Source organism: Schistocerca gregaria, chromosome 6 (genome assembly GCF_023897955.1).
Source record: "Schistocerca gregaria isolate iqSchGreg1 chromosome 6, iqSchGreg1.2, whole genome shotgun sequence".
Lineage (NCBI taxonomy): Eukaryota > Metazoa > Arthropoda > Insecta > Orthoptera > Acrididae > Schistocerca > Schistocerca gregaria.
This window is the reverse complement of record NC_064925.1, coordinates 18,355,006-18,427,094: the sequence shown is the minus strand read 5'-3', so window position 1 is coordinate 18,427,094 and position 72,089 is coordinate 18,355,006. Positions and strand designations below refer to the sequence as shown.

The following is a 72,089-nucleotide window of genomic DNA, read 5'->3' as shown; positions in this document are numbered from 1 at the left end:
TGCAGGATTTAATATTGAGTATGGTGCGGGTGGTTTTACTTTAATTTTTTTAGCTGAATATACTAGAATTGTCTTCATAAGAATGTTATTGGCTTTAAGTTTTTTTGGGCGGTGATTTTTATTCTTTTATATTTTTTATTAGCTTGCTATTATATCTTTTGGTTATATTTGGGTTCGTGGAACATTACCACAGTTCCGTTATGATAAATTAATGTACTTAGCTTGAAAAAGTTTTTTACCTTTATCTTTGAATTTTTTAATTTTCTTTGTTGGTTTAAAGATTTTATTTATCTCATTTGTTTAGTGAAATTTTTTGAGAAAAGTTAATAGAAGAGTTAAACTTCTAATTTTATGTTTTCAAAACATATGCTTTTCCTAAGCTAATTAACTTTATTCCTTAATTAATTTATCTCATGCGTTTGCGACATGGACATTAATTAAGAAATATGTGAAGTAAATAATTGTTAAGATTTGACCTGTTATAATATAAGGTTCTTCAACAGGTCGTTTACCAATTCACGTTAGTAAGCATACAACAACTACTATAATTCAGAATAAAATTTGATTAATAGGGTAAAATTGAATGCCTCGGAATGGTGTTTTATTATAAAATGGTAAAATTATTAAGATTCTAATTGATAAAAATAATGCAATAACACCTCCTAACTTATTAGGGATAGATCGTAGAATTGCATATGCAAATAGGAAATATCATTCTGGTTGAATGTGAACTGGTGTTACTAATGGGTTGGCAGGTACAAAGTTATCTGGATCTCCTAATAGGTAAGGATTAATTAAACATAGTATAATTAATAATGATGTTATTATTACAAATGTAATAGAATCCTTAAAGGTAAAGTATGGATGGAATGGAATTTTTTCAATATCTCCATTTAGTCCAAGAGGATTATTAGATCCTGTTTGGTGAAGAAAAAATAAATGAATTGCTGCTATAGCAGCAATAATAAATGGTAATACAAAATTGAATGTGAAGAATCGATTTAATGTTGCATTATCAACAGCGAATCCTCCTCATACTCATTGGACTAAATCTGTTCCTAAGTATGGGATTGCTGATAATAAATTAGTAATTACTGTTGCACCTCAAAAAGATATTTGGCCTCAGGGTAAGACATATCCTATAAATGCAGTTGCTATAACTAAAAATAAAATCACTGTACCAATTATTCAGGTATGTATATATATATAAGATCCATAGTAAATTCCCCGTCCTACATGTAAGTAAATACAAATAAAAAATATAGATGCTCCACTTGCGTGTAAGGTTCGGATAATTCAACCATTATTTACGTCTCGGCAGATGTGTACTACACTACTGAATGCTATTTCAATATTTGATGTATAATGTATAGCTAAAAATAGTCCAGTTACAATTTGAATTACCAAACATAACCCTAATAGGGATCCAAAATTTCATCAAAATGAAATATTTGTTGGGGCAGATAAGTCAATTAAAGAGTTATTAAAAATTTTAATTAAAGGATGTCTTAATCGTAAGGGTTTATTCATTAGTAATTATCTTATTTTACGAATAGGTCCCTGATTAATATTGGTGATTTTAACAACTGCTAGTAGTGCTAAAAATAAATAAATTATTATTATTATTGTAATAATGAATGTTGGTCTATTATATAATTTTTCTAAAGATATTGTTATTTCTTGATAATTGATTGAATTATCAATATTTATAGTTTCGGTGTTTTTGAAAAAGTCTATAAATATAGATATATCTAGAATAATTAATATTAATATGATAAATACTCACATTATTAATGTAATAATTATAGTGATTTATTTAGGCTGAAATATTTCATTTGATGCAATTCTTGTAATGTAAATAAATAATACTAGTATACCACCAAGAAATGTTAAAAATAAAATATATGATAATCAATATCTTTCTATTATTGTTCCTGTTATTAATCCAACTAGGAAGGTTTGAAGGATAATAAAAAGCATTATTGATATTGGGTGTCTTAATTAAATAAAATTAATATTTATTACATTTGATAATGATATAATTATTATTTTGATCATTTCAGGGGTTAGTTTATTTAAAATACCGGTTTTGGGGACCGATGATGTAAGCTTTTCCACCTCTGAAGTTTCAAAAGTGGGGGCTGGACTTATTTCCGGTTTACAAGACCGGCGTTTTTTTTAAACTATTAAAACTAATGTTTATATTCTCTATTTTTACTTCTTTATTGATTTATTTTGCTGCTGTTTATGTTTTTTCTTCTAAACGTAAACATTTATTAATGGTTCTTTTGAGAAAAGAATATATTGTTCTTTCTTTATTTATGTTAGTTATTGTTTTTCATATTGAGTTTGATTATGATTATTTTTTTCCTGTTATTTTTTTAGTTTTTTCTGTTTGTGAGGGTGCTTTAGGTCTTTCTATTTTAGTTTCAATAATTCGTTCTCATGGTAATGATTTTTTTAATTCTTTTGGTTTATCTTTATGTTAAAGTATTTATTTATAACTATTTTTTGATCCCTCTTTGTTTATTAAATAATTGTTGATGGTTGGTTCATTCTTTAATGTTTCTGTCGGGTTTTGTTTTTATAATTTGTGTTTATTCATATGCTGATTTGAATATAATTAGATATTATTTTGGTATTGATTATTTTTCTTTTAGTTTAATTTTACTTAGTTTTTGGATTTGTTCTTTAATAATCACTGCTAGAGGTTCAATTTATTTAAGTTCATATCATTCTAATTTTTTTGTTTTTATGGTTTTGATTTTAATAATTATGCTTTATTGTTCATTTGCTAGATTAAGTCTTCTTTCTTTTTATATTTTTTTTGAGGCTAGATTAGTTCCTACTTTACTTTTAATTTTGGGTTGGGGTTATCAACCTGAGCGTTTGCAGGCTGGTGTTTATTTAATTTTTTATACTTTGGTTGCTAGATTACCTTTATTATTAGTTTTATTTAAGGTTTATGATTTTTCTAATACTTTATATTTTCCTTTATTGGTTGATTTTGGTTCTTATTATTTTATGTTTTATGTATTTATAATTTTGGCTTTTTTAGTTAAGATACCTATGTTTTTGGTTCATTTATGACCTCCTAAGGCTCATGTAGAGGCCCCTATTTCAGGTAGAATAATTCTTGCTGGTGTTTTATTAAAGTTAGGTGGTTATGGTATTTTTCGTGTTATAAAGGTTATTTCTTATTTGGGTTTAAAGTTTAATTATTTTTGATTGTCTTTAGGTTTATCTGGGGGTGTTATTGTAAGATTTATTTGTTTTCGTCAGGTTGATTTAAAGTCTTTAATTGCATATTCTTCTGTTGCTCATATAAGAATGGTTATTGGTGGATTGATGACTATGAATTGATGAGGTTGTGTAGGTTCTCTTTCTCTAATGGTTGGTCATGGTTTATGTTCTTCTGGTTTATTTTGTTTATCTAATATTATTTATGAACGTTTAGGTAGACGAAGATTATTAATTAACAAGGGTATAATTTATTTGATGCTAAGAATGGCTTTATGATGATTTCTTTTAAGATCATCAAATATGGCTGCTCCTCCTTCTTTAAATTTGGTAGGTGAAATTAGATTATTAAATAGAATTATATCTTGATCTTCTTTTAGATTCTTTGCTTTGATTTTTTTATCTTTTTTTAGAGCTGTTTATACTTTGTATATATATTCTTATTCTCAGCATGGGAATTATTATTCTGGTGTTTATACTTGTTCTCTTGGTTATTTTCGTGAATATCATCTTTTACTTTTACATTGATTGCCTTTAAATATTCTCTGTTTAAAGGGTGAATATTTCTTTGTTTAGTTTGCTTAAGTATTTTAATTAAAAATATTGTTTTGTGGAATCAATGATATGAAGTTTTTCATCTTAGGCCGTGAATTTATTTTCTATTTGTTCTTTGAGTTTTTTTTCTTTGTTTATTTCGAGAACTATAATTTTTATGTTAGGTATTTATTATTTAATAATTGATTATAGAGTTTTTGTTGAGTGAGAGCTTTTCAATTTAAATGGTTCTATAGTTGTTACAACTTTAATTTTGGATTGAATATCTCTTATTTTTATATCTTTTGTTATATATATTTCTTCTTTGGTTATTTATTATAGAGAGGATTATATATCTGGTGAAAAGAATATAAATCGTTTTATTATTATTGTTTTAATATTTATTCTTTCTATAGGTTTTTTAATTATTAGTCCTAATTTAATTAGAATTTTATTAGGTTGAGATGGTTTAGGTTTAGTTTCTTATTGTTTAGTTATTTATTATCAAAATGTAAAATCTTATAGTGCTGGTATATTAACTGCACTTTCTAATCGTATTGGTGATGTTGCTATTTTAATTTCTATTGCATGAATGTTAAATTTTGGTGGTTGAAATTATATTTATTATTATGATTTTATTTCTAATTATTTTGAAATAAAGCTCATTACTATATTAATTGTTTTAGCAGCTATAACTAAGAGAGCTCAGATTCCTTTCTCTTCATGACTTCCTGCTGCTATAGCAGCTCCTACTCCTGTTTCTGCTTTAGTTCATTCTTCTACTTTTGTTACTGCTGGTGTTTATTTATTAATTCGTTTTAGACCAATATTGGATACCTATAATTGTGGTTGATTTTTACTTTTAATTGGTTGTATAACTATATTTATGGCTGGATTGGGCGCTAATTTTCAGTTTGATTTAAAGAGGATTATTGCTCTTTCTACTTTAAGACAACTTGGTTTAATAATAAGAATTTTGGCTATAGGTTATCCAAAGCTTGCATTTTTTCATTTATTGGCTCATGCTTTATTTAAGGCATTATTATTTATATGTGCAGGTTCAATAATTCATAATTTGAAGGATTCTCAGGATATTCGTTTTATAGGATCAATTGTTAATTTCATACCTTTAACTTCAGTTTGTTTTAATGTTTCTAGTTTATCTTTGTGTGGAATACCTTTTTTAGCGGGATTTTATTCAAAGGATTTAATTCTTGAGATGGTTTGTTTAAGATGAATTAATTGTTTAATTTTTTTTCTTTATTTTTTTTCTACTGGTTTAACTGCTTCTTATTCTTTTCGTTTGTTTTATTATTCAATATCTGGTGATAATAATTTTTATTCTAGATTTTCTTTTGATGATAAGGGTTATTATATTTCATTTGGAATAATTGGTCTATTGTTTGTTGCTGTTTTTGGTGGTAGTCTTTTATCTTGATTAATTTTTCCTATTCCTCATGTGATTGCTTTACCTTATTATTTAAAGTTTTTAACTATTACAGTTGTTATTTTAGGTGCTTATTTAGGTTATCTTATTTCTAATTTTGATTTTTCTCATAATTTATTTTCTTTAAGTATACTTTCTTTTGTTAGATTTGCTGGTTCTATATGATTTATACCTTTTCTTTCAACTAAGTTTATTAGATATATTCCTTTAAAAATAGGTTATTATTCATCTAAGTCATTTGATTATGGTTGAGGTGAATTACTCGGTGGTCAAGGTTTATATAGATTATTTATTTATTTAATTGCTTATATTCAAGGTTGATATGATTCTAATTTCAAGATTTATCTTTTAACTTTTATTTTTTGAATATTTATTTTGGTAATATTGTTTTTCGTTTACTTAAATAGCTTATAATTAGAGCGTGACACTGAAGATGTTAAGGAAGTATTTTTACTTTTAAGTATTTATAAATATAGATATATTATTTTTACAGTGAAAATGTAATGTTTTATTTAAACTATATAAATTTTAGAAATGTTAACGGAGTTTAACCGCTAATATAAAAAGTTAGCAGCTTTCATATTGGCTTTACATTTCCTTAATTGGAACTATTATAGTTCAATTATATTATTAACAGTAATACGCCTCTTTTTGGCTTCAATTAATAAGAATAAGGGTAGTACATACCAATCTTCCAGGTCGAAACTGACTGCAATATTTCGCTTCTTATTCTATTTAAGGTTGATTGATAATATCAATACTTTTTGAATGCAACCCAAATGTTATATTTAACTACAACCCTTTATTCTGCTCATTGTAATGCTCCTTGGTTTCATTCATGGTATAGTCCTCCTAATAGAACTAGAATAAAAAATATTGTTGATACTGTTCAGATTATAATGTCTGAAGTTTTAAAAATAATTACAATTGGTAGAATTAGTGCAATTTCTACATCAAAAATTAAAAAGATTACTGCGATTAGGAAGAATCGTATTGAGAATGGTATTCGTGCTGATCTTTTTGGATCAAACCCACATTCAAATGGTGATCTTTTTTCTCGATCATTAATTAATTTTTTTGATAGTGTTGTTGCCAGGATTATAACAATTATTGGAATAATAAATCTAATGAAAACTCTTGTTGATAGAATTAGAATTGTTTTTCTTGATTTATATCAAGCTTTCTGATTGGAAGTCAAATGTACTATTTATACTAGAAAAACAATTATCTACCTCATCAATAAATAGAGATATATAAGAATAATCATACTACGTCTACGAAGTGTCAGTATCATGCTGCTGCTTCAAATCCAAAGTGATGTCTTGGTGCAAATTGATTTATTGAGTGTCGAAGTAGACATGTTGATAAAAAGATTGTTCCAATAATTACGTGTAAACCATGGAATCCTGTTGCAACAAAGAATGTTGATCCATAAACTGCATCTGCAATGGTAAAAGGTGCTTCTCAATATTCATATGCTTGAAGTATTGTAAAGTATAGTCCTAATAACACTGTGAAGAATAATCCTTGTAGTGCTTGAGTATGAATAGATTCCATTAAACTATGATGTGCTCATGTTACTGTTACTCCTGATGCTAAAAGAATAGCTGTATTAAGTAATGGAATTTGTCTAGGGTTAAAGGGTTGAATTCCTATTGGAGGTCATAGTATTCCTAGTTCAATTCTTGGTGCTAATCTTCTTCTAAAGAATGCTCAAAAAAAAGAAACGAAAAATAATACCTCTGATGCAATAAATAAAATTATTCCTCATCGTAATCCAATTGATACAAATCCTGTATGTAATCCTTGATATGTTCCTTCTCGTACTACATCTCGTCATCATTGAATTATAGTTAGTAGGGTAATTCCAAATCCAATTATGAATAAGTTAATATTAAATAGGTGGAATCATTTTGCTAGTCCTGATACTAGGACTATTGCTCCAATTGCTCCTGTTAATGGTCAAGGTCTATAGTCTACTAAGTGGAATGGGTGGTTTGAGTGAGTTGTTAACATAGGTTTCATATACTTCTCTAGAATATAGAGTTCTTAGAATTGAGAAAACATAGGCTTGAATTATTGCTACTGCTGATTCTAGAATTAATAGAAGTATTTGTCCAATAATTAGTAATGAGATTAAGTTTATTGCTATAGATGGTCCTGTGTTTCCTAATAAGGTTAATAATAAGTGTCCTGCAATTATATTTGCTGCCAACCGTACTGCTAATGTACCTGGTCGAATAACATTACTAATTGTTTCAATTAGTACTATAAATGATATTAATGCAGGCGGTGTACCTTGTGGTACAAGGTGTGTAAATATATGATTAGTATGGTTAATTCATCCAAATAATATAAATCTTAGCCATATAGGTAGGGCAATTGCAAATGTTAATGCTAAATGTCTTGTTCTAGTAAAAATATAAGGGAATAATCCTATGAAATTGTTAAATAATATTATAATAAAAATTGAGATGAAAATGAATGTTGTTCCATTAAATGATTTTGGTCCAAGAAGTGTTTCAAATTCATTATGTAAGGTTAAATTTAGTTTATTTCAGATAATGTTAATTCGTGATGGTGTAAGTCAAAATAGTGATGGGATTAATAATAGTCCTAGAAATGTTCTAGTTCAATTTAATGATAAATTAAAGATGTTAGTTGATGGGTCAAATGTTGAGAATAGATTTGTTATCATTTTCAATTTAAGTTTTTTATTTCAATTGTTCCTTTTTCTGCTCTTTTAATAAGGTTAGGTTTAAATGAGAAGAAGTTTATTTGATTAAACAAGATTAATGTAGCTGAAAATATAATGAATAGTGAGAATCATATAAGAGGGGATATTTGAGGGATTTGGATATAATTTCCCCATCAGAAGTAGTCGTTAATTTACTATTATTTGGTTTAAGAGACCATTACTTACTTTCAGTCATCTGATGAATTTCAAGGTGTACTAATTTTTTTAGTTACTTTAGATTGACACTCTAATGTTATTTATTTTAACTAACTCCTTAAATTATCTTAGATAATCACTTAATAAATAAATTTACTGAAGTTCTTTCAATTACAATTGGTATAAATCTGTGGTTTGCTCCACAGATTTCTGAGCATTGTCCAAAGAATAATCCAGGTCGATTTATTGTGAATGTTCCTTGATTTAACCGACCTGACGTTGCATCAATTTTAACCCCTAATGCAGGAACTGCTCATGAGTGTAGAACATCTGATGCTCTTGTTAATACTCGTACTTCTGTATTTATTGGTAGGATTGTTCGGTTATCTACATCTAGTAGTCGGAATCCATCATTTTCTAGGTCTTGTTCTGGTGTTATATAAGTGTCAAATTCTACGTCTATGAAGTCTGAATATTCATATCTTCAATATCATTGTCGTCCAATGGTTTTAATTGTAATTATTGCATCTACTGAATCATCAAGTAAATATAATAGTCGTAATGATGGAAGGGCAATAAAAGTTAATGTAATTGCTGGTAAAGCTGTTCAGATTGTTTCAATTAAATGTCCATGAAGTATATTACGGTTAGTATAGGCAATAAATAATATATAACTTAGGGCATAACCTACAATTACTGTAATTAATAATAATACGACCATAGTATGATCATGAAAGAATGATAATTGCTCCATTAATGGTGAAGCTCCATCTTGAAGAGATAAATTTGATCATGTTGCCATTAATAAATATTTTCTAATAAAAGGTCAAACCTTTATTTGTAGAGCTTAAATCTACTGCACTAATCTGCCATATTAGAATCTAGAGATTAATGGTAATTCTGAGTAACTATGTTCTGCAGGAGGGTTATTTTGTAGTCATTCTGTTGATCTTCTTATGTTAGTTCTAAATATAATTGCTCGGTTTGTAATCATTCTTTCTCATATAATTACAATGAATATAATGATTCCTACAATAGAAATTGTAGACCCAATTCTTGATACTACGTTTCATGATGTATATGCGTCTGGGTAGTCAGAGTATCGTCGAGGTATTCCTGCTAATCCTAGGAAGTGTTGAGGAAAGAATGTTAAATTTACTCCAATGAATATAATTGTAAATTGGATTTTTAATCATGTATTATTTATAGTTAATCCTGTAAATAGTGGATATCATTGAATGACACCTCCTATAATTGCAAATACTGCTCCTATAGATAATACATAATGAAAGTGGGCTACTACATAATATGTATCATGTAACACAATATCAAGTGATGAATTTGCTAATACTAATCCTGTTAATCCACCAATTGTAAATAGGAAAATAAATCCTAGAGCTCATAATAATGGTGGATTGAACTTGAATTTAGTTCCATATAATGTAGCTAATCATCTAAATACCTTAATTCCTGTAGGTACAGCAATAATTATTGTTGCTGATGTAAAATATGCTCGTGTGTCAACATCCAATCCTACTGTAAATATATGATGCGCTCATACAATAAATCCTATTAGTCCAATTGATAGTATAGCATAAATTATACCTAATGTTCCAAATGATTCAATTTTTCCTCTTTCTTGACATACAATATGTGAAATAATTCCGAACCCCGGTAGAATTAAAATATAAACTTCTGGGTGTCTAAAGAATCAAAATAGATGTTGATATAGAATTGGGTCACCCCCTCCTGCAGGGTCAAAGAATGATGTATTTAAATTTCGATCTGTTAATAATATAGTAATAGCTCCTGCTAAAACTGGAAGTGAAAGAAGGAGAAGTAATGCTGTAATAGCTACAGATCATACAAATAAAGGTGTTTGATCTAAAGTTATACTTTCTGATCGTATATTAATTGCTGTTGTAATGAAATTCACTGCACCAAGAATAGATGATACACCTAGTAAGTGCAGTGAAAAAATAGCTAGATCTACAGATGCACCCCCGTGTGCAATAGCTCCTGCTAGAGGAGGGTAAACTGTTCATCCTGTACCAGCACCATTATCTACTATAGAAGATGTAAGAAGAAGGGTTAGTGAAGGTGGTAGTAATCAAAAACTTATATTATTTATTCGTGGAAATGCTATATCTGGTGCACCAATTATTAGTGGAACAAGTCAATTACCAAATCCACCAATTATAATAGGTATTACTATAAAGAAAATTATTACGAATGCGTGAGCTGTAATAATAACATTATAAATCTGGTCATCCCCAATTAGAGATCCGGGTTGGCCAAGTTCAGCACGAATAAGTATTCTTATTGATGTTCCTACTATTCCTGCTCATGCTCCAAATATGAAGTATAAAGTACCAATGTCCTTATGGTTTGTTGAGAATAATCATTTTTGCGGTAAGATGGCTGAATTTTAGGTGGTAGACTGTAAATCTACTTATGAGATGTTTTCTCTCTTATCATATTTAGGTCTTATATTCAATTATGATTCTAGACTGCAATTCTAGAGGTGTAAAATTTTACTAAGGCCTAAAAGATTATTCTTTTAATTATAACTTTGAAGGTTATTAGTTTGATTAACTTAAGTCCTTAGTATAATGAAATTAAGGTTGATGTTGAAATCAATCCTATTGTTGAAATTATTACTGTTATAGGAAGAATGATTCTTGATTTTTGGGACTTTATCTTTATAGATCACGAATTTTCTGTGTATGATATAATTAGAGCTGAGAATCTAATACGTATATAGTAGTAGAGTGTAATTGTAGTTAATACAACTATAATAGTTATAATAGTTGTTATATTGTTTTCTATTAATGATTGTATTACAATTCATTTTGGTAAGAATCCAAGGAATGGTGGTAGTCCACCTAAAGATAATAAAGATAAGAATATTATGAATTTAATTTCGGTTTTTATATTTCTGGCTGAATAAATTTGATTTATGAAAAATAAATTTATTTGCTTAAATAATAAAACTATAATTAATCTTAATAGTGAGTAAATAATGAAGTATAGTTCTCAGATGTTTTCTCTGACTGTTAATGATCTAATTATTCAACCTAGATGTCTGATTGATGAATATGCTAAAAGTTGTCGTAAGGATGTTTGATTTAAACCTCCTATTGCCCCAATAATAATTCTTAAGATAATAATTGTTCAAATAAAAGTTCTTAATTGAATACAATAAGATAAGACCATTATTGGGGCGATTTTTTGTCATGTTATTAATGTTAAACAATTATTTCATATTGATGCTCCTATAACTTCTGGAAATCAGAAATGGAAAGGTGCAGCTCCAATCTTTAATAATAGTCTAGATCTAATTATTATTGATGGGATAAATTCTGTTTCCCATCCCATGGGATATTTTATTTGAATCAGCAAAATTGAAAATAATAATATTGTCGATGCTATTGCTTGGACAATAAAATATTTAATTGATGATTCATTTATTATTATATTTTTATTTCTTGTTAGGAGCAGAATAAATGAAAGTAAGTTGATCTCAAGTCCTATTCAAACCCCAAATCAGGAATTTGATGAAATGGACAGGATCGTTCCTATCATTAATTTTGATAGGAAGAGAAGTTTTGTAGAGTTGTTGGTCATTAAAAAGGAGAGGATAGATACCTCTATAAATGGGGTATGATCCCATTAGCTTGTTTAGCTTACCTTTTTACATTAAGGTGTATGATGCACGTTAGTTTTTGATACTAAAGGAGGTAGTTTAATTCTATCTTATGTAATTTTAATGAAGGTAATTTTATTTACTTTATTTACCCTATCAAGGTAACCCTTTAATCAGGCACTTCATTTATTTTATATATAAATCGATAGTTTTTTTTTAAATTCTTTTATGTATTATTTTGTATAATTAGGATTAATTTACCCTGCTCATTTTATTTTTTTATATATATATATATATATATATAATAAATAATTTATATTAATATATTACATTTAATTGAAATTAAAGTATTATAAGTTCATCTTACCATTATCAATTGATTATTTTAATGCAATTATTTACCTAGGATTATAGCTACTTATGTTTTTAGCTTAAAATAAGTTATTATAATATAATACATATAATAATATGTAATTTGATATTTAATATTATTATAATTGGATATAATAAATAAAATTATTAATTTAAATATAAAATATTATAATTAATATAATTATTTATATCCAATGGGAATTCAACCCTTTAACCCTATACAAATTCCATTACTTAATACAGCTATTCTTTTAGCATCAGGAGTAACAGTAACATGAGCACATCATAGTTTAATGGAATCTAATCATACTCAAGCACTACAAGGATTATTCTTCACAGTGTTATTAGGACTATACTTTACAATTCTTCAAGCATATGAATATTGAGAAGCACCTTTTACCATTGCAGATGCAGTTTATGGATCAACATTCTTTGTGGCAACAGGATTCCATGGTTTACACGTAATTATTGGAACAATCTTTTTATCAACATGTCTACTTCGACACTCAATAAATCAATTTTCACCAAGACATCACTTTGGATTTGAAGCAGCAGCATGATACTGACACTTCGTAGATGTAGTATGATTATTCTTATATATCTCTATTTATTGATGAGGTAGATAATTGTTTTTCTAGTATAAATAGTACATTTGACTTCCAATCAGAAAGCTTGATATAAATCAAGAAAAACAATTCTAATTCTATCAACAAGAGTTTTCATTAGATTTATTATTCCAATAATTGTTATAATCCTGGCAACAACACTATCAAAAAAATTAATTAATGATCGAGAAAAAAGATCACCATTTGAATGTGGGTTTGATCCAAAAAGATCAGCACGAATACCATTCTCAATACGATTCTTCCTAATCGCAGTAATCTTTTTAATTTTTGATGTAGAAATTGCACTAATTCTACCAATTGTAATTATTTTTAAAACTTCAGACATTATAATCTGAACAGTATCAACAATATTTTTTATTCTAGTTCTATTAGGAGGACTATACCATGAATGAAACCAAGGAGCATTACAATGAGCAGAATAAAGGGTTGTAGTTAAATATAACATTTGGGTTGCATTCAAAAAGTATTGATATTATCAATCAACCTTAAATAGAATAAGAAGCGAAATATTGCAGTCAGTTTCGACCTGGAAGATTGGTATGTACTACCCTTATTCTTATTAATTGATTCAAAAAGAGGCATATTACTGTTAATAATATAATTTAACTATAATAGTTCCAATTAAGGAAATGTAAAGCCAATATGAAAGCTGCTAACTTTTTATATTAGCGGTTAAACTCCGTTAACATTTCTAAAATTTATATAGTTTAAATAAAACATTACATTTTCACTGTAAAAATAATATATCTATATTTATAAATACTTAAAAGTAAAAATACTTCCTTAACATCTTCAGTGTCACGCTCTAATTATAAGCTATTTAAGTAAACGAAAAACAATATTACCAAAATAAATATTCAAAAAATAAAAGTTAAAAGATAAATCTTGAAATTAGAATCATATCAACCTTGAATATAAGCAATTAAATAAATAAATAATCTATATAAACCTTGACCACCAAGTAATTCACCTCAACCATAATCAAATGACTTAGATGAATAATAACCTATTTTTAAAGGAATATATCTAATAAACTTAGTTGAAAGAAAAGGTATAAATCATATAGAACCAGCAAATCTAACAAAAGAAAGTATACTTAAAGAAAATAAATTATGAGAAAAATCAAAATTAGAAATAAGATAACCTAAATAAGCACCTAAAATAACAACTGTAATAGTTAAAAACTTTAAATAATAAGGTAAAGCAATCACATGAGGAATAGGATTCCAAATGAAATATAATAACCCTTATCATCAAAAGAAAATCTTGAATAAAAATTATTATCACCAGATATTGAATAATAAAACAAACGAAAAGAATAAGAAGCAGTTAAACCAGTAGAAAAAAAATAAAGAAAAAAAATTAAACAATTAATTCATCTTAAACAAACCATCTCAAGAATTAAATCCTTTGAATAAAATCCCGCTAAAAAAGGTATTCCACACAAAGATAAACTAGAAACATTAAAACAAACTGAAGTTAAAGGTATGAAATTAACAATTGATCCTATAAAACGAATATCCTGAGAATCCTTCAAATTATGAATTATTGAACCTGCACATATAAATAATAATGCCTTAAATAAAGCATGAGCCAATAAATGAAAAAATGCAAGCTTTGGATAACCTATAGCCAAAATTCTTATTATTAAACCAAGTTGTCTCTAAGTAGAAAGAGCAATAATCTTCTTTAAATCAAACTCAAAATTAGCGCCCAATCCAGCCATAAATATAGTTATACAACCAATTAAAAGTAAAAATCAACCACAATTATAAGTATCCAATATTGGTCTAAAACGAATTAATAAATAAACACCAGCAGTAACAAGAGTAGAAGAATGAACTAAAGCAGAAACAGGAGTAGGAGCTGCTATAGCAGCAGGAAGTCATGAAGAGAAAGGAATCTGAGCTCTCTTAGTTATAGCTGCTAAAACAATTAATATAGTAATGAGCTTTATTTCAAAAGAATTAGAAATAAAATCATAATAATAAATATAATTTCAACCACCAAAATTTAACATTCATGCAATAGAAATTAAAATAGCAACATCACCAATACGATTAGAAAGTGCAGTTAATATACCAGCACTATAAGATTTTACATTTTGATAATAAATAACTAAACAATAAGAAACTAAACCTAAACCATCTCAACCTAATAAAATTCTAATTAAATTAGGACTAATAATTAAAAAACCTATAGAAAGAATAAATATTAAAACAATAATAATAAAACGATTTATATTCTTTTCACCAGATATATAATCCTCTCTATAATAAATAACCAAAGAAGAAATATATATAACAAAAGATATAAAAATAAGAGATATTCAATCCAAAATTAAAGTTATAACAACTATAGAACCATTTAAATTGAAAAGCTCTCACTCAACAAAAACTCTATAATCAATTATTAAATAATAAATACCTAACATAAAAATTATAGTTCTCGAAATAAACAAAGAAAAAAAACTCAAAGAACAAATAGAAAATAAATTCACGGCCTAAGATGAAAAACTTCATATCATTGATTCCACAAAACAATATTTTTAATTAAAATACTTAAGCAAACTAAACAAAGAAATATTCACCCTTTAAACAGAGAATATTTAAAGGCAATCAATGTAAAAGTAAAAGATGATATTCACGAAAATAACCAAGAGAACAAGTATAAACACCAGAATAATAATTCCCATGCTGAGAATAAGAATATATATACAAAGTATAAACAGCTCTAAAAAAAGATAAAAAAATCAAAGCAAAGAATCTAAAAGAAGATCAAGATATAATTCTATTTAATAATCTAATTTCACCTACCAAATTTAAAGAAGGAGGAGCAGCTATATTTGATGATCTTAAAAGAAATCATCATAAAGCCATTCTTGGCATCAAATTAATTATACCCTTGTTAATTAATAATCTTCGTCTACCTAAACGTTCATAAATAATATTAGATAAACAAAATAAACCAGAAGAACATAAACCATGACCAACCATTAGAGAAAGAGAACCTACACAACCTCATCAATTCATAGTCATCAATCCACCAATAACCATTCTTTTATGAGCAACAGAATAATATGCAATTAAAGACTTTAAATCAACCTGACGAAAACAAATAAATCTTACAATAACACCCCCAGATAAACCTAAAGACAATCAAAAATATTAAACTTTAAACCCAAATAAGAAATAACCTTTATAACACGAAAAATACCATAACCACCTAACTTTAATAAAACACCAGCAAGAATTATTCTACCTGAAATAGGGGCCTCTACATGAGCCTTAGGAAGTCATAAATGAACCAAAAACATAGGTATCTCAACTAAAAAAGCCAAAATTATAAATACATAAAACATAAAATAATAAGAACCAAAATCAACCAATAAAGGAAAATATAAAGTATTAGAAAAATCATAAACCTTAAATAAAACTAATAATAAAGGTAATCTAGCAACCAAAGTATAAAACGCTCAGGTTGATAACCCCAACCCAAAATTAAAAGTAAAGTAGGAACTAATCTAGCCTCAAAAAAAATATAAAAAGAAAGAAGACTTAATCTAGCAAATGAACAATAAAGCATAATTATTAAAATCAAAACCATAAAAACAAAAAAATTAGAATGATATGAACTTAAATAAACTGAACCTCTAGCAGTGATTATTAAAGAACAAATCCAAAAACTAAGTAAAATTAAACTAAAAGAAAAATAATCAATACCAAAATAATATCTAATTATATTCAAATCAGCATATGAATAAACACAAATTATAAAAACAAAACCCGACAGAAACATTAAAGAATGAACCAACCATCAACAATTATTTAATAAACAAAGAGGGATCAAAAAAATAGTTATAAATAAATACTTTAACATAAAGATAAACCAAAAGAATTAAAAAAATCATTACCATGAGAACGAATTATTGAAACTAAAATAGAAAGACCTAAAGCACCCTCACAAACAGAAAAAACTAAAAAAATAACAGGAAAAAAATAATCATAATCAAACTCAATAAGAAAAACAATAACTAACATAAATAAAGAAAGAACAATATATTCTAATCTCAAAAGAACCATTAATAAATGTTTACGTTTAGAAGAAAAAACATAAACACCAGCAAAATAAATCAATAAAGAAGTAAAAATAGAGAATATAATCATTAGTTTTAATAGTTTAAAAAAAACGCCGGTCTTGTAAACCGGAAATAAGTCCAGCCCCCACTTTTAAAACTTCAGAGGTGGAAAAGCTTCCATCATCGGTCCCCAAAACCGGTATTTTAAATAAACTAACCCCTGAAATGATCAAAATAATAATTATATCATTATCAAATGTAATAAATATTAATTTTATTAAATTAAGACACCCAATATCAATAATGCTTTTTATTATCCTTCAAACCTTCCTAGTTGGATTAATAACAGGAACAATAATAGAAAGATATTGATTATCATATATTTTATTTTTAACATTTCTTGGTGGTATACTAGTATTATTTATTTACATTACAAGAATTGCATCAAACGAAATATTTCAGCCTAAATCAATCACTATAATTATTACATTAATAATGTGAGTATTTATCATATTAATATTAATTATTCTAGATATATCTATATTTATAGACTTTTTCAAAAACACCGAAACTATAAATATTGATAATTCAATCAATTATCAAGAAATAACAATATCTTTAGAAAAATTATATAATAGACCAACATTCATTATTACAATAATAATAATAATTCATTTATTTTTAGCACTACTAGCAGTTGTTAAAATCACCAATATTAATCAGGGACCTATTCGTAAAATAAGATAATTACTAATGAATAAACCCTTACGATTAAGACATCCTTTAATTAAAATTATGAATAACTCTTTAATTGACTTACCTGCCCCAACAAATATTTCATTTTGATGAAATTTTGGATCCCTATTAGGGTTATGTTTGGTAATTCAAATCGTAACTGGACTATTTTTAGCTATACATTATACATCAAATATTGAAATAGCATTCAGTAGTGTAGTACACATCTGCCGAGACGTAAATAATGGTTGAATTATCCGAACCTTACACGCAAATGGAGCATCTATATTTTTTATTTGTATTTACTTACATGTAGGACGGGGAATTTACTATGGATCTTATATATATATATATACATACCTGAATAATTGGTACAGTGATTTTATTTTTAGTTATAGCAACTGCTTTTATAGGATATGTCTTACCCTGAGGCCAAATATCTTTTTGAGGTGCAACAGTAATTACTAATTTATTATCAGCAATCCCATACTTAGGAACAGATTTAGTCCAATGAGTATGAGGAGGATTCGCTGTTGATAATGCAACATTAAATCGATTCTTCACATTCCATTTTGTATTACCATTTATTATTGCTGCTATAGCAGCAATTCATTTATTTTTTCTTCACCAAACAGGATCTAATAATCCTCTTGGACTAAATGGAGATATTGAAAAAATTCCATTCCATCCATACTTTACCTTTAAGGATTCTATTACATTTGTAATAATAACATCATTATTAATTATACTATGTTTAATTAATCCTTACCTATTAGGAGATCCAGATAACTTTGTACCTGCCAACCCATTAGTAACACCAGTTCACATTCAACCAGAATGATATTTCCTATTTGCATATGCAATTCTACGATCTATCCCTAATAAGTTAGGAGGTGTTATTGCATTATTTTTATCAATTAGAATCTTAATAATTTTACCATTTTATAATAAAACACCATTCCGAGGCATTCAATTTTACCCTATTAATCAAATTTTATTCTGAATTATAGTAGTTGTTGTATGCTTACTAACGTGAATTGGTAAACGACCTGTTGAAGAACCTTATATTATAACAGGTCAAATCTTAACAATTATTTACTTCACATATTTCTTAATTAATGTCCATGTCGCAAACGCATGAGATAAATTAATTAAGGAATAAAGTTAATTAGCTTAGGAAAAGCATATGTTTTGAAAACATAAAATTAGAAGTTTAACTCTTCTATTAACTTTTCTCAAAAAATTTCACTAAACAAATGAGATAAATAAAATCTTTAAACCAACAAAGAAAATAAAAAAATTCAAAGATAAAGGTAAAAACTTTTTCAAGCTAAGTACATTAATTTATCATAACGGAACCGTGGTAATGTGCCACGAACCCAAATAAAACCAAAAGATTTAATAGCAAGCTTAATAAAAAATATAAAAGAATAAAAATCACCACCCAAAAAAATTAAAGCCAATAACATTCTTATGAAGACAATTCTAGTATATTCAGCTAAAAAAATTAAAGTAAAACCACCCGCACCATACTCAATATTAAATCCTGAAACTAACTCAGATTCCCCTTCAGCAAAATCAAAAGGAGTACGGTTAGTTTCAGCTAAGCAAGAAGCAAAACAAGCTAAAGCTAAAGGAAAAGAAATAATAATAAATCAACAATAAAGCTGATAGTTTATAAAATCAAACATATTAAAACTACCAATTAAAATAATTAAAGACAATAAAATTAAAGCTAAACTAACTTCATAAGAAATTGTTTGAGCAACAGAACGAAGAGAACCTAATAATGAATAATTTGAATTAGAAGATCAACCAGCAATTATAACAGTATAAACACCTAATCTAGTACAACATAAAAAAAATAAAAATCCATAAGAAAAAGAACACATATAAGTTAAATAAGGAAAAATTACTCAAACGGCTAAAGAAATCATTAAATTAAAAACAGGGGAAAAATAATAAAGTAGGTAATTAGATATAATAGGAATTGGCTGCTCCTTACAAATTAACTTAATAGCATCTCTAAATGGCTGAGGAATTCCAACAAAACCTACCTTATTTGGACCCTTTCGAATCTGAATATAACCTAAAACCTTACGCTCTAATAAAGTTAAAAAGGCAACACTAATTAAAACACAAATAACCAATAAAAGAAAATTCAAAATAAATATAAATAAATCATAAAGTATCAATACTATTTGTAGAAAAAATCTACATAAATGAATTCTAAATTCAACACATTAATCTGTCAAAATAGTAAATAAATTAATATTAATCAATATAACAAAAAATATTTTAACCATATGGTCCTTTCGTACTAATATGGATTAACAATCTTAGGATAGAAACCGACCTGGCTCACGCTGGTCTGAACTCAGATCATGTAAGAATTTAAAGGTCGAACAGACCTAATCATTGGGCTCCTGCACCCAAAATTTTTCTTAATCCAACATCGAGGTCGCAATCTGCTTTGTCGATATGAGCTCTCAAAAACAATTACGCTGTTATCCCTAAGGTAACTTAGTCTTATGATCATAAATTATGGATCAAAATAACAAACATAAATAAATGATATAATAATGAAGAGTTTATCTATTCTTCATGTCACCCCAACAAAACATCATCATTAAATATAGAAAGACAAACAAAAAACTATATAAAAGTAAAATGTCAAGCTCTATAGGGTCTTCTCGTCCTAAAGAAGAATTTAAGCCTTTTGACTCAAAAGTTAAATTCAAAAATTTATTAAGAGACAGTTGATTTCTCGTCAAGCCATTCATTCCAGCCACTAATTAAGAGACTAATGATTATGCTACCTTTGCACGGTCAAAATACCGCGGCTCTTTAAAAATACGCTCAGTGAGCAGGCCAGACCTCAAAATATAAACAAGAGGACATGTTTTTGATAAACAGGCGGAAATCAATTTTGCCTAGTTCCTTATAATAAGTTCACAAGGTAAAAATTTCATACAAATAAATATACTAATTCTATCATTATTACAAAAATTTTAAAATTAAATTAATAATCTTAATAAAAAACCTAAAATATTTATAAAATCAAAATAAAAAATAATGAACTAAAACGTAATCTTAAAGATAGCTGGTTTAAAGCTTACTATTATATTTCTATAAAATAAATTATAGGTTATTAACTTCAAAGCTTATCCCTTAAAGAATAAATAAGTTAATATTTTTACTTAAAAAATTAAATAAAAACAAATAACTTTAAAAAATTAAATTTTTTCTTAAGAAACTAGATATCTTGGGAAACGATTAACATCTCATTTCTATAAATAATTTAATAATAATTATGATACATTAACTATAAATTATTTATAAATCAACCCAAATCGAGACAAGTAAAATAAATACTAAAATTTTGATAAACCCTGATACAAAAGGTACAATAAATAAAATCTACTTAAAAAAATTTAAAATAGTATTTCATAAAACACTCACATTACCAATAAACTATAATTTAAAAAATCAATTCTATAAAATATACTAAGACAAAAATATAATAAAATTATTTATATTAAATAATTAAATAAACAAAAAATAAATATAATAAAATAAATAATCAAGATATCCTGATTTGCACAGAAAAATTTTCAGTGTAAATGAAACACTTTACCAATAAGTTATATCTTGAAACTCTTCCTAGATACACTTTCCAGTACATCTACTATGTTACGACTTATCTCATCTAAATTGAAGCTACTTTAAAATAAAATAGAATAATCAATAATGAGAGTGACGGGCGATGTGTACACATCTCAGAGCCAATATCAGTTAAATTAAATAAATTAAATTACTATCAAATCCACCTTCATTAACAGTATTTCACTATCCTCTTAACTATAAGCTGCACCTTGACCTGAAATATTTTATAATTATAAATCTTGAGAATTATAACTCTAAAAAGATTCTCTGATAACGGAGATATACAAACAAATAAATTAAGTAGAGTAAATCGTGTATTATCAATCATGGGGTAGGTTCCTCTGAATGGAATGAGATACCGCCAAATTCTTTGGGTTTAAAGACCTTAACTAATAGTACCCTGGTAAATATAATTAACATTTAAAATAATAGGGTATCTAATCCTAGTTTATTATTTAAATTTCACAGATTCATAAAAAGGGCCACAAATAAATTTTAACATTTCACCTTACAAATTTATATTTCAACCCTAATAATATAAACAACTGTTTTAACCAATAATATTCACTTGTATCAGTCGTATAACCGCGGCTGCTGGCACGAATTATGCCGATACTAAATCAATTGCTAAATCCAAAATCACTTGATAATTAAATCAAATTACTGCAAAAAGAACATTTAGTCTAACAAAACTTACATATTATACAAAGAAAGAGTGAATAAACAAGAAAGAATAAAACTTTTAAAAATAAAAAATAAGAAAATTTTAAATCTATTAATTCAGGAAAAAATAAAAGATTCAAATATTTAAAGAAAAAAAAAGAAAAAAAACACAAACATTAACAAAAAAAAAAAGAAACGCCCCTATGTATGACCACAACAACTTCTCTATTATATATAATTAAAGATTAATATGGAACATGTATAGCAATAAATGTATTATATTCTTTCTTATTTAATCTTTCTTTTCACTAATAAATAAATAAAGATTAAATAATATAATAAATATATTTTATACAATTATGTAATTTAATATAATATGTTATTAATATGAATTCTTTTTTTATATAAAGTTAACTTTCATATATATTAGTTAAATAATCTAATTATAAATAATTTACATAATTATATTATTATAATTAATATAATTATATATATTAATTATAATATTTTATATTTAAATTAATAATTTTATTTATTATATCCAATTATAATAATATTAAATATTAAATTACATATTATTATATATATTATTTTATAATAACCTATTTTAAGCTAAAAACATAAGTAGCTATAATCCTAGGTAAATAATTGCATTAAAATAATCAATTGATAATGGTAAGATGAACTTATAATACTTTAATTTCAATTAAATGTAATATATTAATATAAATTATTTATTATATATATATATATAAAAAAATAAAATGAGCAGGATAAATTAATCCTAATTAAACAAAATAATACATAAAAGAATTTCAAAAAAAAACTTTCGATTTATATATTAAATAAATGAAGTGCCTGATTAAAGGGTTACCTTGATAGGGTAAATAAAGTAAATAAAATTACCTTCATTAAAATTACATAAGATAGAATTAAACTACCTCCTTTAGTATCAAAAACTAACGTGCATCATACACCTTAATGTAAAAAGGTAAGCTAAACAAGCTAATGGGTTCATACCCCATTTATAGAGGTATCAATCCTCTCCTTTTTAATGACCAACAACTCTACAAAACTTCTCTTCCTATCAACATTAATGATAGGAACGATCCTGTCCATTTCATCAAATTCCTGATTTGGGGTTTGAATAGGACTTGAGATCAACTTACTTTCATTTATTCCGCTCCTAACAAGAAATAAAAATATAATAATAAATGAATCATCAATTAAATATTTTATAGTCCAAGCAATAGCAGCGACAATATTATTACTTTCAATTTTGCTGATTCAAATAAAATATCCCATGGGATGGGAAACAGAATTTATCCCATCAATATTAATTAGATCTAGACTATTATTAAAGATTGGAGCTGCACCTTTCCATTTCTGATTTCCAGAAGTTATAGGAGCATCAAGATGAAATAATTGTTTAACATTAATAACATGACAAAAAATCGCCCCAATAATGGTCTTATCTTATTGTATTCAATTAAGAACATTTATTTTAACAATTATTATCTTAAGAATTATTATTGGGGCAATAGGAGGTTTAAATCAAACATCCTTACGACAACTTTTAGCATATTCATCAATCAGACATCTAGGTTGAATAATTAGATCATTAACAGTCAGAGAAAACATCTGAGAACTATACTTCATTATTTACTCACTATTAAGATTAATTATAGTTTTATTATTTAAGCAAATAAATTTATTTTTCATAAATCAAATTTGTTCAGCCAGAAATATAAAAACCGAAATTAAATTCATAATATTCTTATCTTTATTATCTTTAGGTGGACTACCACCATTCCTTGGATTCTTACCAAAATGAATTGTAATACAATCATTAATAGAAAACAATATAACAACTATTATAACTATTATAGTTGTATTAACTACAATTACACTCTACTACTATATACATATTAGATTCTCAGCTCTAATTATATCATACACAGAAAATTCGTGATCTATAAAGATAAAGTCCCAAAAATCAAGAATCATTCTTCCTATAACAGTAATAATTTCAACAATAGGATTGATTTCAACATCAACCTTAATTTCATTATACTAAGGACTTAAGTTAATCAAACTAATAACCTTCAAAGTTATAATTAAAAGAATAATCTTTTAGGCCTTAGTAAAATTTTACACCTCTAGAATTGCAGTCTAGAATCATAATTGAATATAAGACCTAAATATGATAAGAGAGAAAACATCTCATAAGTAGATTTACAGTCTACCACCTAAAATTCAGCCATCTTACCGCAAAAATGATTATTCTCAACAAACCATAAGGACATTGGTACTTTTTACTTCATATTTGGAGCATGAGCAGGAATAGTAGGAACATCAATAAGAATACTTATTCGTGCTGAACTTGGCCAACGCGGATCTCTAATTGGGGATGACCAGATTTATAATGTTATTATTACAGCTCACGCATTCGTAATAATTTTCTTTATAGTAATACCTATTAAAATTGGTGGATTTGGTAATTGACTTGTTCCACTAATAATTGGTGCACCAGATATAGCATTTCCACGAATAAATAATATAAGTTTTTGATTACTACCACCTTCACTAACCCTTCTTCTTACATCTTCTATAGTAGATAATGGTGCTGGTACAGGATGAACAGTTTACCCTCCTCTAGCAGGAGCTATTGCACACGGGGGTGCATCTGTAGATCTAGCTATTTTTTCACTGCACTTAGCAGGTGTATCATCTATTCTTGGTGCAGTGAATTTCATTACAACAGCAATTAATATACGATCAGAAAGTATAACTTTAGATCAAACACCTTTATTTGTATGATCTGTAGCTATTACAGCATTACTTCTCCTTCTTTCACTTCCAGTTTTAGCAGGAGCTATTACTATATTATTAACAGATCGAAATTTAAATACATCATTCTTTGACCTCGACGATACTCTGACTACCCAGACGCATATACATCATGAAACGTAGTGTGAAGAATTGGGTCTACAATTTCTATTGTAGGAATCATTATATTCATTGTAATTATATGAGAAAGAATGATTACAAACCGAGCAATTATATTTAGAGCTAACATAAGAAGATCAACAGAATGTTTGATTTTATAAACTATCAGCTTTATTGTTGATTTATTATTATTTCTTTTCCTTTAGCTTTAGCTTGTTTTGCTTCTTGCTTAGCTGAAACTAATCGTACTCCTTTTGATTTTGCTGAAGGGGAATCTGAGTTAGTTTCAGGATTTAATATTGAGTATGGTGCGGGTGGTTTTACTTTAATTTTTTTAGCTGAATATACTAGAATTGTCTTCATAAGAATGTTATTGGCTTTAATTTTTTTGGGCGGTGATTTTTATTCTTTTATATTTTTTATTAAGCTTGCTATTATATCTTTTGGTTTTATTTGGGTTCGTGGAACATTACCATGGTTCCGTTATGATAAATTAATGTACTTACCTTGAAAAAGTTTTTTACCTTTATCTTTGAATTTTTTATTTTCTTTGTTGGTTTAAAGATTTTATTTATCTCATTTGTTTAGTGAAATTTTTTGAGAAAAGTTAATAGAAGAGTTAAACTTCTAATTTTATGTTTTCAAAACATATGCTTTTCCTAAGCTAATTAACTTTATTCCTTAATTAATTTATCTCATGCGTTTGCGACATGGACATTAATTAAGAAATATGTGAAGTAAATAATTGTTAAGATTTGACCTGTTATAATATAAGGTTCTTCAACAGGTCGTTTACCAATTCACGTTAGTAAGCATACAACAACTACTATAATTCAGAATAAAATTTGATTAATAGGGTAAAATTGAATGCCTCGGAATGGTGTTTTATTATAAAATGGTAAAATTATTAAGATTCTAATTGATAAAAATAATGCAATAACACCTCCTAACTTATTAGGGATAGATCGTAGAATTGCATATGCAAATAGGAAATATCATTCTGGTTGAATGTGAACTGGTGTTACTAATGGGTTGGCAGGTACAAAGTTATCTGGATCTCCTAATAGGTAAGGATTAATTAAACATAGTATAATTAATAATGATGTTATTATTACAAATGTAATAGAATCCTTAAAGGTAAAGTATGGATGGAATGGAATTTTTTCAATATCTCCATTTAGTCCAAGAGGATTATTAGATCCTGTTTGGTGAAGAAAAAATAAATGAATTGCTGCTATAGCAGCAATAATAAATGGTAATACAAAATGGAATGTGAAGAATCGATTTAATGTTGCATTATCAACAGCGAATCCTCCTCATACTCATTGGACTAAATCTGTTCCTAAGTATGGGATTGCTGATAATAAATTAGTAATTACTGTTGCACCTCAAAAAGATATTTGGCCTCAGGGTAAGACATATCCTATAAATGCAGTTGCTATAACTAAAAATAAAATCACTGTACCAATTATTCAGGTATGTATATATATATAAGATCCATAGTAAATTCCCCGTCCTACATGTAAGTAAATACAAATAAAAAATATAGATGCTCCATTTGCGTGTAAGGTTCGGATAATTCAACCATTATTTACGTCTCGGCAGATGTGTACTACACTACTGAATGCTATTTCAATATTTGATGTATAATGTATAGCTAAAAATAGTCCAGTTACGATTTGAATTACCAAACATAACCCTAATAGGGATCCAAAATTTCATCAAAATGAAATATTTGTTGGGGCAGGTAAGTCAATTAAAGAGTTATTAATAATTTTAATTAAAGGATGTCTTAATCGTAAGGCTTTATTCATTAGTAATTATCTTATTTTACGAATAGGTCCCTGATTAATATTGGTGATTTTAACAACTGCTAGTAGTGCTAAAAATAAATGAATTATTATTATTATTGTAATAATGAATGTTGGTCTATTATATAATTTTTCTAAAGATATTGTTATTTTTTGATAATTGATTGAATTATCAATATTTATAGTTTCGGTGTTTTTTAAAAAGTCTATAAATATAGATATATCTAGAATAATTAATATTAATATGATAAATACTCACATTATTAATGTAATAATTATAGTGATTGATTTAGGCTGAAATATTTCGTTTGATGCAATTCTTGTAATGTAAATAAATAATACTAGTATACCACCAAGAAATGTTAAAAATAAAATATATGATAATCAATATCTTTCTATTATTGTTCCTGTTATTAATCCAACTAGGAAGGTTTGAAGGATAATAAAAAGCATTATTGATATTGGGTGTCTTAATTTAATAAAATTAATATTTATTACATTTGATAATGATATAATTATTATTTTGATCATTTCAGGGGTTAGTTTATTTAAAATACCGGTTTTGGGGACCGATGATGGAAGCTTTTCCACCTCTGAAGTTTTAAAAGTGGGGGCTGGACTTATTTCCGGTTTACAAGACCGGCGTTTTTTTTAAACTATTAAAACTAATGTTTATATTCTCTATTTTTACTTCTTTATTGATTTATTTTGCTGGTGTTTATGTTTTTTCTTCTAAACGTAAACATTTATTAATGGTTCTTTTGAGATTAGAATATATTGTTCTTTCTTTATTTATGTTAGTTATTGTTTTTCTTATTGAGTTTGATTATGATTATTTTTTTCCTGTTATTTTTTTAGTTTTTTCTGTTTGTGAGGGTGCTTTAGGTCTTTCTATTTTAGTTTCAATAATTCGTTCTCATGGTAATGATTTTTTTAATTCTTTTGGTTTATCTTTATGTTAAAGTATTTATTTATAACTATTTTTTTGATCCCTCTTTGTTTATTAAATAATTGTTGATGGTTGGTTCATTCTTTAATGTTTCTGTCGGGTTTTGTTTTTATAATTTGTGTTTATTCATATGCTGATTTGAATATAATTAGATATTATTTTGGTATTGATTATTTTTCTTTTAGTTTAATTTCACTTAGTTTTTGGATTTGTTCTTTAATAATCACTGCTAGAGGTTCAGTTTATTTAAGTTCATATCATTCTAATTTTTTTGTTTTTATGGTTTTGATTTTAATAATTATGCTTTATTGTTCATTTGCTAGATGAAGTCTTCTTTCTTTTTATATTTTTTTTGAGGCTAGATTAGTTCCTACTTTACTTTTAATTTTGGGTTGGGGTTATCAACCTGAGCGTTTGCAGGCTGGTGTTTATTTAATTTTTTATACTTTGGTTGCTAGATTACCTTTATTATTAGTTTTATTTAAGGTTTATGATTTTTGTAATACTTTATATTTTCCTTTATTGGTTGATTTTGGTTCTTATTATTTTATGTTTTATGTATTTATAATTTTGGCTTTTTTAGTTAAGATACCTATGTTTTTGGTTCATTTATGACTTCCTAAGGCTCATGTAGAGGCCCCTATTTCAGGTAGAATAATTCTTGCTGGTGTTTTATTAAAGTTAGGTGGTTATGGTATTTTTCGTGTTATAAAGGTTATTTCTTATTTGGGTTTAAAGTTTAATTATTTTTGATTGTCTTTAGGTTTATCTGGGGGTGTTATTGTAAGATTTATTTGTTTTCGTCAGGTTGATTTAAAGTCTTTAATTGCATATTCTTCTGTTGCTCATATAAGAATGGTTATTGGTGGATTGATGACTATGAATTGATGAGGTTGTGTAGGTTCTCTTTCTCTAATGGTTGGTCATGGTTTATGTTCTTCTGGTTTATTTTGTTTATCTAATATTATTTATGAACGTTTAGGTAGACGAAGATTATTAATTAACAAGGGTATAATTAATTTGATGCCAAGAATGGCTTTATGATGATTTCTTTTAAGATCATCAAATATGGCTGCTCCTCCTTCTTTAAATTTGGTAGGTGAAATTAGATTATTAAATAGAATTATATCTTGATCTTCTTTTAGATTCTTTGCTTTGATTTTTTTATCTTTTTTTAGAGCTGTTTATACTTTGTATATATATTCTTATTCTCAGCATGGGAATTATTATTCTGGTGTTTATACTTGTTCTCTTGGTTATTTTCGTGAATATCATCTTTTACTCTTACATTGATTGCCTTTAAATATTCTCTGTTTAAAGGGTGAATATTTCTTTGTTTAGTTTGCTTAAGTATTTTAATTAAAAATATTGTTTTGTGGAATCAATGATATGAAGTTTTTCATCTTAGGCCGTGAATTTATTTTCTATTTGTTCTTTGAGTTTTTTTTCTTTGTTTATTTCGAGAACTATAATTTTTATTTTAGGTATTTATTATTTAATAATTGATTATAGAGTTTTTGTTGAGTGAGAGCTTTTCAATTTAAATGGTTCTATAGTTGTTATAACTTTAATTTTGGATTGAATATCTCTTATTTTTATATCTTTTGTTATATATATTTCTTCTTTGGTTATTTATTATAGAGAGGATTATATATCTGGTGAAAAGAATATAAATCGTTTTATTATTATTGTTTTAATATTTATTCTTTCTATAGGTTTTTTAATTATTAGTCCTAATTTAGTTAGAATTTTATTAGGTTGAGATGGTTTAGGTTTAGTTTCTTATTGTTTAGTTATTTATTATCAAAATGTAAAATCTTATAGTGCTGGTATATTAACTGCACTTTCTAATCGTATTGGTGATGTTGCTATTTCAATTTCTATTGCATGAATGTTAAATTTTGGTGGTTGAAATTATATTTATTATTATGATTTTATTTCTAATTCTTTTGAAATAAAGCTCATTACTACATTAATTGTTTTAGCAGCTATAACTAAGAGAGCTCAGATTCCTTTCTCTTCATGACTTCCTGCTGCTATAGCAGCTCCTACTCCTGTTTCTGCTTTAGTTCATTCTTCTACTCTTGTTACTGCTGGTGTTTATTTATTAATTCGTTTTAGACCAATATTGGATACTTATAATTGTGGTTGATTTTTACTTTTAATTGGTTGTATAACTATATTTATGGCTGGATTGGGCGCTAATTTTGAGTTTGATTTAAAGAAGATTATTGCTCTTTCTACTTTAAGACAACTTGGTTTAATCATAAGAATTTTGGCTATAGGTTATCCAAAGCTTGCATTTTTTCATTTATTGGCTCATGCTTTATTTAAGGCATTATTATTTATATGTGCAGGTTCAATAATTCATAATTTGAAGGATTCTCAGGATATTCGTTTTATAGGATCAATTGTTAATTTCATACCTTTAACTTCAGTTTGTTTTAATGTTTCTAGTTTATCTTTGTGTGGAATACCTTTTTTAGCGGGATTTTATTCAAAGGATTTAATTCTTGAGATGGTTTGTTTAAGATGAATTAATTGTTTAATTTTTTTTCTTTATTTTTTTTCTACTGGTTTAACTGCTTCTTATTCTTTTCGTTTGTTTTATTATTCAATATCTGGTGATAATAATTTTTATTCTAGATTTTCTTTTGATGATAAGGGTTATTATATTTCATTTGGAATAATTGGTCTATTGTTTGTTGCTGTTTTTGGTGGTAGTCTTTTATCTTGATTAATTTTTCCTATTCCTCATGTGATTGCTTTACCTTATTATTTAAAGTTTTTAACTATTACAGTTGTTATTTTAGGTGCTTATTTAGGTTATCTTATTTCTAATTTTGATTTTTCTCATAATTTATTTTCTTTAAGTATACTTTCTTTTGTTAGATTTGCTGGTTCTATATGATTTATACCTTTTCTTTCAACTAAGTTTATTAGATATATTCCTTTAAAAATAGGTTATTATTCATCTAAGTCATTTGATTATGGTTGAGGTGAATTACTTGGTGGTCAAGGTTTATATAGATTATTTATTTATTTAATTGGTTATATTCAAGGTTGATATGATTCTAATTTCAAGATTTATCTTTTAACTTTTATTTTTTGAATATTTATTTTGGTAATATTGTTTTTCGTTTACTTAAATAGCTTATAATTAGAGCGTGACACTGAAGATGTTAAGGAAGTATTTTTACTTTTAAGTATTTATAAATATAGATATATTATTTTTACAGTGAAAATGTAATGTTTTATTTAAACTATATAAATTCTAGAAATGTTAACGGAGTTTAACCGCTAATATAAAAAGTTAGCAGCTTTCATATTGGCTTTACATTTCCTTAATTGGAACTATTATAGTTCAATTATATTATTAACAGTAATACGCCTCTTTTTGGCTTCAATTAATAAGAATAAGGGTAGTACATACCAATCTTCCAGGTCGAAACTGACTGCAATATTTCGCTTCTTATTCTATTTAAGGTTGATTGATAATATCAATACTTTTTGAATGCAACCCAAATGTTATATTTAACTACAACCCTTTATTCTGCTCATTGTAATGCTCCTTGGTTTCATTCATGGTATAGTCCTCCTAATAGAACTAGAATAAAAAATATTGTTGATACTGTTCAGATTATATTGTCTGAAGTTTTAAAAATAATTACAATTGGTAGAATTAGTGCAATTTCTACATCAAAAATTAAAAAGATTACTGTGATTAGGAAGAATCGTATTGAGAATGGTATTCGTGCTGATCTTTTTGGATCAAACCCACATTCAACTGGTGATCTTTTTTCTCGATCATTAATTAATTTTTTTGATAGTGTTGTTGCCAGGATTATAACAATTATTGGAATAATAAATCTAATGAAAACTCTTGTTGATAGAATTAGAATTGTTTTTCTTGATTTATATCAAGTTTTCTGATTGGAAGTCAAATGTACTATTTATACTAGAAAAACAATTATCTACCTCATCAATAAATAGAGATATATAAGAATAATCATACTACGTCTACGAAGTGTCAGTATCATGCTGCTGCTTCAAATCCAAAGTGATGTCTTGGTGAAAATTGATTTATTGAGTGTCGAAGTAGACATGTTGATAAAAAGATTGTTCCAATAATTACGTGTAAACCATGGAATCCTGTTGCAACAAAGAATGTTGATCCATAAACTGCATCTGCAATGGTAAAAGGTGCTTCTCAATATTCATATGCTTGAAGTATTGTAAAGTATAGTCCTAATAACACTGTGAAGAATAATCCTTGTAGTGCTTGAGTATGATTAGATTCCATTAAACTATGATGTGCTCATGTTACTGTTACTCCTGATGCTAAAAGAATAGCTGTATTAAGTAATGGAATTTGTATAGGGTTAAAGGGTTGAATTCCTATTGGAGGTCATAGTATTCCTAGTTCAATTGTTGGTGCTAATCTTCTTCTAAAGAATGCTCAAAAAAAAGAAACGAAAAATAATACCTCTGATGCAATAAATAAAATTATTCCTCATCGTAATCCAATTGATACAAATCCTGTATGTAATCCTTGATATGTTCCTTCTCGTACTACATCTCGTCATCATTGAATTATAGTTAGTAGGGTAATTCCAAATCCAATTATGAATAAGTTAATATTAAATAGGTGGAATCATTTTGCTAGTCCTGATACTAGGACTATTGCTCCAATTGCTCCTGTTAATGGTCAAGGTCTATAGTCTACTAAGTGGAATGGGTGGTTTGAGTGAGTTGTTAACATAGGTTTAATTTACTTCTCTAGAATATAGAGTTCTTAGAATTGAGAAAACATAGGCTTGAATTATTGCTACTGCTGATTCTAGAATTAATAGAAGTATTTGTCCAATAATTAGTAATGAGATTCAGTTTATTGCTATAGATGGTCCTGTGTTTCCTAATAAGGTTAATAATAAGTGTCCTGCAATTATATTTGCTGCCAACCGTACTGCTAATGTACCTGGTCGAATAACATTACTAATTGTTTCAATTAGTACTATAAATGATATTAATGCAGGCGGTGTACCTTGTGGTACAAGGTGTGTAAATATATGATTAGTATGGTTAATTCATCCAAATAATATAAATCTTAGCCATATAGGTAGGGCAATTGCAAATGTTAATGCTAAATGTCTTGTTCTAGTAAAAATATAAGGGAATAATCCTATGAAATTGTTAAATAATATTATAATAAAAATTGAGATGAAAATGAATGTTGTTCCATTAAATGATTTTGGTCCAAGAAGTGTTTTAAATTCATTATGTAAGGTTAAATTTAGTTTATTTCAGATAATGTTAATTCGTGATGGTGTAAGTCAAAATAGTGATGGGATTAATAATAGTCCTAGAAATGTTCTAGTTCAATTTAATGATAAATTAAAGATGTTAGTTGATGGGTCAAATGTTGAGAATAGATTTGTTATCATTTTCAATTTAAGTTTTTTATTTCAATTGTTCCTTTTTCTGCTCTTTTAATAAGGTTAGGTTTAAATGAGAAGAAGTTTATTTGATTAAACAAGATTAATGTAGCTGAAAATATAATGAATAGTGAGAATCATATAAGAGGGGATATTTGAGGGATTTGGATATAATTTCCCCATCAGAAGTAGTCGTTAATTTACTATTATTTGGTTTAAGAGACCATTACTTACTTTCAGTCATCTGATGAATTTCAAGGTGTACTAATTTTTTTTTAGTTACTTTAGATTGACACTACCAATTAAAATAATTAAAGACAATAAAATTAAAGCTAAACTAACTTCATAAGAAATTGTTTGAGCAACAGAACGAAGAGAACCTAATAATGAATAATTTGAATTAGAAGATCAACCAGCAATTATAACAGTATAAACACCTAATCTAGTACAACATAAAAAAAATAAAAATCCATAAGAAAAAGAACACATATAAGTTAAATAAGGAAAAATTACTCAAACGGCTAAAGAAATCATTAAATTAAAAACAGGGGAAAAATAATAAAGTAGGTAATTAGATATAATAGGAATTGGCTGCTCCTTACAAATTAACTTAATAACATCTCTAAATGGCTGAGGAATTCCAACAAAACCTACCTTATCTGGACCCTTTCGAATCTGAATATAACCTAAAACCTTACGCTCTAATAAAGTTAAAAAGGCAACACTAATTAAAACACAAATAACCAATAAAAGAAAATTCAAAATAAATATAAATAAATCATAAAGTATCAATACTATTTGTAGAAAAAATCTACATAAATGAATTCTAAATTCAACACATTAATCTGTCAAAATAGTAAATAAATTAATATTAATCAATATAACAAAAAATATTTTAACCATATGGTCCTTTCGTACTAATATGGATTAACAATCTTAGGATAGAAACCGACCTGGCTCACGCCGGTCTGAACTCAGATCATGTAAGAATTTAAAGGTCGAACAGACCTAATCATTGGGCTCCTGCACCCAAAATTTTTCCAACATCGAGGTCGCAATCTGCTTTGTCGATATGAGCTCTCAAAAACAATTACGCTGTTATCCCTAAGGTAACTTAATCTTATGATCATAAATTATGGATCAAAATAACAAACATAAATAAATGATATAATAATGAAGAGTTTATCTATTCTTCATGTCACCCCAACAAAACATCATCATTAAATATAGAAAGACAAACAAAAAACTATATAAAAGTAAAATGTCAAGCTCTATAGGGTCTTCTCGTCCTAAAGAAGAATTTAAGCCTTTTGACTCAAAAGTTAAATTCAAAAATTTATTAAGAGACAGTTGATTTCTCGTCAAGCCATTCATTCCAGCCACTAATTAAGAGACTAATGATTATGCTACCTTTGCACGTTCAAAATACCGTGGCTCTTTAAAAATACGCTCAGTGAGCAGGCCAGACCTCAAAATATAAACAAGAGGACATGTTTTTGATAAACAGGTGGAAATCAATTTTGCCTAGTTCCTTATAATAAGTTCACAAGGTAAAAATTTCATACAAATAAATATACTAATTAAATCATTATTACAAAAATTTTAAAATTAAATTAATAATCTTAATAAAAAACCTAAAATATTTATAAAATCAAAATAAAAAATAATGAACTAAAACGTAATCTTAAAGATAGCTGGTTTAAAGCTTACTATTATATTTCTATAAAATAAATTATAGGTTATTAACTTCAAAGCTTATCCCTTAAAGAATAAATAAGTTAATATTTTTACTTAAAAAATTAAATAAAAACAAATAACTTTAAAAAATTAAATTTTTTCTTAAGAAACTAGATATCTTGGGAAACGATTAACATCTCATTTCTATAAATAATTTAATAATAATTATGATACATTAACTATAAATTATTTATAAATCAACCCAAATCGAGACAAGTAAAATAAATACTAAAATTTTGATAAACCCTGATACAAAAGGTACAATAAATAAAATCTACTTAAAAAAATTTAAAATATTATTTCATAAAACACTTACATTACCAATAAACTATAATTTAAAAAATCAATTCTATAAAATATACTAAGACAAAAATTAATAAAATTATTTATATTAAATAATTAAATAAACAAAAAATAAATATAATAAAATAAATAATCAAGATATCCTGATTTGCACAGAAAAATTTTTAGTGTAAATGAAACACTTTACTAATAAGTTATATCTTTAAACTCTTCCTAGATACACTTTCCAGTACATCTACTATGTTACGACTTATCTCATCTAAATTGAAGCTACTTTAAAATAAAATAGAATAATCAATAATGAGAGCGACGGGCGATGTGTACACATCTCAGAGCCAATATCAGTTAAATTAAATAAATTAAATTACTATCAAATCCACCTTCATTAACAGTATTTCACTATCAAATTCGTTATAAACAAAAATCTATTGTAACCCACCTCCTCTTAACTATAAGCTGCACCTTGACCTGAAATATTTTATAATTATAAATCTTGAGAATTATAACTCTAAAAAGATTCTCTGATAACGGAGATATACAAACAAATAAATTAAGTAGAGTAAATCGTGTATTATCAATCATGGGGTAGGTTCCTCTGAATGGAATGAGATACCGCCAAATTCTTTGGGTTTAAAGACCTTAACTAATAGTACCCTGGTAAATATAATTAACATTTAAAATAATAGGGTATCTAATCCTAGTTTATTATTTAAATTTCACAGATTCATAAAAAGGGCCACAAATAAATTTTAACATTTCACCTTACAAATTTATATTTCAACCCTAATAATATAAACAACTGTTTTAACCAATAATATTCACTTGTATCAATCGTATAACCGCGGCTGCTGGCACGAATTATGCCGATACTAAATCAATTGCTAAATCCAAAATCACTTGATAATTAAATCGAATTACTGCAAAAAGAACATTTAGTCTAACAAAACTTACATATAATACAAAGAAAAAGTGAATAAACAAGCAAGAATAAAACTTTTAAAATAAAAAATAAGAAAATTTTAAATCTATTAATTCAGGAAAAAATAAAAGATTCAAATATTTAAAGAAAAAAAAAGAAAAAAACCACAAACATTAACAAAAAAAAAAAGAAACGCCCCTATGTATGACCACAACAACTTCTCTATTATATATAATTAAAGATTAATATGGAACATGTATAGCAATAAATGTATTATATTCTTTCTTATTTAATCTTTCTTTTCACTAAAAAATAAAGAAAGATTAAATAATATAATAAATATATTTTATACAATTATGTAATTTAATATAATATGTTATTAATATGAATTCTTTTTTTATATATTAAGTTAACTTTCATATATATTAGTTAAATTATCTAATTATAGATAATTTACATAATTATATTATTATAATTAATATAATTATCTATATTAATTATAATATTTTATATTTAAATTAATAATTTTATTTATTATATCCAATTATAATAATATTAAATATTAAATTACATATTATTATAAATATTATATTATAATAACCTATTTTAAGCTAAAAACATAAGTAGCTATAATCCTAGGTAAATAATTGCATTAAAATAATCAATTGATAATGGTAAGATGAACTTATAATACTTTAATTTCAATTAAATGTAATATATTAATATAAATTATTTATTATATATATATATATATAAAAAAATAAAATGAGCAGGATAAATTAATCCTAATTAAACAAAATAATACATAAAAGAATTTCAAAAAAAAACTTTCGATTTATATATTAAATCAATGAAGTGCCTGATTAAAGGGTTACCTTGATAGGGTAAATAAAGTAAATAAAATTACCTTCATTAAAATTACATAAGATAGAATTAAACTACCTCCTTTAGTATCAAAAACTAACGTGCATCATACACCTTAATGTAAAAAGGTAAGCTAAACAAGCTAATGGGTTCATACCCCATTTATAGAGGTATCAATCCTCTCCTTTTTAATGACCAACAACTCTACAAAACTTCTCTTCCTATCAACATTAATGATAGGAACGATCCTGTCCATTTCATCAAATTCCTGATTTGGGGTTTGAATAGGACTTGAGATCAACTTACTTTCATTTATTCCGCTCCTCACAAGAAATAAAAATATAATAATAAATGAATCATCAATTAAATATTTTATTGTCCAAGCAATAGCATCGACAATATTATTATTTTCAATTTTGCTGATTCAAATAAAATATCCCATGGGATGGGAAACAGAATTTATCCCATCAATAATAATTAGATCTAGACTATTATTAAAGATTGGAGCTGCACCTTTCCATTTCTGATTTCCAGAAGTTATAGGAGCATCAAGATGAAATAATTGTTTAACATTAATAACATGACAAAAAATCGCCCCAATAATGGTCTTATCTTATTGTATTCAATTAAGAACTTTTATTTGAACAATTATTATCTTAAGAATTATTATTGGGGCAATAGGAGGTTTAAACAAACATCCTTACGACAACTTTTAGCATATTCATCAATCAGACATCTAGGTTGAATAATTAGATCATTAACAGTCAGAGAAAACATCTGAGAACTATACTTCATTATTTACTCACTATTAAGATTAATTATAGTTTTATTATTTAAGCAAATAAATTTATTTTTCATAAATCAAATTTATTCAGCCAGAAATATAAAAACCGAAATTAAATTCATAATATTCTTATCTTTATTATCTTTAGGTGGACTACCACCATTCCTTGGATTCTTACCAAAATGAATTGTAATACAATCATTAATAGAAAACAATATAACAACTATTATAACTATTATAGTTGTATTAACTACAATTACACTCTACTACTATATACGTATTAGATTCTCAGCTCTAATTATATCATACACAGAAAATTCGTGATCTATAAAGATAAAGTCCCAAAAATCAAGAATCATTCTTCCTATAACAGTAATAATTTCAACAATAGGATTGATTCCAACATCAACCTTAATTTCATTATACTAAGGACTTAAGTTAATCAAACTAATAACCTTCTAAGTTATAATTAAAAGAATAATCTTTTAGGCCTTAGTAAAATTTTACACCTCTAGAATTGCAGTCTAGAATCATAATTGAATATAAGACCTAAATATGATAAGAGAGAAAACATCTCATAAGTAGATTTACAGTCTACCACCTAAAATTCAGCCATCTTACCGCAAAAATGATTATTCTCAACAAACCATAAGGACATTGGTACTTTATACTTCATATTTGGAGCATGAGCAGGAATAGTAGGAACATCAATAAGAATACTTATTCGTGCTGAACTTGGCCAACCCGGATCTCTAATTGGGGATGACCAGATTTATAATGTTATTATTACAGCTCACGCATTCGTAATAATTTTCTTTATAGTAATACCTATTATAATTGGTGGATTTGGTAATTGACTTGTTCCACTAATAATTGGTGCACCAGATATAGCATTTCCACGAATAAATAATATAAGTTTTTGATTACTACCACCTTCACTAACCCTTCTTCTTACATCTTCTATAGTAGATAATGGTGCTGGTACAGGATGAACAGTTTACCCTCCTCTAGCAGGAGCTATTGCACACGGGGGTGCATCTGTAGATCTAGCTATTTTTTCACTGCACTTAGCAGGTGTATCATCTATTCTTGGTGCAGTGAATTTCATTACAACAGCAATTAATATACGATCAGAAAGTATAACTTTAGATCAAACACCTTTATTTGTATGATCTGTAGCTATTACAGCATTACTTCTCCTTCTTTCACTTCCAGTTTTAGCAGGAGCTATTACTATATTATTAACAGATCGAAATTTAAATACATCATTCTTTGACCCTACAGGAGGGGGTGACCCAATTCTATATCAACATCTATTTTGATTCTTTGGACACCCAGAAGTTTATATTTTATTTCTACCGGGGTTCGGAATTATTTCACATATTGTATGTCAAGAAAGAGGAAAAATTGAATCATTTGGAACATTAGGTATAATTTATGCTATACTATCAATTGGACTAATAGGATTTATTGTATGAGCACATCATATATTTACAGTAGGAATGGATGTTGACACACGAGCATATTTTACATCAGCAACAATAATTATTGCTGTACCTACAGGAATTAAGGTATTTAGATGATTAGCTACATTATATGGAACTAAATTCAAGTTCAATCCACCATTATTATGAGCTCTAGGATTTATTTTCCTATTTACAATTGGTGGATTAACAGGATTAGTATTAGCAAATTCATCACTTGATATTGTATTACATGATACATATTATGTAGTAGCCCACTTTCATTATGTATTATCTATAGGAGCAGTATTTGCAATTATAGGAGGTGTCATTCAATGATATCCACTATTTACAGGATTAACTATAAATAATACATGATTAAAAATCCAATTTACAATTATATTCAGTGGAGTAAATATAACATTCTTTCCTCAACACTTCCTAGGATTAGCAGGAATACCTCGACGATACTCTGACTACCCAGACGCATATACATCATGAAACGTAGTATCAAGAATTGGGTCTACAATTTCTATTGTAGGAATCATTATATTCATTGTAATTATATGAGAAAGAATGATTACAAACCGAGCAATTATATTTAGAGCTAACATAAGAAGATCAACAGAATGACTACAAAATAACCCTCCTGCAGAACATAGTTACTCAGAATTACCATTAATCTCTAGATTCTAATATGGCAGATTAGTGCAGTAGATTTAAGCTCTACAAATAAAGGTTTGACCTTTTATTAGAAAATATTTATTAATGGCAACATGATCAAATTTATCTCTTCAAGATGGAGCTTCACCATTAATGGAGCAATTATCATTCTTTCATGATCATACTATGGTCGTATTATTATTAATTACAGTAATTGTAGGTTATGCCCTAAGTTATATATTATTTATTGCCTATACTAACCGTAATATACTTCATGGACATTTAATTGAAACAATCTGAACAGCTTTACCAGCAATTACATTAATTTTTATTGCCCTTCCATCATTACGACTATTATATTTACTTGATGATTCAGTAGATGCAATAATTACAATTAAAACCATTGGACGACAATGATATTGAAGATATGAATATTCAGACTTCATAGACGTAGAATTTGACACTTATATAACACCAGAACAAGACCTAGCAAATGATGGATTCCGACTACTAGATGTAGATAACCCAACAATCCTACCAATAAATACAGAAGTACGAGTATTAACAAGAGCATCAGATGTTCTACACTCATGAGCAGTTCCTGCATTAGGGGTTAAAATTGATGCAACGCCAGGTCGGTTAAATCAAGGAACATTCACAATAAATCGACCTGGATTATTCTTTGGACAATGCTCAGAAATCTGTGGAGCAAACCACAGATTTATACCAATTGTAATTGAAAGAACTTCAGTAAATTTATTTATTAAGTGATTATCTAAGATAATTTAAGGAGTTAGTTAAAATAAATAACATTAGAGTGTCAATCTAAAGTAACTAAAAAAAATTAGTACACCTTGAAATTCATCAGATGACTGAAAGTAAGTAATGGTCTCTTAAACCAAATAATAGTAAATTAACGACTACTTCTGATGGGGAAATTATATCCAAATCCCTCAAATATCCCCTCTTATATGATTCTCACTATTCATTATATTTTCAGCTACATTAATCTTGTTTAATCAAATAAACTTCTTCTCATTTAAACCTAACCTTATTAAAAGAGCAGAAAAAGGAACAATTGAAATAAAAAACTTAAATTGAAAATGATAACAAATCTATTCTCAACATTTGACCCATCAACTAACATCTTTAATTTATCATTAAATTGAACTAGAACATTTCTAGGACTATTATTAATCCCATCACTATTTTGACTTACACCATCACGAATTAACATTATCTGAAATAAACTAAATTTAACCTTACATAATGAATTTAACACATTTCTTGGACCAAAATCATTTAATGGAACAACATTCATTTTCATCTCAATTTTTATTATAATATTATTTAACAATTTCATAGGATTATTCCCTTATATTTTTACTAGAACAAGACATTTAGCATTAACATTTGCAATTGCCCTACCTATATGGCTAAGATTTATATTATTTGGATGAATTAACCATACTAATCATATATTTACACACCTTGTACCACAAGGTACACCGCCTGCATTAATATCATTTATAGTACTAATTGAAACAATTAGTAATGTTATTCGACCAGGTACATTAGCAGTACAGTTGGCAGCAAATATAATTGCAGGACACTTATTATTAACCTTATTAGGAAACACAGGACCATCTATAGCAATAAACTTAATCTCATTACTAATTATTGGACAAATACTTCTATTAATTCTAGAATCAGCAGTAGCAATAATTCTAGCCTATGTTTTCTCAATTCTAAGAACTCTATATTCTAGAGAAGTATATTAAACCTATGTTAACAACTCACTCAAACCACCCATTCCACTTAGTAGACTATAGACCTTGACCATTAACAGGAGCAATTGGAGCAATAGTCCTAGTATCAGGACTAGCAAAATGATTCCACCTATTTAATATTAACTTATTCATAATTGGATTTGGAATTACCCTACTAACTATAATGCAATGATGACGAGATGTAGTACGAGAAGGAACATGTCAAGGATTACATACAGGATTTGTATCAATTGGATTACGATGAGGAATAATTTTATTTATTGCATCAGAGGTATTATTTTTCGTTTCTTTTTTTTGAGCATTCTTTAGAAGAAGATTAGCACCAACAATTGAACTAGGAATACTATGACCTCCAATAGGAATTCAACCCTTTAACCCTATACAAATTCCATTACTTAATACAGCTATTCTTTTAGCATCAGGAGTAACAGTAACATGAGCACATCATAGTTTAATGGAATCTAATCATACTCAAGCAGTACAAGGATTATTCTTCACAGTGTTATTAGGACTATACTTTACAATACTTCAAGCATATGAATATTGAGAAGCACCTTTTACCATTGCAGATGCAGTTTATGGATCAACATTCTTTGTTGCAACAGGATTCCATGGTTTACACGTAATTATTGGAACAATCTTTTTATCAACATGTCTACTTCGACACTCAATAAATCAATTTTCACCAAGACATCACTTTGGATTTGAAGCAGCACCATGATACTGACACTTCGTAGACGTAGTATGATTATTCTTATATATCTCTATTTATTGATGAGGTAGATAATTGTTTTTCTAGTATAAATAGTACATTTGACTTCCAATCAGAAAACTTGATATAAATCAAGAAAAACAATTCTAATTCTATCAACAAGAGTTTTCATTAGATTTATTATTCCAATAATTGTTATAATCCTGGCAACAACACTATCAAAAAAATTAATTAATGATCGAGAAAAAAGGTCACCAGTTGAATGTCGGTTTGATCCAAAAAGATCAGCACGAATACCATTCTCAATACGATTCTTCCTAATCACAGTAATCTTTTTAATTTTTGATGTAGAAATTGCACTAATTCTACCAATTGTAATTATTTTTAAAACTTCAGACATTATAATCTGAACAGTATCAACAATATTTTTTATTCTAGTTCTCTTAGGAGGACTATACCATGAATGAAACCAAGGAGCATTACAATGAGCAGAATAAAGGGTTGTAGTTAAATATAACATTTGGGTTGCATTCAAAAAGTATTGATATTATCAATCAACCTTATATAGAATAAGAAGCGAAATATTGCAGTCAGTTTCGACCTGGAAGATTGGTATGTACTACCCTTATTCTTATTAATTGAAGCCAAAAAGAGGCGTATTACTGTTAATAATATAATTGAACTATAATAGTTCCAATTAAGGAAATGTAAAGCCAATATGAAAGCTGCTAACTTTTTATATTAGCGGTTAAACTCCGTTAACATTTCTAGAATTTATATAGTTTAAATAAAACATTACATTTTCACTGTAAAAATAATATATCTATATTTATAAATACTTAAAAGTAAAAATACTTCCTTAACATCTTCAGTGTCACGCTCTAATTATAAGCTATTTAAGTAAACGAAAAACAATATTACCAAAATAAATATTCAAAAAATAAAAGTTAAAAGATAAATCTTGAAATTAGAATCATATCAACCTTGAATATAACCAATTAAATAAATAAATAATCTATATAAACCTTGACCACCAAGTAATTCACCTCAACCATAATCAAATGACTTAGATGAATAATAACCTATTTTTAAAGGAATATATCTAATAAACTTAGTTGAAAGAAAAGGTATAAATCATATAGAACCAGCAAATCTAACAAAAGAAAGTATACTTAAAGAAAATAAATTATGAGAAAAATCAAAATTAGAAATAAGATAACCTAAATAAGCACCTAAAATAACAACTGTAATAGTTAAAAACTTTAAATAATAAGGTAAAGCAATCACATGAGGAATAGGAAAAATTAATCAAGATAAAAGACTACCACCAAAAACAGCAACAAACAATAGACCAATTATTCCAAATGAAATATAATAACCCTTATCATCAAAAGAAAATCTAGAATAAAAATTATTATCACCAGATATTGAATAATAAAACAAACGAAAAGAATAAGAAGCAGTTAAACCAGTAGAAAAAAAATAAAGAAAAAAAATTAAACAATTAATTCATCTTAAACAAACCATCTCAAGAATTAAATCCTTTGAATAAAATCCCGCTAAAAAAGGTATTCCACACAAAGATAAACTAGAAACATTAAAACAAACTGAAGTTAAAGGTATGAAATTAACAATTGATCCTATAAAACGAATATCCTGAGAATCCTTCAAATTATGAATTATTGAACCTGCACATATAAATAATAATGCCTTAAATAAAGCATGAGCCAATAAATGAAAAAATGCAAGCTTTGGATAACCTATAGCCAAAATTCTTATTATTAAACCAAGTTGTCTTAAAGTAGAAAGAGCAATAATCTTCTTTAAATCAAACTCAAAATTAGCGCCCAATCCAGCCATAAATATAGTTATACAACCAATTAAAAGTAAAAATCAACCACAATTATAAGTATCCAATATTGGTCTAAAACGAATTAATAAATAAACACCAGCAGTAACAAGAGTAGAAGAATGAACTAAAGCAGAAACAGGAGTAGGAGCTGCTATAGCAGCAGGAAGTCATGAAGAGAAAGGAATCTGAGCTCTCTTAGTTATAGCTGCTAAAACAATTAATATAGTAATGAGCTTTATTTCAAAAGAATTAGAAATAAAATCATAATAATAAATATAATTTCAACCACCAAAATTTAACATTCATGCAATAGAAATTAAAATATCAACATCACCAATACGATTAGAAAGTGCAGTTAATATACCAGCACTATAAGATTTTACATTTTGATAATAAATAACTAAACAATAAGAAACTAAACCTAAACCATCTCAACCTAATAAAATTCTAATTAAATTAGGACTAATAATTAAAAAACCTATAGAAAGAATAAATATTAAAACAATAATAATAAAACGATTTATATTCTTTTCACCAGATATATAATCCTCTCTTTAATAAATAACCAAAGAAGAAATATATATAACAAAAGATATAAAAATAAGAGATATTCAATCCAAAATTAAAGTTATAACAACTATAGAACCATTTAAATTGAAAAGCTCTCACTCAACAAAAACTCTATAATCAATTATTAAATAATAAATACCTAACATAAAAATTATAGTTCTCGAAATAAACAAAGAAAAAAACTCAAAGAACAAATAGAAAATAAATTCACGGCCTAAGATGAAAAACTTCATATCATTGATTCCACAAAACAATATTTTTAATTAAAATACTTAAGCAAACTAAACAAAGAAATATTCACCCTTTAAACAGAGAATATTTAAAGGCAATCAATGTAAAAGTAAAAGATGATATTCACGAAAATAACCAAGAGAACAAGTATAAACACCAGAATAATAATTCCCATGCTGAGAATAAGAATATATATACAAAGTATAAACAGCTCTAAAAAAAGATAAAAAAATCAAAGCAAAGAATCTAAAAGAAGATCAAGATATAATTCTATTTAATAATCTAATTTCACCTACCAAATTTAAAGAAGGAGGAGCAGCCATATTTGATGATCTTAAAAGAAATCATCATAAAGCCATTCTTGGCATCAAATTAATTATACCCTTGTTAATTAATAATCTTCGTCTACCTAAACGTTCATAAATAATATTAGATAAACAAAATAAACCAGAAGAACATAAACCATGACCAACCATAAGAGAAAGAGAACCTACACAACCTCATCAATTCATAGTCATCAATCCACCAATAACCATTCTTATATGAGCAACAGAAGAATATGCAATTAAAGACTTTAAATCAACCTGACGAAAACAAATAAATCTTACAATAACACCCCCAGATAAACCTAAAGACAATCAAAAATAATTAAACTTTAAACCCAAATAAGAAATAACCTTTATAACACGAAAAATACCATAACCACCTAACTTTAATAAAACACCAGCAAGAATTATTCTACCTGAAATAGGGGCCTCTACATGAGCCTTAGGAAGTCATAAATGAACCAAAAACATAGGTATCTTAACTAAAAAAGCCAAAATTATAAATACATAAAACATAAAATAATAAGAACCAAAATCAACCAATAAAGGAAAATATAAAGTATTACAAAAATCATAAACCTTAAATAAAACTAATAATAAAGGTAATCTAGCAACCAAAGTATAAAAAATTAAATAAACACCAGCCTGCAAACGCTCAGGTTGATAACCCCAACCCAAAATTAAAAGTAAAGTAGGAACTAATCTAGCCTCAAAAAAAATATAAAAAGAAAGAAGACTTAATCTAGCAAATGAACAATAAAGCATAATTATTAAAATCAAAACCATAAAAACAAAAAAATTAGAATGATATGAACTTAAATAAACTGAACCTCTAGCAGTGATTATTAAAGAACAAATCCAAAAACTAAGTAAAATTAAACTAAAAGAAAAATAATCAATACCAAAATAATATCTAATTATATTCAAATCAGCATATGAATAAACACAAATTATAAAAACAAAACCCGACAGAAACATTAAAGAATGAACCAACCATCAACAATTATTTAATAAACAAATAGGGATCAAAAAAATAGTTATAAATAAATACTTTAACATAAAGATAAACCAAAAGAATTAAAAAAATCATTACCATGAGAACGAATTATTGAAACTAAAATAGAAAGACCTAAAGCACCCTCACAAACAGAAAAAACTAACAAAATAACAGGAAAAAAATAATCATAATCAAACTCAATAAGAAAAACAATAACTAACATAAATAAAGAAAGAACAATATATTCTAATCTCAAAAGAACCATTAATAAATGTTTACGTTTAGAAGAAAAAACATAAACACCAGCAAAATAAATCAATAAAGAAGTAAAAATAGAGAATATAAACATTAGTTTTAATAGTTTAAAAAAAACGCCGGTCTTGTAAACCATAAATAAGTCCAGCCCCCACTTTTAAAACTTCAGAGGTGGAAAAGCTTCCATCATCGGTCCCCAAAACCGGTATTTTAAATAAACTAACCCCTGAAATGATCAAAATAATAATTATATCATTATCAAATGTAATAAATATTAATTTTATTAAATTTAGACACCCAATATCAATAATGCTTTTTATTATCCTGCATACCTTCCTAGTTGGATTAATAACAGGAACAATAATAGAAAGATATTGATTATCATATATTTTATTTTTAACATTTCTTGGTGGTATACTAGTATTATTTATTTACATTACAAGAATTGCATCAAACGAAATATTTCAGCCTACATCAATCACTATAATTATTACATTAATAATGTGAGTATTTATCATATTAATATTAATTATTCTAGATATATCTATATTTATAGACTTTTTCAAAAACACCGAAACTATAAATATTGATAATTCAATAAATTATCAAGAAATAACAATATCTTTAGAAAAATTATATAATAGACCAACATTCATTATTACAATAATAATAATAATTTATTTATTTTTAGCACTACTAGCAGTTGTTAAAATCACCAATATTAATCAGGGACCTATTCGTAAAATAAGATAATTACTAATGAATAAACCCTTACGATTAAGACATCCTTTAATTAAAATTATTAATAACTCTTTAATTGACTTACCTGCCCCAACAAATATTTCATTTTGATGAAATTTTGGATCCCTATTAGGGTTATGTTTGGTAATTCAAATCGTAACTGGACTATTTTTAGCTATACATTATACATCAAATATTGAAATAGCATTCAGTAGTGTAGTACACATCTGCCGAGACGTAAATAATGGTTGAATTATCCGGACCTTACACGCAAATGGAGCATCTATATTTTTTATTTGTATTTACTTACATGTAGGACGGGGAATTTACTATGGATCTTATATATATATACATACCTGAATAATTGGTACAGTGATTTTATTTTTAGTTATAGCAACTGCATTTATAGGATATGTCTTACCCTGAGGCCAAATATCTTTTTGAGGTGCAACAGTAATTACTAATTTATTATCAGCAATCCCATACTTAGGAACAGATTTAGTCCAATGAGTATGAGGAGGATTCGCTGTTGATAATGCAACATTAAATCGATTCTTCACATTCCATTTTGTATTATCACTTATTATTGCTGCTATAGAAGCAATTCATTTATTTTTTCTTCACCAAACAGGATCTAATAATCCTCTTGGACTAAATGGAGATATTGAAAAAATTCCATTCCATCCATACTTTACCTTTAAGGATTCTATTACATTTGTAATAATAACATCATTATTAAATATACTATGTTTAATTAATCCTTACCTATTAGGAGATCCAGATAACTTTGTACCTGCCAACCCATTAGTAACACCAGTTCACATTCAACCAGAATGATATTTCCTATTTGCATATGCAATTCTACGATCTATCCCTAATAAGTTAGGAGGTGTTATTGCATTATTTTTATCAATTAGAATCTTAATAATTTTACCATTTTATAATAAAACACCATTCCGAGGCATTCAATTTTACCCTATTAATCAAATTTTATTCTGAATTATAGTAGTTGTTGTATGCTTACTAACGTGAATTGGTAAACGACCTGTTGAAGAACCTTATATTATAACAGGTCAAATCTTAACAATTATTTACTTCACATATTTCTTAATTAATGTCCATGTCGCAAACGCATGAGATAAATTAATTAAGGAATAAAGTTAATTAGCTTAGGAAAAGCATATGTTTTGAAAACATAAAATTAGAAGTTTAACTCTTCTATTAACTTTTCTCAAAAAATTTGACTAAACAAATGAGATAAATAAAATCTTTAAACCAACAAAGAAAATAAAAAAATTCAAAGATAAAGGTAAAAAACTTTTTCAAGCTAAGTACATTAATTTATCATAACGGAACCGTGGTAATGTTCCACGAACCCAAATAAAACCAAAAGATATAATAGCAAGCTTAATAAAAAATATAAAAGAATAAAAATCACCGCCCAAAAAAATTAAAGCCAATAACATTCTTATGAAGACAATTCTAGTATATTCAGCTAAAAAAATTAAAGTAAAACCACCCGCACCATACTCAATATTAAATCCTGAAACTAACTCAGATTCCCCTTCAGCAAAATCAAAAGGAGTACGATTAGTTTCAGCTAAGCAAGAAGCAAAACAAGCTAAAGCTAAAGGAAAAGAAATAATAATAAATCAACAATAAAGCTGATAGTTTATAAAATCAAACATATTAAAACTACCAATTAAAATAATTAAAGACAATAAAATTAAAGCTAAACTAACTTCATAAGAAATTGTTTGAGCAACAGAACGAAGAGAACCTAATAATGAATAATTTGAATTAGAAGATCAACCAGCAATTATAACAGTATAAACACCTAATCTAGTACAACATAAAAAAAATAAAAATCCATAAGAAAAAGAACACATATAAGTTAAATAAGGAAAAATTACTCAAACGGCTAAAGAAATCATTAAATTAAAAACAGGGGAAAAATAATAAAGTAGGTAATTAGATATAATAGGAATTGGCTGCTCCTTACAAATTAACTTAATAGCATCTCTAAATGGCTGAGGAATTCCAACAAAACCTACCTTATTTGGACCCTTTCGAATCTGAATATAACCTAAAACCTTACGCTCTAATAAAGTTAAAAAGGCAACACTAATTAAAACACAAATAACCAATAAAAGAAAATTCAAAATAAATATAAATAAATCATAAAGTATCAATACTATTTGTAGAAAAAATCTACATAAATGAATTCTAAATTCAACACATTAATCTGTCAAAATAGTAAATAAATTAATATTAATCAATATAACAAAAAATATTTTAACCATATGGTCCTTTCGTACTAATATGGATTAACAATCTTAGGATAGAAACCGACCTGGCTCACGCCGGTCTGAACTCAGATCATGTAAGAATTTAAAGGTCGAACAGACCTAATCATTGGGCTCCTGCACCAAAAATTTTTCTTAATCCAACATCGAGGTCGCAATCTGCTTTGTCGATATGAGCTCTCAAAAACAATTACGCTGTTATCGCTAAGGTAACTTAATCTTATGATCATAAATTATGGATCAAAATAACAAACATAAATAAATGATATAATAATGAAGAGTTTATCTATTCTTCATGTCACCCCAACAAAACATCATCATTAAATATAGAAAGACAAACAAAAAACTATATAAAAGTAAAATGTCAACCTCTATATGGTCTTCTCGTCCTAAAGAAGAATTTAAGCCTTTTGACTCAAAAGTTAAATTCAAAAATTTATTAAGAGACAGTTGATTTCTCGTCAAGCCATTCATTCCAGCCACTAATTAAGAGACTAATGATTATGCTACCTTTGCACGGTCAAAATACTGCGGCTCTTTAAAAATACGCTCAGTGAGCAGGCCAGACCTCAAAATATAAACAAGAGGACATGTTTTTGATAAACAGGCGGAAATCAATTTTGCCTAGTTCCTTATAATAAGTTCACAAGGTAAAAATTTCATACAAATAAATATACTAATTCTATCATTATTACAAAAATTTTAAAATTAAATTAATAATCTTAATAAAAAACCTAAAATATTTATAAAATCAAAATAAAAAATAATGAACTAAAACGTAATCTTAAAGATAGCTGGTTTAAAGTTTACTATTATATTTCTATAAAATAAATTAATGGTTATTAACTTCAAAGCTTATCCCTTAAAGAATAAATAAGTTAATATTTTTACTTAAAAAATTAAATAAAAACAAATAACTTTAAAAAATTAAATTTTTTCTTAAGAAACTAGATATCTTGGGAAACGATGAACATCTCATTTCTATAAATAATTTAATAATAATTATGATACATTAACTATAAATTATTTATAAATCAACCCAAATCGAGACAAGTAAAATAAATACTAAAATTTTGATAAACCCTGATACAAAAGGTACAATAAATAAAATCTACTTAAAAAAATTTAAAATAATATTTCATAAAACACTTACAATACACCAATAAACTATAATTTAAAAAATCAATTCTATAAAATATACTAAGACAAAAATACAATAAAATTATTTATATTAAATAATTAAATAAACAAAAAATAAATATAATAAAATAAATAATCAAGATATCCTGATTTGCACAGAAAAATTTTCAGTGTAAATGAAGCACTTTACTAATAAGTTATATCTTGAAAGTCTTCCTAGATACACTTTCCAGTACATCTACTATGTTACGACTTATCTCATCTAAATTGAAGCTACTTTAAAATAAAATAGAATAATCAATAATGAGAGCGACGGGCGATGTGTACACATCTCAGAGCCAATATCAGTTAAATTAAATAAATTAAATTACTATCAAATCCACCTTCATTAACAGTATTTCACTATCAAATCCGTTATAAACAAAAATCTATTGTAACCCACCTCCTCTTAACTATACGCTGCACCTTGACCTGAAATATTTTATAATTATAAATCTTGAGAATTATTACTCTAAAAAGATTCTCTGATAACGGAGATATACAAACAAATAAATTAAGTAGAGTAAATCGTGTATTATCAATCATGGGGTAGGTTCCTCTGAATGGAATGAGATACCGCCAAATTCTTTGGGTTTAAAGACCTTAACTAATAGTACCCTGGTAAATATAATTAACATTTAAAATAATAGGGTATCTAATCCTAGTTTATTATTTAAATTTCACAGATTCATAAAAAGGGCCACAAATAAATTTTAACATTTCACCTTACAAATTTATATTTCAACCCTAATAATATAAACAACTGTTTTAACCAATAATATTCACTTGTATCAATCGTATAACCGCGGCTGCTGGCACGAATTATGCCGATACTAAATCAATTTCTAAATCCAAAATCACTTGATAATTAAATCAAATTACTGCAAAAAGAACATTTAGTCTAACAAAACTTACATATAATACAAAGAAAAAGTGAATAAACAAGCAAGAATAAAACTTTTAAAAATAAAAAATAAGAAAATTTTAAATCTATTAATTCAGGAAAAAATAAAAGATTCAAATATTTAAAGAAAAAAAAGAAAAAAACCACAAACATTAACAAAAAAAAAGAAACACCCCTATGTATGACCACAACAACTTCTCTATTATATATAATTAAAGATTAATATGGAACATGTATAGCAATAAATGTATTATATTCTTTCTTATTTAATCTTTCTTTTCACTAATAAATAAATAAAGATTAAATAATATAATAAATATATTTTATACAATTATGTAATTTAATATAATATGTTATTAATATGAATTCTTTTTTTCATATTAAGTTAACTTATATATATATTAGTTAAAAAATCTAATTATAGATAATTTACATAATTATATTATTATAATTAATATAATTATTTATATTAATTATAATATTTTATATTTAAATTAATAATTTTATTTATTATATCCAATTATAATAATATTAAATATTAAATTACATATTATTATAAATATTATATTATAATAACCTATTTTAAGTTAAAAACATAAGTAGCTATAATCCTAGGTAAATAATTGCATTAAAATAATCAATTGATAATGGTAAGATGAACTTATAATACTTTAATTTCAATTAAATGTAATATATTAATATAAATTATTTATTATATATATATATAAAAAAATAAAATGAGCAGGATAAATTAATCCTAATTAAACAAAATAATACATAAAAGAATTTAAAAAAAAAACTTTCGATTTATATATTAAATAAATGAAGTGCCTGATTAAAGGGTTATCTTGATAGGGTAAATAAAGTAAATAAAATTACCTTCATTAAAATTACATAAGATAGAATTAAACTACCTCCTTTAGTATCAAAAACTAACGTGCATCATACACCTTAATGTAAAAAGGTAAGCTAAACAAGCTAATGGGTTCATACCCCATTTATAGAGGTATCAATCCTCTCCTTTTTAATGACCAACAACTCTACAAAACTTCTCTTCCTATCAACATTAATGATAGGAACGATCCTGTCCATTTCATCAAATTCCTGATTTGGGGTTTGAATAGGACTTGAGATCAACTTACTTTCATTTATTCCGCTCCTAACAAGAAATAAAAATATAATAATAAATGAATCATCAATTAAATATTTTATTGTCCAAGCAATAGCATCGACAATATTATTATTTTCAATTTTGCTGATTCAAATAAAATATCCCATGGGATGGGAAACAGAATTTATCCCATCAATATTAATTAGATCTAGACTATTATTAAAGATTGGAGCTGCACCTTTCCATTTCTGATTTCCAGAAGTTATAGGAGCATCAATATGAAATAATTGTTTAACATTAATAACATGACAAAAAATCGCCCCAATAATGGTCTTATCTTATTGTATTCAATTAAGAACTTTTATTTGAACAATTATTATCTTAAGAATTATTATTGGGGCAATAGGAGGTTTAAATCAAACATCCTTACGACAACTTTTAGCATATTCATCAATCAGACATCTAGGTTGAATAATTAGATCATTAACAGTCAGAGAAAACATCTGAGAACTATACTTCATTATTTACTCACTATTAAGATTAATTATAGTTTTATTATTTAAGCAAATAAATTTATTTTTCATAAATCAAATTTATTCAGCCAGAAATATAAAAACCGAAATTAAATTCATAATATTCTTATCTTTATTATCTTTAGGTGGACTACCACCATTCCTTGGATTCTTACCAAAATGAATTGTAATACAATCATTAATAGAAAACAATATAACAACTATTATAACTATTATAGTTGTATTAACTATAATTACACTCTACTACTATATACGTATTAGATTCTCAGCTCTAATTATATCATACACAGAAAATTCGTGATCTATAAAGATAAAGTCCCAAAAATCAAGAATCATTCTTCCTATAACAGTAATAATTTCAACAATAGGATTGATTTCAACATCAACCTTAATTTCATTATACTAAGGACTTAAGTTAATCAAACTAATAACCTTCAAAGTTATAATTAAAAGAATAATCTTTTAGGCCTTAGTAAAATTTTACACCTCTAGAATTGCAGTCTAGAATCATAATTGAATATAAGACCTAAATATGATAAGAGAGAAAACATCTCATAAGTAGATTTACAGTCTACCACCTAAAATTCAGCCATCTTACCGCAAAAATGATTATTCTCAACAAACCATAAGGACATTGGTACTTTATACTTCATATTTGGAGCATGAGCAGGAATAGTAGGAACATCAATAAGAATACTTATTCGTGCTGAACTTGGCCAACCCGGATCTCTAATTGGGGATGACCAGATTTATAATGTTATTATTACAGCTCACGCATTCGTAATAATTTTCTTTATAGTAATACCTATTATAATTGGTGGATTTGGTAATTGACTTGTTCCACTAATAATTGGTGCACCAGATATAGCATTTCCACGAATAAATAATATAAGTTTTTGATTACTACCACCTTCACTAACCCTTCTTCTTACATCTTCTATAGTAGATAATGGTGCTGGTACAGGATGAACAGTTTACCCTCCTCTAGCAGGAGCTATTGCACACGGGGGTGCATCTGTAGATCTAGCTATTTTTTCACTGCACTTAGCAGGTGTATCATCTATTCTTGGTGCAGTGAATTTCATTACAACAGCAATTAATATACGATCAGAAAGTATAACTTTAGATCAAACACCTTTATTTGTATGATCTGTAGCTATTACAACATTACTTCTCCTTCTTTCACTTCCAGTTTTAGCAGGAGCTATTACTATATTATTAACAGATCGAAATTTAAATACATCATTCTTCGACCCTGCATTAGGGGGTGACCCAATTCTATATCAACATCTATTTTGATTCTTTGGACACCGAGAAGTTTATATTTTAATTCTACCGGGGTTCGGAATTATTTCACATATTGTATGTCAAGAAAGAGGAAAAATTGAATCATTTGGAACATTAGGTATAATTTATGCTATACTATCAATTGGACTAATAGGATTTATTGTATGAGCACATCATATATTTACAGTAGGAATGGATGTTGACACACGAGCATATTTTACATCAGCAACAATAATTATTGCTGTACCTACAGGAATTAAGGTATTTAGATGATTAGCTACATTATATGGAACTAAATTCAAGTTCAATCCACCATTATTATGAGCTCTAGGATTTATTTTCCTATTTACAATTGGTGGATTAACAGGATTAGTATTAGCAAATTCATCACTTGATATTGTATTACATGATACATATTATGTAGTAGCCCACTTTCATTATGTATTATCTATAGGAGCAGTATTTGCAATTATAGGATGTGTCATTCAATGATATCCACTATTTACAGGATTAACTATAAATAATACATGATTAAAAATCCAATTTACAATTATATTCATTGGAGTAAATTTAACATTCTTTCCTCAACACTTCCTAGGATTAGCAGGAATACCTCGACGATACTCTGACTACCCAGACGCATATACATCATGAAACGTAGTATCAAGAATTGGGTCTACAATTTCTATTGTAGGAATCATTATATTCATTGTAATTATATGAGAAAGAATGATTACAAACCGAGCAATTATATTTAGAGCTAACATAAGAAGATCAACAGAATGACTACAAAATAACCCTCCTGCAGAACATAGTTACTCAGAATTACCATTAATCTCTAGATTCTAATATGGCAGATTAGTGCAGTAGATTTAAGCTCTACAAATAAAGGTTTGACCTTTTATTAGAAAATATTTATTAATGGCAACATGATCAAATTTATCTCTTCAAGATGGAGCTTCACCATTAATGGAGCAATTATCATTCTTTCATGATCATACTATGGTCGTATTTTATTAATTACAGTAATTGTAGGTTATGCCCTAAGTTATATATTATTTATTGCCTATACTAACCGTAATATACTTCATGGACATTTAATTGAAACAATCTGAACAGCTTTACCAGCAATTACATTAATTTTTATTGCCCTTCCATCATTACGACTATTATATTTACTTGATGATTCAGTAGATGCAATAATTACAATTAAAACCATTGGACGACAATGATATTGAAGATATGAATATTCAGACTTCATAGACGTAGAATTTGACACTTATATAACACCAGAACAAGACCTAGAAAATGATGGATTCCGACTACTAGATGTAGATAACCCAACAATCCTACCAATAAATACAGAAGTACGAGTATTAACAAGAGCATCAGATGTTCTACACTCATGAGCAGTTCCTGCATTAGGGGTTAAAATTGATGCAACGCCAGGTCGGTTAAATCAAGGAACATTCACAATAAATCGACCTGGATTATTCTTTGGACAATGCTCAGAAATCTGTGGAGCAAACCACAGATTTATACCAATTGTAATTGAAAGAACTTCAGTAAATTTATTTATTAAGTGATTATCTAAGATAATTTAAGGAGTTAGTTAAAATAAATAACATTAGAGTGTCAATCTAAAGTAACTAAAAAAAATTAGTACACCTTGAAATTCATCAGATGACTGAAAGTAAGTAATGGTCTCTTAAACCAAATAATAGTAAATTAACGACTACTTCTGATGGGGAAATTATATCCAAATCCCTCAAATATCCCCTCTTATATGATTCTCACTATTCATTATATTTTCAGCTACATTAATCTTGTTTAATCAAATAAACTTCTTCTCATTTAAACCTAACCTTATTAAAAGAGCAGAAAAAGGAACAATTGAAATAAAAAACTTAAATTGAAAATGATAACAAATCTATTCTCAACATTTGACCCATCAACTAACATCTTTAATTTATCATTAAATTGAACTAGAACATTTCTAGGACTATTATTAATCCCATCACTATTTTGACTTACACCATCACGAATTAACATTATCTGAAATAAACTAAATTTAACCTTACATAATGAATTTAAAACACTTCTTGGACCAAAATCATTTAATCGAACAACTTTCATTTTCATCTCAATTTTTATTATAATATTATTTAACAATTTCATAGGATTATTCCCTTATATTTTTACTAGAACAAGACATTTAGCATTAACATTTGCAATTGCCCTACCTATATGGCTAAGATTTATATTATTTGGATGAATTAACCATACTAATCATATATTTACACACCTTGTACCACAAGGTACACCGCCTGCATTAATATCATTTATAGTACTAATTGAAACAATTAGTAATGTTATTCGACCAGGTACATTAGCAGTACGGTTGGCAGCAAATATAATTGCAGGACACTTATTATTAACCTTATTAGGAAACACAGGACCATCTATAGCAATAAACTTAATCTCATTACTAATTATTGGACAAATACTTCTATTAATTCTAGAATCAGCAGTAGCAATAATTCAAGCCTATGTTTTCTCAATTCTAAGAACTCTATATTCTAGAGAAGTATATTAAACCTATGTTAACAACTCACTCAAACCACCCATTCCACTTAGTAGACTATAGACCTTGACCATTAACAGGAGCAATTGGAGCAATAGTCCTAGTATCAGGACTAGCAAAATGATTCCACCTTTTTAATATTAACTTATTCATAATTGGATTTGGAATTACCCTACTAACTATAATTCAATGATGACGAGATGTAGTACGAGAAGGAACATATCAAGGATTACATACAGGATTTGTATCAATTGGATTACGATGAGGAATAATTTTATTTATTGCATCAGAGGTATTATTTTTCGTTTCTGTTTTTTGAGCATTCTTTAGAAGAAGATTAGCACCAACAATTGAACTAGGAATACTATGACCTCCCATAGGAATTCAACCCTTTAACCCTATACAAATTCCATTACTTAATACAGCTATTCTTTTAGCATCAGGAGTAACAGTAACTTGAGCACATCATAGTTTAATGGAATCTAATCATACTCAAGCACTACAAGGATTATTCTTCACAGTGTTATTAGGACTATACTTTACAATACTTCAAGCATATGAATATTGAGAAGCACCTTTTACCATTGCAGATGCAGTTTATGGATCAACATTCTTTGTTGCAACAGGATTCCATGGTTTACACGTAATTATTGGAACAATCTTTTTATCAACATGTCTACTTCGACACTCAATAAATCAATTTTCACCAAGACATCACTTTGGATTTGAAGCAGCAGCATGATACTGACACTTCGTAGACGTAGTATGATTATTCTTATATATCTCTATTTATTGATGAGGTAGATAATTGTTTTTCTAGTATAAATAGTACATTTGACTTCCAATCAGAAAGCTTGATATAAATCAAGAAAAACAATTCTAATTCTATCAACAAGAGTTTTCATTAGATTTATTATTCCAATAATTGTTATAATCCTGGCAACAACACTATCAAAAAAATTAATTAATGATCGAGAAAAAAGATCACCATTTGAATGTGGGTTTGATCCAAAAAGATCAGCACGAATACCATTCTCAATATGATTCTTCCTAATCGCAGTAATCTTTTTAATTTTTGATGTAGAAATTGCACTAATTCTACCAATTGTAATTATTTTTAAAACTTCAGACATTATAATCTGAACAGTATCAACAATATTTTTTATTCTAGTTCTATTAGGAGGACTATACCATGAATGAAACCAAGGAGCATTACAATGAGCAGAATAAAGGGTTGTAGTTAAATATAACATTTGGGTTGCATTCAAAAAGTATTGATATTATCAATCAACCTTAAATAGAATAAGAAGCGAAATATTGCAGTCAGTTTCGACCTGGAAGATTGGTATGTACTACCCTTATTCTTATTAATTGAAGCCAAAAAGAGGCGTATTACTGTTAATAATATAATTGAACTATAATAGTTCCAATTAAGGAAATGTAAAGCCAATATGAAAGCTGCTAACTTTTTATATTAGCGGTTAAACTCCGTTAACATTTCTAAAATTTATATAGTTTAAATAAAACATTACATTTTCACTGTAAAAATAATATATCTATATTTATAAATACTTAAAAGTAAAAATACTTCCTTAACATCTTCAGTGTCACGCTCTAATTATAAGCTATTTAAGTAAACGAAAAACAATATTACCAAAATAAATATTCAAAAAATAAAAGTTAAAAGATAAATCTTGAAATTAGAATCATATCAACCTTGAATATAACCAATTAAATAAATAAATAATCTATATAAACCTTGACCACCAAGTAATTCACCTCAACCATAATCAAATGACTTAGATGAATAATAACCTATTTTTAAAGGAATATATCTAATAAACTTAGTTGAAAGAAAAGGTATAAATCATATAGAACCAGCAAATCTAACAAAAGAAAGTATACTTAAAGAAAATAAATTATGAGAAAAATCAAAATTAGAAATAAGATAACCTAAATAAGCACCTAAAATAACAACTGTAATAGTTAAAAACTTTAAATAATAAGGTAAAGCAATCACATGAGGAATAGGAAAAATTAATCAAGATAAAAGACTACCACCAAAAACAGCAACAAACAATAGACCAATTATTCCAAATGAAATATAATAACCCTTATCATCAAAAGAAAATCTAGAATAAAAATTATTATCACCAGATATTGAATAATAAAACAAACGAAAAGAATAAGAAGCAGTTAAACCAGTAGAAAAAAAAAAAGAAAAAAATTAAACAATTAATTCATCTTAAACAAACCATCTCAAGAATTAAATCCTTTGAATAAAATCCCGCTAAAAAAGGTATTCCACACAAAGATAAACTAGAAACATTAAAACGAACTGAAGTTAAAGGTATGAAATTAACAATTGATCCTATAAAACGAATATCCTGAGAATCCTTCAAATTATGAATTATTGAACCTGCACATATAAATAATAATGCCTTAAACAAAGCATGAGCCAATAAATGAAAAAATGCAAGCTTTGGATAACCTATAGTCAAAATTCTTATTATTAAACCAAGTTGTCTTAAAGTAGAAAGAGCAATAATCTTCTTTAAATCAAACTCAAAATTAGCGCCCAATCCAGCCATAAATATAGTTATACAACCAATTAAAAGTAAAAATCAACCACAATTATAAGTATCCAATATTGGTCTAAAACGAATTAATAAATAAACACCAGCAGTAACAAGAGTAGAAGAATGAACTAAAGCAGAAACAGGAGTAGGAGCTGCTATAGCAGCAGGAAGTCATGAAGAGAAAGGAATCTGAGCTCTCTTAGTTATAGCTGCTAAAACAATTAATATAGTAATGAGCTTTATTTCAAAAGAATTAGAAATAAAATCATAATAATAAATATAATTTCAACCACCAAAATTTAACATTCATGCAATAGAAATTAAAATAGCAACATCACCAATACGATTAGAAAGTGCAGTTAATATACCAGCACTATAAGATTTTACATTTTGATAATAAATAACTAAACAATAAGAAACTAAACCTAAACCATCTCAACCTAATAAAATTCTAATTAAATTAGGACTAATAATTAAAAAACCTATAGAAAGAATAAATATTAAAACAATAATAATAAAACGATTTATATTCTTTTCACCAGATATATAATCCTCTCTATAATAAATAACCAAAGAAGAAATATATAACAAAAGATATAAAAATAAGAGATATTCAATCCAAAATTAAAGTTATAACAACTATAGAACCATTTAAATTGAAAAGCTCTCACTCAACAGAAACTCTATAATCAATTATTAAATAATAAATACCTAAAATAAAAATTATAGTTCTCGAAATAAACAAAGAAAAAAAACTCAAAGAACAAATAGAAAATAAATTCACGGCCTAAGATGAAAAACTTCATATCATTGATTCCACAAAACAATATTTTTAATTAAAATACTTAAGCAAACTAAACAAAGAAATATTCACCCTTTAAACAGAGAATATTTAAAGGCAATCAATGTAAAAGTAAAAGATGATATTGACGAAAATAACCAAGAGAACAAGTATAAACACCAGAATAATAATTCCCATGCTGAGAATAAGAATATATATACAAAGTATAAACAGCTCTAAAAAAAGATAAAAAAATCAAAGCAAAGAATCTAAAAGAAGATCAAGATATAATTCTATTTAATAATCTAATTTCACCTACCAAATTTAAAGAAGGAGGAGCAGCCATATTTGATGATCTTAAAAGAAATCATCATAAAGCCATTCTTGGCATCAAATTAATTATACCCTTGTTAATTAATAATCTTCGTCTACCTAAACGTTCATAAATAATATTAGATAAACAAAATAAACCAGAAGAACATAAACCATGACCAACCATTAGAGAAAGAGAACCTACACAACCTCATCAATTCATAGTCATCAATCCACCAATAACCATTCTTATATGAGCAACAGAAGAATATGCAATTAAAGACTTTAAATCAACCTGACGAAAACAAATAAATCTTACAATAACACCCCCAGATAAACCTAAAGACAATCAAAAATATTTAAACTTTAAACCCAAATAAGAAATAACCTTTATAACACGAAAAATACCATAACCACCTAACTTTAATAAAACACCAGCAAGAATTATTCTACCTGAAATAGGGGCCTCTACATGAGCCTTAGGAAGTCATAAATGAACCAAAAACATAGGTATCTTAACTAAAAAAGCCAAAATTATAAATACATAAAACATAAAATAATAAGAACCAAAATCAACAAATAAAGGAAAATATAAAGTATTAGAAAAATCATAAACCTTAAATAAAACTAATAATAAAGGTAATCTAGCAACCAAAGTATAAAAAATTAAATAAACACCAGCCTGCAAACGCTCAGGTTGATAACCCCAACCCAAAATTAAAAGTAAAGTAGGAACTAATCTAGCCTCAAAAAAAATATAAAAAGAAAGAAGACTTAATCTAGCAAATGAACAATAAAGCATAATTATTAAAATCAAAACCATAAAAACAAAAAAATTAGAATGATATGAACTTAAATAAACGGAACCTCTAGCAGTGATTATTAAAGAACAAATCCAAAAACTAAGTAAAATTAAACTAAAAGAAAAATAATCAATACCAAAATAATATCTAATTATATTCAAATCAGCATATGAATAAACACAAATTATAAAAACAAAACCCGACAGAAACATTAAAGAATGAACCAACCATCAACAGTAAAAATAGAGAATATAAACATTAGTTTTAATAGTTTAAAAAAAACGCCGGTCTTGTAAACCGGAAATAAGTCCAGCCCCCACTTTTGAAACTTCAGAGGTGGAAAAGCTTCCATCATCGGTCCCCAAAACCGGTATTTTAAATAAACTAACCCCTGAAATGATCAAAATAATAATTATATCATTATCAAATGTAATAAATATTAATTTTATTAAATTAAGACACCCAATATCAATAATGCTTTTTATTATCCTTCAAACCTTCCTAGTTGGATTAATAACAGGAACAATAATAGAAAGATATTGATTATCATATATTTTATTTTTAACATTTCTTGGTGGTATACTAGTATTATTTATTTACATTACAAGAATTGCATCAAACGAAATATTTCAGCCTAAATCAATCACTATAATTATTACATTAATAATGTGAGTATTTATCATATTAATATTAATTATTCTAGATATATCTATATTTATAGACTTTTTCAAAAACGCCGAATCTATAAATATTGATAATTCAATCAATTATCAAGAAATAACAATATCTTTAGAAAAATTATCAAGAAATAACAATATCTTTAGAAAAATTATATAATAGACCAACATTCATTATTACAATAATAATAATAATTTATTTATTTTTAGCACTACTAGCAGTTGTTAAAATTACCAATATTAATCAGGGACCTATTCGTAAAATAAGATAATTACTAATGAATAAACCCTTACGATTAAGACATCCTTTAATTAAAATTATTAATAACTCTTTAATTGACTTACCTGCCCCAACAAATATTTCATTTTGATGAAATTTTGGATCCCTATTAGGGTTATGTTTGGTAATTCAAATCGTAACTGGACTATTTTTAGCTATACATTATACATCAAATATTGAAATAGCATTCAGTAGTGTAGTACACATCTGCCGAGACGTAAATAATGGTTGAATTATCCGAACCTTACACGCAAATGGAGCATCTATATTTTTTATTTGTATTTACTTACATGTAGGACGGGGAATTTACTATGGATCTTATATATATATACATACCTGAATAATTGGTACAGTGATTTTATTTTTAGTTATAGCAACTGCATTTATAGGATATGTCTTACCCTGAGGCCAAATATCTTTTTGAGGTGCAACAGTAATTACTAATTTATTATCAGCAATCCCATACTTAGGAACAGATTTAGTCCAATGAGTATGAGGAGGATTCGCTGTTGATAATGCAACATTAAATCGATTCTTCACATTCCATTTTGTATTACCATTTATTATTGCTGCTATAGCAGCAATTCATTTATTTTTTCTTCACCAAACAGGATCTAATAATCCTCTTGGACTAAATGGAGATATTGCAAAAATTCCATTCCATCCATACTTTACCTTTAAGGATTCTATTACATTTGTAATAATAACATCATTATTAATTATACTATGTTTAATTAATCCTTACCTATTAGGAGATCCAGATAACTTTGTACCTGCCAACCCATTAGTAACACCAGTTCACATTCAACCAGAATGATATTTCCTATTTGCATATGCAATTCTACGATCTATCCCTAATAAGTTAGGAGGTGTTATTGCATTATTTTTATCAATTAGAATCTTAATAATTTTACCATTTTATAATAAAACACCATTCCGAGGCATTCAATTTTACCCTATTAATCAAATTTTATTCTGAATTATAGTAGTTGTTGTATGCTTACTAACGTGAATTGGTAAACGACCTGTTGAAGAACCTTATATTATAACAGGTCAAATCTTAACAATTATTTACTTCACATATTTCTTAATTAATGTCCATGTCGCAAACGCATGAGATAAATTAATTAAGGAATAAAGTTAATTAAATTAGGAAAAGCATATGTTTTGAAAACATAAAATTAGAAGTTTAACTCTTCTATTAACTTTTCTCAAAAAATTTCACTAAACAAATGAGATAAATAAAATCTTTAAACCAACAAAGAAAATAAAAAAATTCAAAGATAAAGGTAAAAAACTTTTTCAAGCTAAGTACATTAATTTATCATAACGGAACCGTGGTAATGTTCCACGAACCCAAATAAAACCAAAAGATATAATAGCAAGCTTAATAAAAAATATAAAAGAATAAAAATCACCGCCCAAAAAAATTAAAGCCAATAACATTCTTATGAAGACAATTCTAGTATATTCAGCTAAAAAAATTAAAGTAAAACCACCCGCACCATACTCAATATTAAATCCTGAAACTAACTCAGATTCCCTTTCAGCAAAATCAAAAGGAGTACGATTAGTTTCAATTAGCAAGAAGCAAAACAAGCTAAAGCTAAAGGAAAAGAAATAATAATAAATCCACAATAAAGCTGACAGTTTATAAAATCAAACATATTAAAACTACCAATTAAAATAATTAAAGACAATAAAATTAAAGCTAAACTAACTTCATAAGAAATTGTTTGAGCAACAGAACGAAGAGAACCTAATAATGAATAATTTGAATTAGAAGATCAACCAGCAATTATAACAGTATAAACACCTAATCTAGTACAACATAAAAAAAATAAAAATCCATAAGAAAAAGAACACATATAAGTTAAATAAGGAAAAATTACTCAAACGGCTAAAGAAATCATTAAATTAAAAACAGGGGAAAAATAATAAAGTAGGTAATTAGATATAATAGGAATTGGCTGCTCCTTACAAATTAACTTAATAGCATCTCTAAATGGCTGAGGAATTCCAACAAAACCTACCTTATTTGGACCCTTTCGAATCTGAATATAACCTAAAACCTTACGCTCTAATAAAGTTAAAAAGGCAACACTAATTAAAACACAAATAACCAATAAAAGAAAATTCAAAATAAATATAAATAAATCATAAAGTATCAATACTATTTGTAGAAAAAATCTACATAAATGAATTCTAAATTCAACACATTAATCTGTCAAAATAGTAAATAAATTAATATTAATCAATATAACAAAAAATATTTTAACCATATGGTCCTTTCGTTCTAATATGGATTAACAATCTTAGGATAGAAACCGACCTGGCTCACGCCGGTCTGAACTCAGATCATGTAAGAATTTAAAGGTCGAACAGACCTAATCATTGGGCTCCTGCACCCAAAATTTTTCTTAATCCAACATCGAGGTCGCAATCTGCTTTGTCGATATGAGCTCTCAAAAACAATTACGCTGTTATCCCTAAGGTAACTTAATCTTATGATCATAAATTATGGATCAAAATAACAAACATAAATAAATGATATAATAATGAAGAGTTTATCTATTCTTCATGTCACCCCAACAAAACATCATCATTAAATATAGAAAGACAAACAAAAAACTATATAAAAGTAAAATGTCAAGCTCTATAGGGTCTTCTCGTCCTAAAGAAGAATTTAAGCCTTTTGACTCAAAAGTTAAATTCAAAAATTTATTAAGAGACAGTTGATTTCTCATCAAGCCATTCATTCCAGCCACTAATTAAGAGACTAATGATTATGCTACATTTGCACGGTCAAAATACCGCGGCTCTTTAAAAATACGCTCAGTGAGCAGGCCAGACCTCAAAATATAAACAAGAGGACATGTTTTTGATAAACAGGCGGAAATCAATTTTGCCTAGTTCCTTATAATAAGTTCACAAGGTAAAAATTTCATACAAATAAATATACTAATTCTATCATTATTACAAAAATTTTAAAATTAAATTAATAATCTTAATAAAAAACCTAAAATATTTATAAAATCAAAATAAAAAATAATGAACTAAAACGTAATCTTAAAGATAGCTGGTTTAAAGCTTACTATTATATTTCTATAAAATAAATTATAGGTTATTAACTTCAAAGCTTATCCCTTAAAGAATAAATAAGTTAATATTTTTACTTAAAAAATTAAATAATAACAAATAACTTTAAAAAATTAAATTTTTTCTTAAGAAACTAGATATCTTGGGAAACGATTAATATCTCATTTCTATAAATAATTTAATAATAATTATGATACATTAACTATAAATTATTTATAAATCAACCCAAATCGAGACAAGTAAAATAAATACTAAAATTTTTATAAACCCTGATACAAAAGGTACAATAAATAAAATCTACTTAAAAAAATTTAAAATAATATTTCATAAAACACTTACATTACCAATAAACTATAATTTAAAAAATCAATTCTATAAAATATACTAAGACAAAAATACAATAAAATTATTTATATTAAATAATTAAATAAACAAAAAATAAATATAATAAAATAAATAATCAAGATATCCTGATTTGCACAGAAAAATTTTCAGTGTAAATGAAACACTTTACTAATAAGTTATATCTTGAAACTCTTCCTAGATACACTTTCCAGTACATCTACTATGTTACGACTTATCTCATCTAAATTGAAGCTACTTTAAAATAAAATAGAATAATCAATAATGAGAGCGACGGGCGATGTGTACACATCTCAGAGCCAATATCAGTTAAATTAAATAAATTAAATTACTATCAAATCCACCTTCATTAACAGTATTTCACTATCAAATCCGTTATAAACAAAAATCTATTGTAACCCACCTCCTCTTAACTATAAGCTGCACCTTGACCTGAAATATTTTATAATTATAAATCTTGAGAATTATAACTCTAAAAAGATTCTCTGATAACGGAGATATACAAACAAATAAATTAAGTAGAGTAAATCGTGTATTATCAATCATGGGGTAGGTTCCTCTGAATGGAATGAGATACCGCCAAATTCTTTGGGTTTAAAGACCTTAACTAATAGTACCCTGGTAAATATAATTAACATTTAAAATAATAGGGTATCTAATCCTAGTTTATTATTTAAATTTCACAGATTCATAAAAAGGGCCACAAATAAATTTTAACATTTCACCTTACAAATTTATATTTCAACCCTAATAATATAAACAACTGTTTTAACAAATAATATTCACTTGTATCAAACGTATAACCGCGGCTGCTGGTACGAATTATGCCGATAATACATCAATTGCTAAATCCAGAATCACTTGATAATTAAATCAAATTACTGCAAAAAGAAAATTTAGTCTAACAAAACTTACATATAATACAAAGAAAAAGTGAATAAACAAGCAAGAATAAAACTTTTAAAAATAAAAAATAAGAAAATTTTAAATCTATCAATTCAGGAAAAAATAAAAGATTCAAATATTTAAAGAAAAAAAAGAAAAAAACCACAAACATTAACAAAAAAAAGAAACGCCCCTATGTATGACCACAACAACTTCTCTATTATATATAATTAAAGAATAATATGGAACATGTATAGCAATAAATGTATTATATTCTTTCTTATTTAATCTTTCTTTTCACTAAAAAAAAATAAAGATTAAATAATATAATAAATATATTTTATACAATTATGTAATTTAATATAATATGTTATTAATATGAATTCTTTTTTTATATTAAGTTAACTTTCATATATATTAGTTAAATAATATAATTATAGATTAAATTAAGACACCCAATATCAATAATGCTTTTTATTATGCTTCAAACCTTCCTAGTTGGATTAATAACAGGAACAATAATAGAAAGATATTGATTATCATATATTTTATTTTTAACATTTCTTGGTGGTATACTAGTATTATTTATTTACATTACAAGAATTGCATCAAACGAAATATTTCAGCCTAAATCAATCACTATAATTATTACATTAATAATGTGAGTATTTATCATATTAATATTAATTATTCTAGATATATCTATATTTATAGACTTTTTCAAAAACACCGAAACTATAAATATTGATAATTCAATCAATTATCAAGAAATAACAATATCTTTAGAAAAATTATATAATAGACCAACATTCATTATTACAATAATAATAATAATTTATTTATTTTTAGCACTACTAGCAGTTGTTAAAATCACCAATATTAATCAGGGACCTATTCGTAAAATAAGATAATTACTAATGAATGAACCCTTACGATTAAGACATCCTTTAATTAAAATTATTAATAACTCTTTAATTGACTTACCTGCCCCAACAAATATTTCATTTTGATGAAATTTTGGATCCCTATTAGGGTTATGTTTGGTAATTCAAATCGTAACTGGACTATTTTTAGCTATACATTATACATCAAATATTGAAATAGCATTCAGTAGTGTAGTACACATCTGCCGAGACGTAAATAATGGTTGAATTATCCGAACCTTACACGCAAATGGAGCATCTATATTTTTTATTTGTATTTACTTACATGTAGGACGGGGAATTTACTATGGATCTTATATATATATACATACCTGAATAATTGGTACAGTGATTTTATTTTTAGTTATAGCAACTGCATTTATAGGATATGTCTTACCCTGAGGCCAAATATCTTTTTGAGGTGCAACAGTAATTACTAATTTATTATCAGCAATCCCATACTTAGGAACAGATTTAGTCCAATGAGTATGAGGAGGATTCGCTGTTGATAATGCAACATTAAATCGATTCTTCACATTCCATTTTGTATTACCATTTATAATTGCTGCTATAGCAGCAATTCATTTATTTTTTCTTCACCAAACAGGATCTAATAATCCTCTTGGACTAAATGGAGATATTGAAAAAATTCCATTCCATCCATACTTTACCTTTAAGGATTCTATTACATTTGTAATAATAACATCATTATTAATTATACTATGTTTAATTAATCCTTACCTATTAGGAGATCCAGATAACTTTGTACCTGCCAACCCATTAGTAACACCAGTTCACATTCAACCAGAATGATATTTCCTATTTGCATATGCAATTCTACGATCTATCCCTAATAAGTTAGGAGGTGTTATTGCATTATTTTTATCAATTAGAATCTTAATAATTTTACCATTTTATAATAAAACACCATTCCGAGGCATTCAATTTTACCCTATTAATCAAATTTTATTCTGAATTATAGTAGTTGTTGTATGCTTACTAACGTGAATTGGTAAACGACCTGTTGAAGAACCTTATATTATAACAGGTCAAATCTTAACAATTATTTACTTCACATATTTCTTAATTAATGTCCATGTCGCAAACGCATGAGATAAATTAATTAAGGAATAAAGTTAATTAAATTAGGAAAAGCATATGTTTTGAAAACATAAAATTAGAAGTTTAACTCTTCTATTAACTTTTCTCAAAAAATTTCACTAAACAAATGAGATAAATAAAATCTTTAAACCAACAAAGAAAATAAAAAAATTCAAAGATAAAGGTAAAAAACTTTTTCAAGCTAAGTACATTAATTTATCATAACGGAACCGTGGTAATGTTCCACGAACCCAAATAAAACCAAAAGATATAATAGCAAGCTTAATAAAAAATATAAAAGAATAAAAATCACCGCCCAAAAAAATTAAAGCCAATAACATTCTTATGAAGACAATTCTAGTATATTCAGCTAAAATAATTGAAGTAAAACCACCCGCACCATACTCAATATTAAATCCTGAAACTAACTCAGATTCCCCTTCAGCAAAATCAAAAGGAGTACGATTAGTTTCAGCTAAGCAAGAAGCAAAACAAGCTAAAGCTAAAGGATAAGAAATAATAATAAATCAACAATAAAGCTGATAGTTTATAAAATCAAACATATTAAAACTACCAATTAAAATAATTAAAGACAATAAAATTAAAGCTAAACTAACTTCATAAGAAATTGTTTGAGCAACAGAACGAAGAGAACCTAATAATGAATAATTTGAATTAGAAGATCAACCAGCAATTATAACAGTATAAACACCTAATCTAGTACAACATAAAAAAAATAAAAATCCATAAGAAAAAGAACACATATAAGTTAAATAAGGAAAAATTACTCAAACGGCTAAAGAAATCATTAAATTAAAAACAGGGGAAAAATAATAAAGTAGGTAATTAGATATAATAGGAATTGGCTGCTCCTTACAAATTAACTTAATAGCATCTCTAAATGGCTGAGGAATTCCAACAAAACCTACCTTATCTGGACCCTTTCGAATCTGAATATAACCTAAAACCTTACGCTCTAATAAAGTTAAAAAGGCAACACTAATTAAAACACAAATAACCAATAAAAGAAAATTCAAAATAAATATAAATAAATCATAAAGTATCAATACTATTTGTAGAAAAAATCTACATAAATGAATTCTAAATTCAACACATTAATCTGTCAAAATAGTAAATAAATTAATAATAATCAATATAACAAAAAATATTTTAACCATATGGTCCTTTCGTACTAATATGGATTAACAATCTTAGGATAGAAACCGACCTGGCTCACGCCGGTCTGAACTCAGATCATGTAAGAATTTAAAGGTCGAACAGACCTAATCATTGGGCTCCTGCACCCAAAATTTTTCTTAATCCAACATCGAGGTCGCAATCTGCTTTGTCGATATGAGCTCTCAAAAACAATTACGCTGTTATCCCTAAGGTAACTTAATCTTATGATCATAAATTATGGATCAAAATAACAAACATAAATAAATGATATAATAATGAAGAGTTTATCTATTCTTCATGTCACCCCAACAAAACATCATCATTAAATATAGAAAGACAAACAAAAAACTATATAAAAGTAAAATGTCAAGCTCTATAGGGTCTTCTCGTCCTAAAGAAGAATTTAAGCCTTTTGACTCAAAAGTTAAATTCAAAAATTTATTAAGGGACAGTTGATTTCTCATCAAGCCATTCATTCCAGCCACTAATTAAGAGACTAATGATTATGCTACCTTTGCACGGTCAAAATACCGCGGCTCTTTAAAAATACGCTCAGTGAGCAGGCCAGACCTCAAAATATAAACAAGAGGTCATGTTTTTGATAAACAGGCGGAAATCAATTTTGCCTAGTTCCTTATAATAAGTTCACAAGGTAAAAATTTCATACAAATAAATATACTAATTCTATCATTATTACAAAAATTTTAAAATTAAATTAATAATCTTAATAAAAAACCTAAAATATTTATAAAATCAAAATAAAAAATAATGAACTAAAACGTAATCTTAAAGATAGCTGGTTTAAAGCTTACTATTATATTTCTATAAAATAAATTATAGGTTATTAACTTCAAAGCTTATCCCTTAAAGAATAAATAAGTTAATATTTTTACTTAAAAAATTAAATAAAAACAAATAACTTTAAAAAATTAAATTTTTTCTTAAGAAACTAGATATCTTGGGAAACGATTAACATCTCATTTCTATAAATAATTTAATAATAATTATGATACATTAACTATAAATTATTTATAAATCAACCCAAATCGAGACAAGTAAAATAAATACTAAAATTTTGATAAACCCTGATACAAAAGGTACAATAAATAAAATCTACTTAAAAAAATTTAAAATAATATTTCATAAAACACTTACATTACCAATAAACTATAATTTAAAAAATCAATTCTATAAAATATACTAAGACAAAAATACAATAAAATTATTTATATTAAATAATTAAATAAACAAAAAATAAATATAATAAAATAAATAATCAAGATATCCTGATTTGCACAGAAAAATTTTCAGTGTAAATGAAACACTTTACTAATAAGTTATATCTTGAAACTCTTCCTAGATACACTTTCCAGTACATCTACTATGTTACGACTTATCTCATCTAAATTGAAGCTACTTTAAAATAAAATAGAATAATCAATAATGAGAGCGACGGGCGATGTTTACACATCTCAGAGCCAATATCAGTTAAATTAAATAAATTAAATTACTATCAAATCCACCTTCATTAACAGTATTTCACTATCAAATCCGTTATAAACAAAAATCTATTGTAACCCACCTCCTCTTAACTATAAGCTGCACCTTGACCTGAAATATTTTATAATTATAAATCTTGAGAATTATAACTCTAAAAAGATTCTCTGATAACGGAGATATACAAACAAATAAATTAAGTAGAGTAAATCGTGTATTATCAATCATGGGGTAGGTTCCTCTGAATGGAATGAGATACCGCCAAATTCTTTGGGTTTAAAGACCTTAACTAATAGTACCCTGGTAAATATAATTAACATTTAAAATAATAGGGTATCTAATCCTAGTTTATTATTTAAATTTCACAGATTCATAGAAAGGGCCACAAATAAATTTTAACATTTCACCTTACAAATTTATATTTCAACCCTAATAATATAAACAACTGTTTTAAC

The 72,089-nt window shown here is 26.6% G+C and overlaps 2 long non-coding RNA genes across 3 annotated transcripts; one reads left to right on the top strand and one right to left on the bottom strand.

Annotated features, from left to right (window-relative positions):
• The first annotated feature begins 19,867 nt into the window (after positions 1-19,867).
• On the top strand, positions 19,868-65,996 carry LOC126278634 (uncharacterized). 2 transcript variants are annotated; one of them, XR_007550742.1, is made up of 2 exons: positions 19,868-20,975; positions 65,968-65,996. It is a non-coding gene; the product is annotated as an uncharacterized LOC126278634 (long non-coding RNA). The 2 variants fall into 2 exon arrangements; XR_007550743.1 differs by lacking the exon at positions 19,868-20,975 and adding an exon at positions 34,462-35,039.
• LOC126278632 (uncharacterized) lies at positions 34,080-71,397 on the bottom strand. The gene is made up of 2 exons (XR_007550740.1): positions 70,650-71,397; positions 34,080-34,454 (listed from the first exon to the last, which is right to left on the bottom strand). It is a non-coding gene; the product is annotated as an uncharacterized LOC126278632 (long non-coding RNA).
• Between the last annotated feature and the right edge of the window lie 692 nt (positions 71,398-72,089).